Genomic DNA, 72,089 nt, shown 5'->3' with positions numbered 1-72,089 from the left:
TTGTTAAGAAATACCCAGCTTCATAAATGGAAAAAACAGTGTACAAAACTGACTTTTGACAAAGGCATCAGCTAAACAAGAAATAATTTATTAATATGAAACAGACTTGTGTGATAGCGGTAACGCTAGCTAAGGTGCTGCTTCACTTATACACGTATTTTTTCATAATATATTTTTCTGTGTTCCTCCTACAATCTGAATATGAATAAATTGTAATTGCAGGAAACATTACTTCAGACATTAAAAAGTCTAAATTAAATTAATATACATGTTGTGATTCCTCTTAATTTAATGCTATCTCTGCAGAAATGTTCTTAGTCTACCTTGACAAAGGAATCCAATAAATAAACACTTCCACCACAGAAGTAACAATATTTCAGCCATCTGTTCTCAAAAAATAATTGTTAAATATATGTCTGAAAAGAAAACCCAGGAATTCTGAGACACTGACATTGTGCGGCCAATAATAATAATAATAATAATAATAATAATAATAATAACTTAAATGTTATTATTGCATCCCTCTGAAGTCAAGTGGTGTGTCTGCAGGGTCAATATGTCTTATGGTGGGACATGGTCACAAACAAGGGGCTACACTTCTGCCGATCAGTGTACAGGGCCTCGTATAGTGGGGAGCCTCTACTTACAAAAAGCTTTCAACTGAAACCATACAGCAATAAGTCTGGCTAAAAAACACTTAACATGTACTTCAAAAAACACTAATATTATGCGATAGGGTGTACCCTGAGTAGCCCTGCACCCTTTGCATCCTGGATAGGCTCCAGACCACAGTGACCCTGACATGGATAAGGGGTTAAGGATAATGAGTGAGTGAGTGAGTGAGTGAGAGTAGATTAGATACAAAGAAGAAAGTTTTTAAAAACTGTTAATTGAGCAGTCACAATGCAGTCAGTACTTTTATATCCACAAGGGGTCAGTAGTATTATTTAATTTAATAGTGTATTGCAACAAACAGAAAGTGACTCTGCACCGTCTTCCTCTTGGCTGTTTCCCCTTGGCAGTGACTGTTTTTTCAAGACTATGCTTTCTTTTTTTTTTTTTTCAAACCACAGTGATTGCATTTTGTTTCATAGTGTGTGACAGGATACACGTTTCTTCAGTTTTATTGTCATCCTTTCTTCTTGAATTAAAACTACCGCTTTTCAAATGGGGAAATAAAGTATTCGGCTACAACAGACAACTTTATGTATTTTGCGACTTCAGTTCCGCTCGGGTGCCTTTCTAAACAGTACAAGAGCAGGTGCCAACTTGGAGCCGGCAACCTTTACATTACCAACCCGTATCTTTCGCCACTATAACACCTACAGCTGCTCCGGACTTGTGCAAGTAGATTTTTGACAGGTTCGTTTGTGTGCATTTCATTGCACGGTCTCCATTTATCTTTACGTAGTGCAGCAGACAGAGAATTGCTGTCTTTAAGTGAATAGTTGCTTTAGAAGGCCACGGAATTTTATCTGAGCATGGCAGATTTGAACGCCTGCCATCTGTCCTATTGTTCTCGGAAAGGTCCTCGACTGCCACTGTTCCAAAGGCATGTCTTGTCTCTGGAAAAACACAGGGAGTTCACAAAATTCTCACGCTACGTGATGTGGAAATTATGGGCCGGTCATGGCGACATTTTAGGATACCACACATGGGACTGAAATAATTTACCAGAATAAACAGGGCTCATCGGAGCTCCGTGTCAACTGCTGGTCTTCACATTGAACGTGTAAATCCCTCCCTGCTCTCTGGATACGTCTTTGTTCTCTGAAGTGATGCTAATCACCAGGTTCATAAGGAAAAAAACACACATATCATGTCCATATATAAAATGTTAAACACGTTGAACCCTTAGTGGCACCCTGCTGAATGACTCTGAAAAACGATATTAACTGTCTAGTAGCAAAATGATCATCTAGTGGCAAAATGTTTGGCAGCAAAGTGTAGGCTTTACTCTCTCCAGGAAAGTGCTTGAACAGAACTGCCCTGATCTGATGACCGGAAGGCCATTATCCTTGCTGTCTTCCTTTGACCAAAACAACAAATAAATGAATACAATAGAACCTTTTCTGACCAGAGCAAGAGTCAAAAGACCAAGCCGAACAAAGAAGGAAAATTGCTAGGGTCTTGTATTCTGCATACTATAAAGACCCAGAAGAACAGCCTGATACTAGTATTATTATTATTATTATCACATCATCTGAACCGCTTGTCCCATATGGGGTCGCGTGGAACCAGAGCCTAACCCGGCAACACAGGGCGTAAGGCTGGAGGGGGAGGGGACACACCCAGGATGGGACACCAGGTCGTCGCAAGGCACCCCAAGCGGGACTTGAACCCCAGACCCACCAGAGAGTAGGACCCGACTCAACCCACTGTGCCACCACACCCTCCTTATTATTATTATTATTATTATTATTATTATTATTATTATTATTATGATGATGATGATGATGATGATGATGATGATGATGATGTAACCAATGTCTTGGTCGAAAACAGTCCTCAGTGTTAGTTTAGCACGCAGCATGTCTTGATGCCATGTTATGCGATTCTATTTTATGGGCCTATAATATTATTTAGCTATTACTCTGTTACTGTAAGCATTATCTAAGTAACTCTGAAAGCCTTGTTAAAAAAAAAAAAAAAACTAGAACATTGTGCAACAACTTGGGCAGATTCCAGATACTCTCCTTGACAATGCTGGCAGATTATGAAACACAGCCTCCATTTTTAATGTTCCTGCAGAAAGGTCATGTGACTGATAGGAAACGGGCAGAGCCTGAAGAATAGCTAACATACTCACACTCATGCAGGTCAGTATACTTTAAAATGTGTACTGGCCCACACTTAAGAGGAAAGATAGAGACTGAGTCACCACCAAACATTGTCAATCTCTTAAAATACATCAGGTAATGCACATCATGTTTTTATGCTGTGCTCTGATCTGACGTTTGTCTTTAGAGTTTTGAGAATATAATGGATAATGATTTCTCAAAGTGGACTCGCTTTTGCGCGTATCTGCAAGTGCAAACAGGCGATGGCAACCCATTGTCTCCGGAGAACAAAACAAGGCTGAGAGTGGCGTGACCTGTGAAAGCAGGCAGTAACACTTCCATATGAACTTCCAGTGCAAACTCATCCGGATCAGAACGCATTGCGTTCGTAACAGAACACATTTTGACGACGTTTACAAATTGAGGCTGTTTGCTTACACAGCTGTAGTGAAAATAATTGTGCAACATAAAATGAGAGTTTAAAATGTGACTGAAATCCAAACTTGGTTGATATCCGGTGCAAATAATTGACTTCCTGCAGTTCAGAGTAATTGTCCTTATCTTTGTTTGTGCGTTCACATGGCATAAAAATACCATGTTGGAAACCAAAAAAAAAAGAACAATTTGATATTAAAGATGTGCTTTTACAAATATGTATAAATCAATTACATTACACTAGGTACCACTATAATTTCGTTGTTTTGCACAGCACTACAATGACAATAAAGTCTTAGATTGAATTACATTTATCTGATGCTTTTATTGAAAGCAGCTTACAATTGTTTACCCATTTATACAGCTGGGAAATTTACTGGAGCAATTTAGGGTAAGTAACTTGCTCAACAGTACTACAGCCAGAGGTGTGAATCAAACCTAGTACCTCTGACTACTATGCTACCAGTTGTCCCTATTACCTTGGGGTATTATCTTTACCCCAGCAGCATTCCAATTTAGCTTATGTGCAGTTTCAATTTTTGATTAATTAAACTCTGAGAATTTCTTGATTTTGGTCACAGGGTCAAGAGAATAAGAAATGCATGCAACTGCAGCCCGATGCCTCCTCTTGTCAGTCACACACTCTGGCTGAAACCGCTTGTGCCAAGCAGGGGTCACGGCAAACCGGAGCCTAACGCAGAAGCAGAGGGTGTATAGCTAGAGGGGACACACCCAGGACAGGACACCAGTCCATTGCAAAGCACCCTAAGAGGGACTCGAACCCCAGACCCGCCAGAGAGGGGGGACCTAGCCAAACCTGCTGCACCACATGCTCGCCTCATACATGCTCCTCTTTCCTTCCTTAAGGTAATTTGAAAGGCACAAACTGTCTGCATCAAATACTGTAGTGGTCAGGGGCATGCCCTTAAAACCTGAATGTTGCTGTCTCGGATTGCAGGAAAGGGCCTGCTGTTGTAAACTTGAATAAGTTACTCAACTTGAACTGCTATTACACAATAGGCAGGTATTAAATCAGTTTATCTGTAAATGTGTAAGGCACAAAATAACATCAGTTCAAAACGTGCATCTTTCCACAATCATGTGATTTCCTTTCACTACTATAATGAGCTGGCCAGCTTTAATTCTGCGTGGAAGAACACTGTAATGCAGTCAGTAGAAGATCTGCTTTTCAAAAAAATTTAAATTTAATCGGATGAAAATATTTTTTTCTGCCACCCAACTGTTGCTAAAGCAGTGGCACAAAAGAATGTCACTTGTGCGCTATTGCATGTTCTTCTATTATACTGGATAATCAGACAACCCCTAGAGGAAATCACCAGGTGTTCACAGGCTGTGGCCTCTTCCAGGTTCTCTTCATGCTCTTCCTCATTTTTTTAAAGATAATTTTATGACAAACACCTTCAAGAATGTACTTTGTTTTCTTGGAACTCTGCGGTTTGTTGACATGAAATACAAGCTCCTGATTGTGATCTGCAAAAAATATTTAATGCAATAATGTTGGATGTTCTTTACATTTGCAAGTGAAATAAGTTTAGAATGTGTTTTTTGAGGTATTAATCTGCTACAACAGGTTTTCTGCTGTAGTAAAATGGCTGGTAGAATTTCCAAAGGCAACCAAACACTGACCTGTAGTATTTGCCCAAGTAACTTTTCACTTAGGTATTCATTATAGAATAATATTTCTATTTGCCACTATTCCTATCTGGTGCCCCTCTTGTCTGTAATGCATCAGGATCATATATTGTTTTAAACATGTTCTTTCTATCAATAAGCACAATCAAATGAGGGCTTCTTGCACTACATGAAATCTCTTAGAAATCTGGATGAGTCAAAGACGTGCTAGGGTTAGGGTTGATGTGTTAATGCCAAATGTGAGATTTATATTTCTTGCTCAAACACAGACAACGAACCCTGATTGGTGTGAACCCTACTATTTAATCACGCATTCCAGAGAAAGGTCATAATTTATATCCTCACTCTGTGGTAGTTGGAGGTTTTTTTTCTTCAAGATTTTAGTTTCTCATACTTCCCCTGCACATTTTGTTTGCTTAGCTGAGCTGTGACAGCCAACTTCACTTTACAATGTCTTGTGTTTTCCTGTGTAATACAAGGATTGCGTGTAGTCATTGAGCCACACCCTGTAACTTTCTTGTGACTCTTATTCTGAATGTGGTTTGCAGACCACAGCAACAGGGATATTGAAGATAACCAAAAACCTGGGCGCCCAAGACTTACATTTACATTTACATTTATTCGTTTAAATGACGCTTATCTCCAAAGCAACTTACAGTGTTAAGGTCACAATTATTACATGTCTACAATCATTTACCCATTCATACAGCTGGGTAATTAAATCTTGAACAATTTAATTACTTTACTTTTAGTTAAATTACTTTAATTAATTACTTTTAGTAATTAATTTCTTTTTAACTACTTGAACAAAGGGGGTGCGGTGGCACAGTGGGTTGGCCCACGGTCCTGCTGTCCGGTGGGTCTGGGGTTCGAGTCCCGCTTGGGGTGCCTTGCGACGGACTGGCGTCCCATCCTGGGTGTGTCCCCTCCCCCTCCGGCCTTACACCCTGTGTTACCGGGTAGGCTCCGGTTCCCCGTGACCCCGTATGGGACAAGCAGTTCTGAAAGTGTGTGTGTGTGTACTTGAACGATTGCTCTGTAAGTCATTCATTTTCTTTGCATATAGACATTCAGATGTTCAGAAAGAAAAGAGAGCTCACAAATGCTTATCGCATCTCTATGAAGCTGCAAAAGGTGCTTCAGCTCTGCAGTATCATGTGACTGAAATGCTTTGGGGAGTTGAACTATGGAGCCAGGCAGGCTGTTGGCAGTTTAAAGTCTAAAAGTGGCAGCTAGTTTAACTTGGTTCGTATGGCGGAAAGTAAGAAACTAACTGTACTTAAGAATCACGCGTCTGCATATACGTCTCTCTTTCTCCTAATGTAATGCACACACTGTGTTTTCCACAAGATGTATGGCGCTTTGGAGAAAAGCATCTGCTAAATGAATAAACGTTAAATGGAATATGTAAATTATATTTTAATACCAGGACTTGTGGACTGAATTTGACATCCTGCATGATTATTGCTGATGCCTTTCATCTATATGCCCTTATTACACCTCTGTCATTCAGCATATTTGAAGGTCTTTCAAAATTTAAGTTTAAAATGATAGAAATTAAAGGTGCTTTTTTCCAGAAGTACTATGTAAGGATCAAATGAAATGAGGAAACCCAGCAAGAAAAATTAGTTCACATAAAGTATTGTGTGATCGAGCTTTACTTTTTCTTACTTGTATGTACTTTCACTTGAGGGGTCAAGTTTTAGCACATTGCTTTTTAAATATCAAGGTGAAAACATTCTGCAGGTTATGATGAAGTGCTCTGCTTCAGTCTTTGATTAGAAACAGCTATTAAAAAAAGAAAAATTAGTAGGAATGTGATCAGGAATCATCAATATTCTGAGTTTTATGCAGCTGCTCATGTGATGAACATGGGTTCATATGGTGGAAAGAAACAAACTAGGTTTACTTAAGAATCACGTCTCCAGCTATGTCTCTTCCTCCTGATGTAATGCGTACACTGTATTTTCTATGAGATGTATGTCGTTTTGGATAAAAGCCTCTGCTAAATGAATAAATGTAAATGTGCATGTAAATGTACACAGTCTGTCTGCATGGCAATTACCATGCGTATACATGTTTTGACTACAGAAAACAGCACCAACTGGTTCTAGATCAGGTTGTCAGATACTTCAGCCTGTAATTTCTCATAACATGATCTGCTCTCTTTATTTCAGTGTTACAGTAGCATCAAGACTGAAGATTTGGAAAATTAGTTTGTCCTTACCCAGTCTTTGGTTAATAAGTAAGAGCACTCTGCTCTATAAATGGGTAAATGATTGTAGGTAGAATATGGCACATCCAGCCCTAAAGAAGCCTTGATGCTGATGAAAAACATTGCTGCAAGGACTCCTTGCAGTGGTGTACAGCTGTGCATTAGCAGTGAAAAAAGGAAGATGTGTTGGGGGCAGGGGGCGGTGGAGGGCGGGTTGTGGGTGGCTGTTTATGCTGTTTTCTCATGCTCGATGAAGAGAGGAAACAGGGCAGCTGCCAACCGACACAGCTTGTCTAAAATACTGTCTGTGGGGTGACTGTAAATTGTGACACAGATGGACTCCATGTTGCGCCCGACAGCACTGAACCAACTTCCAGGAGCTTCCAGGAGCTCTGATCTCACCAAGAAAGGAGGTCAATGAACAGGCAGTCACTGACTGCACAATCCCTTGTTTACTTTGGAGCAATAAGTTGAATGTGACATATTTACATAATTTTCATTTCAGTAATGTAATCCATCAACTGACATCCCCACTTGCAGTCTAGACGGTCCTTGTGGAAATTCAGTGGATTGCAGTGAGGACTGTCTTCTGGTGGTAACTCTTAGAGTCACTCATTAAGCGCAAATTATAGACCCCACTTCGCCTGAAACACGTCTTTGGGAGGACACTGGAGCACATGGAGGAGAAACACATGTGAACATAGGAAGAACAAGACAACTCCATGCTGCCTGAGCTGCATTCAAACACACAGCCCAGGATCTGTGCTGCAGCTCCACACTGCCCTACAGACTAGTCTTCTCTCAGACACTGGCATGAATGGATAAGGCTTGTTGTACTCATGTAAACTGGGTAAATGTAACTTGTGTCCGTTTCGGAAGTCCTAAGCCTTGAAATAAAATTTTCATCACAAAATTTCATCTGAGAGTGGCGCTCCATTCTGTCAGCAATACATTTGTGCATAGTTTGTAATGCTTGTCTGGAATTATAATTTCATTGTGTCATTTTGTGTTTAGAGTTGTTTATGTGTGATTAGAAGGTTTGCTTGTGTTTGTTTTGCCTTTGGCCTGTTCATCTTCTGCTTATGATTGATTTCAAGATTTTTGGAGAACTTTTAACAAATACTGTTTCCTTCTTTGTTACGTAATGGTGTTCTGACCCTGGTACCACAAAGAAAAAAACAGTATGTCATAAAACTGGACAAACAAGAATTTGCTCAATAATTGTTTAACAAATATGATAAACTTGGTTTATAAATCCAATCCACACTACAAATTATAACACAGGTGCACTAGCCAGTAGTCGATTATTCTCAGTTGAGATCCAAATGAAGAAATGCGTTTGACTAAACATTTGATTCATCTGAAAAAACTGTGATTCATCTGAGGATGAAGAAAACACTAAACATAGGTTTTAAGTGTTATCCTCAGTTTTGTCATATACAGGATAAAGAGCACTTCTCTAATATTTCAAATATATATATATACATATAGGGGAGTGTGGGGGCATGGTGGCACAGTGGATTGGACTGGGTCCTGCTCTCTGGTGAGTGTGGGGTTCGAGTCCCGCTTGGGGTGCCTTGCAACAGACTGGTGTCCTGTCCTGGGTGTGTCCCCTCCAGCCTTACGCCCTGAGTTGCTGGGTTTGGCTCCTGTTCCCCATGACCCTGTATGGGACAAGCAATTCAGAAAGTGTGTGTGTGTGTGTGTGTATATATATAACTTCTGTTTGCATATATTTATTTATAGTTAGTGACAGATATAGTGGCATATACTTAAGATAGTGCTGTGCTGGTAAAAGTAAATAAATTACATTTAAAATGTTATAATAATAATTTCTCAAATTCAATGCTCCAGACAAATGCAAGACTACTTATTAGAGCAGGGATGATTTGCTAAGTGTTCAGAAGAAAAAAAAAAGTCGAGTTTTCACTGATAGTAATTGAATCGTAATTGAGTTTTACTGTACTGTACATGTACTGTACATATTACTTGTGAATGAGAAAGTCATCTAACTCAAAGAAAAAAAACCTGGTTTAACCTTCAAGCACCCAAAATTGGTAAGGACACATAAAAACCTTCCACACCCTTTTTTCTATAGTGTCTAACAGGAAGCTGTAACTAAGGAAGGTGGCACATAAAGCTATTTGAGACTCAGAACTGTGCCACCTTTGATCGGATCGCTCTTCTTGCCCCTTACGTTATGGCATTTATAGCCATTTACAACTGGAACCTTTAAACTGCTTAAGTTGATTAATGGCTATTGTGAGCAGGCAGGAAAATAAAAGGGCAAAAATGCTCACAAATATAAGTATATTGCAATAAAAACTGGCTTCACTTTCCATTCAGGTTCCAACGGTAACAAACAAAAATACGGAATAACTAAACAATGCTTTAAAATGCCGTGGTGTGGGTCCTGCCCAGAACAGCGTCAGACCAGTAATGCAGACCTACGTGATGGGTTGTAAGACCTGTCTGACTACCAACACTGCTTCTCCATAGGCGAGAAATATGCAAATAAAGAACAAAAATGTTTTTTTTGGCTTTTGTGTTGTTGACCCTTGCAAGAGATAATGATGTGCTGCAAACACAGCCCCACCCAAAAGAGCATTACAGAAATATTGAATAATCTCAAAACACACTCTCACGTGGATCAGCGTAAGAGAGCCCGATAGCATTATTGGCCTACTGCAAAACAACGTTCAGTTCTTCATCCGACTCAGCTGCTCTTTTGGAATTTGTGTGTTGTGTGGTTTTCTCGTGGAACATCAAATCACAGTGCCTAACCAACCAAGTTGAAACTTTGGTATGGCTTTGCGTGGCAATTTACCGATGTTTCCATTTACTTGAATGGGCTGAATGTCCTACCTTGTCATATAGCTTTAATTTGGGAAGAGTTCACATCTAAGCAGAAGTGATTCCTCTGATGATTGCTTTAAGTGGAAAATGAACAGGGAAAGCAGCCTGCCAGGTAAAGTGAAGACAAACAGCTCAGCTGAATGTGGGGAAAAATTTTGAAAGCTATTGATTATGTGGCACCAAGTTCCCAGAGGGCGGTAAGAGAAAAAAAAACACTGTGGTCAGTGGGACTTAACACAAGAATCTTGTGCTTGTGGTAAATACCTGAACGAAACTAGGCATCGGGAAGAGAAAAAAAAGAATCAGCGGACTTTGTAGTTTCCTTCACATGACACATTATACCACTGCGAAATTTGAGGGACTGTCACTACATACACAACATGTGTAATAACTGCACAAAAAAGTCAATAAAATGAACAGTTTTGTGCATTGTATATTCCTTCTTATTTGAGGTTTTCTCATTGAAGCCAAGGTTGCAGCAGAACCTTTAGGTAAAATCAAATTTGAAAGGTGAGTCGCTTCTTGATCAGTGAAAGACATCAAATGTGATAAGACATTTGTCCGTTTACATCTGAGAGATCGTATTTCGGTACCTTGGTATTGGTATTGTGGTCGTTTTGAATCTGGCTCAGTCTGGATGCACTTTGTGTTGGTTCCTTCGCACAGTCCAAACACATATTTCACATGTTTTGGAGACTCTAAACTGCCCTTAGAACGAATGTGCGTATGAGTCTACGAACCTGTGTGTGACTGAGTGACGGTCTGGTGTTTTATTCAAGGTCATCTCTGCCTCACGCCCTTTGCCTCTGAGAGAGGCTCCAGGCCACTTGGATGCTGTATTGACAATAAATGAATGGACAGTTAGACCATGAGAAAGTCCTATTATTACAGTGCTGTGAAAACATTATATTTTCATATTAGATATATTACGCAAGTCTGCCTTCTACAGTCTTTGAAAGAACAAGCTGGTCACTCCAATAAATGGGTTGGCTTACTGAAACGCTTGAAAACGTTATCCCAGGGCGTGTCAACCAATTCACGTTGGACTTCTTTTCCTGCTAAAGGCCGTCGTCTGAAGTTTCTGAATGACTGCATTTCAGGATCCTGTTCCTAAAGCACCCTGTACAGTTTTTTTTCTGACGTGTTATCCAGCTACGTTACTTGACTGTGATCAGTTCAGTTTTGTGGATTGAGTCATAGGGGGTGAGACACGCTGAGTGCAGCTCCAGTGCGTTCCACTGCCATGGCATGGTGACAGTCACACTGTGCACACACTGGCGTTCATTCCCCGTTAAAGCATCAGCAAAAACCAGAAAAAATAAAGGACAGAGTTGAGAAATGCCAAGGCCCCCTTTGAGACACAAGAACATGCCTTTGTTGGGGGGAATAAGAGTTCTCTGATGCACAAGTTGGCTCTCTCCCCAGACTGCACACTTTTGCTCCAGCACTACAATATTGTGCTTCAGGGATATTCATATTTAGCTGATGCTTTTCTCTAAAACAACTTATAATTACTTACCCATTTACTTGGTAATTTTACCAGAGTAATTCAGGGTAAAGACCTTGCTTGAGAGCACTACAACCAGAGGTGAGGCTCAAACCTGTAACCTTTGGATCTAAAGGCAGTCACTCTAACTACCACACTAGCAGCTGAATAGAACAGGACAGCTCCTGAGCTACTTGTTGGGTGTGGGGTTCAAGCCTAGCCCAAGGAGTGCTCAATTTGCATGCCTCTCTTTGATGATACAGCCATCAATGTTGCGCTTAGTTTGCATTTTAAAATTCACCCATCCACACATTGCCAGTAACGGGTGACCCAGATGGGGGGGTGTGGTGGTGCAGTGGGCTTGGCCAGGTCCTGCTCGCTGGTGGGTCTGGGGTTTGAGCCCTGCATAGGGTGCCTTGCGATGGACTGGCGTCCCGTCTTGGGTGCGTCCCCTCCCCCTCCAGCCCTGCGCCCTGTGTTGCCGGGCAAGGCTCTGGCTCGCCGGCACTCTGCTTGGAACAAGCGGCTTTACTGTGTGTGTATGTGTGTGTGTGTGTGTATAACCTCTGAATGAGACACCAACCCATAATAGGACAATTACACAGACACACTCATTCACACACTAAAGGCAATTAACCTGAAACAAATCTTAGGACTGTAGGGTGAAATCTGAGCACCTGGAGGAAACCAGCATGAACACGAGAAGAGTATGCAAACATCATGGATGCTGAGCCAGATTTAAACCGTGCCCACAGTGCAGTAGTTGTGCAGCATCAGTGCTACCAACTGTGCTACGGCACTGCCAGTATTGAAAAATTGAAAAGAGTCAAATGGACAATTGTGATAAAGAATGACATAACTAACCCTGAATGTGACCATCAACGAGGCTAGAATTATCACCACCGATCGCCAGAAGTGGAAGCGTATCGTGAATAACATACGGAATCCAGCGGCACCTACAGCAGCCTATTGGTTGAGAGGGTGACCTGGCCCCCAAATTGCCAGCTAAGGACTAAAGAAGAAGAAGAACCCTGAATGAAACTGAACTGTTTATAGCATAAATAAAGAGGTACAGGGTCATACACCAGCCCATTCAGCCCATATTCCATCCTAACTCATAACACACTGCCACACACTGATGATTTAGTTTTGTACCTTAGACCCATGTGTGCATTTAACTGAGGGCAACACAGCTGAACCACGGTGCAGTTTTACTTCATGCTTGGTCCCGACTCTTTCGGTCTGAGAACACAGGTGGACGACGATGTTGTGATCCGTCACCGTATGCGTTGGCAGCGCTTGCGTGACACATCTCTGACAGGCAGCTGCTTGCAGTAAATTTGTCTCCCTGCCAGCTTTTCATTTAGGTTCAGTCCTTATTTTAAGTTTCAGTATCCTAGAAGGGAATTATGACATTCACTACCCCGTAATTTTTTTTGAAATCACAAGTTTAAAAATAATATAATTAAGAAAAAATGCACTGCAATCTTAAATAACACATTTTTATTACTTCCACGTAAAATAAAAACACTTCTTTACATATTTACAATTGTACATTTTGGCTGGACACATGAAACAGTAAAATAACTTTCATAAACTCGGAATTTTCAATATATCCTGACAATCTTCTTTCCAAAAAGCAGATGAAAACGAATGGCTTAATGTGCTTTCTCTTACACAACAGCAGAAGGTAAGCTGTACAAAATTCACAATCATTCCATGAGATGTCCAATAAAAGCCTGAATAAGAATAAAGTGCATTTAGAACACGAATAAAAAAGAGAAAAGCTGTGCATGTCCACAACACATACACCAGGGAATTCACACAGTACAGCTGGTAATGGTAAACAAGCCTGGATGTCACACTGGCAGGTAATATGGAGACAGGCATGTGTGCAGTGCTTTCCTTAAGGTGGGACTTTGAATGGAAAAGGCCAGAAAGCATGCATTTCTGAATTGTCTAACAAGTTAGAACAGCCTACTTTCTTTTCTTTCTCCTACCCCATCTCTCAGTCACACCTCCACATGCTTGCATGAGTGACGCCATGTCACCTGCAATGCTACTGTCCTTCCAGAGTGTTTCTGAACAGGTAGTATCTCGGTACCACAATTACAAGTTACCAGGCCACAACGGCAAAAAGCTGCATGTCCTCTGGCATGGCAGAAATCGGGGAACAAGACGAATAAAACGTCCTGGGTTTTTTTTTTTTTTTCTGCGTTTTTTAAGTGAGGTCATGAAGTTGCACTAGGATCCATAGTCTAGACTGGTCAAGAGATTTGCTGGAGAACAGTGGAGCTTGACCAGGATTCATACAAGCCAGACATGTCAGGAAACTCAAGTTCTGTCATTCCATCCCTTCGCTGCAAAGTCTCATCTGTGTGAAGTTCGGTGTAAAACCTAAGCTCAATTTCTTGTCCTGGAAGAAAAAAAAAAAAAAAAAAAACATACAAGACATTATTAAAAGCTGCCAAATGCAAACACAACAGCCTGCTTAACATTTTCAAATTTCTTTATTTACCCTTTACCTATTAGATTTTAAGAATGACAGAGGTAAATTTCTATGCTATTAAATGCCTGAATAATTAAAGCTCAACTTTTGCCATCACTGAGTTTTGCTTTTTAAAATCCAATACAGTAAATCTGTCCTTATACATGACAACATACAAATCAAGACTGCACAATGGTTGTTTTGACAAAGAACTATACACTTAAAAAAACACACAGACACACAAGCAAGCTGTTGTTTATACTTGTACAGTCAGTACAGTCTGATTTTCCTGTATGTGACATCTCTCACCACATCACATTAAAAGGGTATATGTTTACCAGATGTATCACTCCAGTGGCTGTCAGGGCTGTGTGCAGAGTCTGTGCTGTCAACCACATTGCTCTGTACATTGAAGCTGCTCATGGATGTGCTCTGCAACTGCTCCCACTCAAACTGCTGTGTAATCTGAAAGAGCTATAGAACACGAAGCACGGATAAGTACACTGCAAATTCAACATCTTTTAAACCAGTATCTTGGACAATGTGATAGAGTGTAATGCAGTGAGGTGACAAAGTGCAGCGGAAGTGCATGGTTATGTGTTAAACACTTCAGAAGGAAAAAAACTTACCTCTTCAGACATGGCATCAAAATCTGAAAGGTAGAGAGGTTGAAAACACTATTATTACAGGATCTTATCAATTGGCTTTATCACTACATCGCAACTGGTTCCACTACACAATGCACAGTTCATTTGTTATGCAGAACTGGTGCTATATAAAGTGTGTTTTCATACATGTAGGTCAGACAAAGCTTTTATCTAAAGATATGTTATCGAAAGTGGCTGGTACCTGTTGTGTGGTTAGGTGACACCTGAAAATTGTGTCCCTGATTGTGCTCAGGGCTGGACCAGTCAGAAGAGTCGTCACACGTAGAGCCATGTTGAGTTAAAAAGTCTGCAAAGGAAAAATGATTTTCATCAGCACTACTGACCCAAAATTCTTTTTAAAACTTGGCAAACGAATGTGCCGCAGTTCTGTTACAGTCATAATGCCACCTTGCTGTTATATATGAGTGATTTATTCACTGAATGTCTGAGTGGATTCCTAATCATGATCTGTCTTTTGCGATACTTGCTTAAGCATTCTCACCTTGGAAAAAGGCGTGTTGGGTGCTGTCGGCTTGAGGTGTGGTTTCCTCATTCTGTTTCGTGTAATTGTTGTGGTCTTCTAGAGGACTGGCATCAGACTCTTCTAGGACTTCCTCCTTTAATGCAGCATCCTGAGATTAAAAAAAAAAATAACTTTGGGTCATTCTCAAGGGCATTCTGACCCGACAGGTCATTGTTGCTTTTGGAAATGCTCAAAAAGACCTTTAACATACATATTTATAGAGGACCTTGGGACACAACTTACCTTGTTCTTATTCTTGGATTTAGCATCTTTTGTCCTTGACCTCTTTTCTGCGAATGCAAAAGCAAGAAATTATTGTGTGCATTTTTGTTTTTCGTATTACGTTGCTACTGACTTGAATAAAGAAGGAAAGCACTTGCACCCTGCTTACCTCTGTTTTTGGAAACATTTTGCAGCATCTTGTAGACACGTACTGCCCCGCATCCCTTGTTGACACTTCTGTCTTTTACTTCTACGATGTCTGGAAGTGAGTTCATTGCACAGCGGAAATTTGCTTTCCATGTTTTTGGGTCTGGATTAGACATTCCCACCTTGTACTTCCCTAAAGACAAATTAAGCATGAAAGTATGTATTTGTAAGAGCAAAGCAAAAGACAACAACTGTTTTCACTTGAGTTTAGCTTCATTCCTCAAATATGCAGCTGCTGATTAGACTCACTGTTTGCATCTTGCTCACCTGTATGAATTGCCCACTGTTTAAAAAGACAAGCATCTTTTTCCATCTCCCAACCGTGCCGGGCAGCATGCTTCCAAGGAATTGCAAAGATCTTCTTTTCCTAGATATAATCAAAGGCACAGATAAAATCAGCTGCTTCACATAACTCCGTGCATAAATGGTGAGGTTTTTCCTGTTGACCTAGACAAACCTTTGCAATGTAAGCAATTTAATAAGACATCTGGCACAGAGTGGAAGGGAGTGGTTTCAATGGCACCATACCTTGTCCAGCCACACTAATCCAGCAATCGAGTTGGAATCCAGTCTGTCCTCCAGCCACGGCCTCATGCGCATACGTGACACAGGCATGATTACTGTAGGAAGGAAAGAATAAGAATAAGAATAACCCAGGGAATGAGCACACCAAGTGCAGTCAGGATTCATGTACAAGGAGTTTGGGTGCAACACAAAAAATTCTTGTATTCTAACCATCGCCATTCTGACTGTTTTTGAGAAGTACTTTGAAAAAGCAGAAATTACACTGAGCAACTCATCTGCTGCAGCCCGAGAGGTGTATGTTATGTGTAATCTGGCACTCAGTACAAATAACTACACTGTAGTAAGTAACCCGTGCGTTTCCTCAGCACAAAACCGGAAGTGCTCAGTGTAAACATTTATTATCATGTTACTGGGGGGCAAAAGGATTTCGGCATTCCTCCCAACCATCATGTCATATTCATCACCAGATCGTGACCGGTGCCAGACCAAATGCTGCACATCAAGCATATATCCACGCATAAGACTCGTTAGAAACACAAATAGAGCTGCAGCAAACACTCGGCAACAGGAAATACAGGAGAAAAAAAGCCCGTGCGCTCGTATGCAAATTAGGAGGCGGGGCGTCTACATGATCTACAATGCCTGGCTTGGCTTGGAAAACATCTCAACATGATTTTTTAGAAACACTCATTAACTGCTTGTTGGAAGCTGCATTAATCATATTAATGGCCGATATTATTCCCCCAGATAACTCTTCTGCGCTGCAAACTAAGTTACTACCTACACTTCATAATGTTTACGCTTCCCAGCATGAAAATCTGTACCATTTTACTGCAAGGCAAATAACACCTAAGAACAGCATTCCATGACAGTCACATAGACTCCACGTAACATGATCTTAAAAGCAATTTATTATAGCTTAATTTATGAGATGCACAAAACTCTGCAACCCAGCTCTGCACAACTCCATAACTAAACGTTATTATTCATACAAATAGAAAGAAAGTTTAACTAAAAAAGGTTGCATAATCATAATGTAATGCGAGGAAAGGCTACAGAAGAACTTACTGTAGCAGAGATCAGATCACTGTGAGCCAAAGACTTGTATTATAATCCCCAAAACGGACTGTTTCTTCTCCGTACCAGGACTCGCCGCGCGGAAGTCTGAGCGGCAAAAGCTCGCAGACTCCAATTTAAGCGGCAGCGTGGGATTCCCCTGCACGCTCAAGGGGGCGGAGTCTTCATCGAGCGGGGCCGCGGCGAGCAACACGAGGCCGCCTGATTTCCGAGAAATCACTTCATTGTCTGTTACCGTGACCCAGTGCTAGAGGTTCAAGAGGCGACACACCTTTTATAGCGCGCACACAAACTTCACCGAAACTTTTTCCCTGCATGCGAAAACAAGCTGTGTGCAAGTCACGTGCGCTTTGCAGCCATGCATTGATACATATTTTTTGTGAGCACTGTGTCTGTGCAGCTTTGTCGCCTGTAGTTGTTTTAGCAAAGCACGAATTAGATTAACTGATATAACGGCAACATTTCTATTTTTTTTTTTTCTGTTATTATGCATGTAAATTTATTTATTTATTTAACCCGTCGCTTTGGACGAAAGCGTCTGCTAAATGAATATTAAATGTAAATCCCACAAAATCAGCCGGCACAGAGACTTGAGTTGAGTTGCAAATCTATAGCATAATTTCAGAATACTACAGTGTGAAATACCTGAATATATTCACAGTTCATCAAACTAGGGATGATGAACGAAGTAAATTTTCGCCAAATCAAGGACACGGCAATGGCGTAAATAGCAGAACCTCATTGTCCCACTTTCGTCCTTCGCGCTGCCAAGGCTCGGTTTTCTGTAAACGGCTCCGGACGGAGTAAAGAGCAGCTTTCCGGGAAACGCTGCAGTATTTCACACGGCCCACAGAGGTCGATGTAGAGCGCATTGCTTTCATAGCAGAAAGAAGCGTACGTGCCAGGACCTCTGCCGATTGTGCACATTTTAAAAAAATTCAAATAAAATCATTACACATTTAGAACATGAAATGTGCATCAACAAATGTAATTCACCAAAAACACGATGCACACACAGAGTTGCATTAAGTGCATATAATTTCAGATAAGGGGGCGAATTTACTGTAAATATGTTGCTTAATATTTACAGATGAAAATATTGATCCGGTAATCTGTTATTTCTCCTCGGTCGGCGCAGTCGTAAGGGATTACGTCACACGAGCGCACGCGGGCACCTCCCGCGACTCGAGTCAGCGCAGTGGGAGGCGCGCTGCACGAGGGAAGCGTGGTGTTTTCCAGCGGAGTTTACACTTCGGGGAAAACACTGGGTTTTCCCGCCATACGGGTGGCATTCCGTTTTGGAATAACATATGGAGACCGTGGGCACATAACGCATTTAGGGAACCCGTTGTAATGCTTAGGGATTCCAAAAGACAATTTTGACTAGCAAGATGTATTATACTTATATGCCGCTTCGTTGCATTCAGTCATTTTTTGTTACTTATCTCGGGGTGGGGGGTAGGTGGTAGCGGTTGACAAACAGTAAAGTACCTTTATTTCCGACTCAACAGCAGCGTTGTTTACCCAGAGAGCTATGCTCTAGATACAGTAAAAAAGTAGTCCAGTTGTAGCATATGTTGTTATAGCCTAAAATTGTAGCCTACTAGTTCTTAGTCTCATAGTTTCTCGAGGCTATTCCAGGAACTGACTAGTAGTTGAGCGAGGGGGCGGTGGGTGGACTCCGCTCTTGTTAGATCTCTTACTCATGATTATAAGCAAATTACATCACACATTTTCAGATTGCTATAGGAGAAGAACTGAACACTGAGTCAACAGTTTATAACACTCAAGTAATTAAATGGAGTGTTACTTTTGCCCTGAAGGAGCTATTATCCATGTAGGGCTGTCAGTCTCCAGGAGAGTGTGGTCTTGCCTGCAGCAATGTGCTTGGGCATAATGTTGAGCTGCATAATATGTCTTTAGTGAAGTAATAACTTTAGGGATATTCTATATTAGTAGTGAGTAACAGGGTGGTGGTGCTATGGGCAGCTTAGGGTGACAAATTCATGTGAAACACATAAACAAGGGGAGAACATCATGCAAACCCTGCACACAGTCACAGATGTTTGAACCTAAAGCCCAGGTGCTGTGAGAACAGTGGTGCATGCTGTGCCATCATATATATACACACACACACACATCATCTGAAACCACTTGTCCCATATGGGTTGCAAGGAGCCAGAGCCTAACCCAGCAACACAGGGCATAAGACTGGAGGGGGAGGGGACACACCCAGGACAGGATGCCAGTCCATCGCAAGGCACCCCAAGCGGGACTCAAACCCCAAACCTACCGGAGAGCAAAACCCAGTTAAACCCACTGTGCCACCGCGCCACCATGCTACTGTGCTCCCCCATCATATATATATATATATATATATATATGCTTCTTGCAGGGGGTGCGGTGGCGCAGTGGTTTGGACTGGGTCCTGCTCTCTGGTGGGTCTGGGGTTCGAGTCCCGCTTGGGGTGCCTTGCGACGGACTGGCGTCCCGTCCTGGGTGTGTCCCCTCCCCCTCCGGCCTTATGCCCTGTGTTACCGGGTAGGCTCCGGTTCCCCGTGACCCCGTATGGGACAAGCGGTTCTGAAAATGTGTGTGTGTGTATATGCTTCTTATTTTGAAAAGTAATATTCTTTGCCCGTCCAAACCACTCGCCCCATACGGGACATGGGGAACCGGAGCCTAACCCCGCACACAGGGCGTAAGGCCAGAGGGGGAGGGGACACACCCAGGATGGGACGCCAGTCCATCACAAGGCACCCCAAGCAGGACTCAAACCCCAAACCCACCGGAGAGCAAAACCCAGTCAAACCCACTATGCTACCGTGCCACCATGCCCCTGTGCCCCCCCATCATCTATATATATAATATATATATACACACACACATATATATTTGCTTCTTATTTTGAAAAGTAATATTCTTTGCATTACTTAAATCACTGATTCGACTGAATATGAAACCTTCAATTTCTAATGAAATGAGAAGATTCTGAAAACTTTTTTTTATCTGTGTTTCGAAAATAGCAGCAACACATAGTGCTCGGTCCACCTGCACCAGTAAGTTCCAATAAGTGAAATCAGCTGAAGTATTTTACCTGTAGATGCAAAGAACATAACTGTTTGCGACAAGCCTTTCAAAATTTGATCTACAAGAACATTGTAAATTGGTTGTATGCTATGTGTTAATGAGGCTGTATGGAATGCTGCCATTCTCTGGAAGACTTCTTATAAGGGGCAGGGCACAGATGATTACTTTGACTGTCTATGCTACAATAGAATTCTTGCCATGTTATTTTCATGCCTTACTATTTTTGCCGAGAAGCATATTTAAGGAAGCGCGAAAGACCGCAGTGGATCTCCTCATCACATTCCTCCCAGTTCCTGTACAATAAGGGAACAACTACATCTGTGAGGACTTTCAAACTGTATTTACAATGCTGTACATGAAGCACAAGCTCTCCTTGCAAGGTGAAATGGAGAAATAGAGTAAAATGACTCTCCAACTGATCAAAGGTATTTTTCAAGGAATTCCTGAGCTGTCAGTTGAGTGCAGACATACACTCAGTACAAGGAATGTGAAGAGAATTAGGAATATTACTTTTTTTTCTTGAAATATCTGGAAATAGGTGAAGAAAACAACTCTCAGTTGCAAGACTGTGACATTGCTATAATTTGATCATGCCTGCACTGAAAAATAAAGTTCCACTCTTTAGGCTGTTACACTGAGTCACTTCATGTGTCAGTATCTTTGTCTGAATGTTGCTCTGAATATTATGAGATATTATTTATCTACTGTTTCATTCTGTTGCCTTCTGTTCAGAGATTGTAGACTTAATTGCATACCCATGACTAAAGAGAAACCTCTTAATTTGTACAAGAGACCCTTAAGTGTTGCATGAAGTGCACACTTTTATGCATTTTAGATTGCTGATGTAGTTTTTCTTCTTAGTGTTTCTTTTCTTTGTCTGAATGTTGCTCTCATTACTATTGTACTTACTCTGTGACAAGTGTGGAAGGTAAATGTTAATATTTTTATGTGTGCGTATAACAGTACCTTTAATATTACAGTTTCGCTGTGTGCACTGTGTACATTTCAGCAATATCGAATAACATTTTCATTTGTGAAAACAGGAAAAACTCTTTAAACTTTTAAAAATTTCTTCAACAGCGGCCTACTCGTAACTCCAGATTCACGTTCATTGTATTAAGGGAGTAGGAACTCCTATCCTGCTTCATGGAATGCTGTCATAGCTGTACATCAGTTTGAACTTTCAAAACTCCTCCACTTCATTCACCCTTAAGTCCCACCCTCTGCACGCTGCATCCAGCTCAACTGAAAAAAACATCACTGTATTGTTCCGTAAGTATCTTATTACAGCCTTGCCTTTTGTTAAATCTATAATATTTTAGTTGAGTGTAATTTCATTTGATTCTGTTCCTGTTTTTTTTTTCAGAATTATTTGTCTGTTGGGGGGTGCGGTGGCATAATGGGTTTAGCTGGGTCCTGCTCTCTGGTGGGTCTGGGCTTTGAGTCCTGCTTGGGATGCCTTGCGGCGGACTGGCGTCCCGTCCTGGGTGTGTCCCCTCCCCCTCTGGCCTTACACCCTGTGTTGTTGGGTAGGCTCCGGTTCTCCATGACCCCGTATGGGACAAGCGGTTCAGAAAATGTCTGTGTGTGTGTGTATTTGTCTGTTACTTTACAGTGCATTCAGAAAGTTTTCAAATCCCTTGACTTTTTTTCACGTTTTTTATATCTTGCAGTTTTGTGCTAAAATCGTTTAAACTCATTTTTTCCCCTCATCAATCTACTCTCAATACCCATAACGACAAAGGGAAAACAGGGTCTTAGAAACTTTTGCTAATTTATCCCAAATAAAAAAAAACTGAAATATGATATTGACATAAGTATTCAGATTCTTTGGTATAACACTTGAAATGTATCAAGTTTATCAACTGAGATGATTCCACACCTTGTTTGGAGTTCACCTGTGGTAAATTCATTTGATTGGACATGAGGTGGAAAAGCCAAGCCATGAGGTCTAAGGAATTGCAGGGTTGTGAGACAAGACTGAGTCGAGGCTCAGATCTGGGGAAGGCTACAAAAAATTTCCACTTCATTTAAGGTTCCCAAGAACACAGTGACCTCAATAATTCATAAAATGAAATAAATTTAGAACAACCATGACTCTTTCTAGAGCTGACCGCCCGGCCAACCTGAGAAATTGGGGAAAATGGCATTGTAATAGAGGTGAACAAGAACCCGATAGTCACTCTGGATGAGCTCCAGAGATTCTATGTGGAGGTGAGGGAAACTTCCAGAAAGACAACCATCACTGCAACGCTCCACAGATCTGTGCTTTATGGCAGAGTGGCCAGGTGAAAGCCTGTCCTCAGCGAAAAAACACGAAAAAGGTCCTAAAGGATACTAAAAAATTCTCAGACAGTGATAAACAAGATTCTGAAATCTGATAAAACTAAGATTGACCTGTTTGACCTCAATTCTAAGCCTCATATTTGTAGGAAACCAGGCACTATTCATCACCTGTACAATACCACCCTGACGATGAAGCATGGTGGTGGGAGCAACATGCTGTGGCACTGTTTTTCAGTGACAGGGCCTGGGAGGCTATTCGGGGTGGAGGGAAAGCTGAATGGAGCAAAGTACAGAGATATTTTTAATTAAACCTGCTCCATAATGCTTGGGACCACAGACTGGCCAAAAGGTTCACCTTCCAATAGGACAAGGACCCTAATTTTGAAGCAAAGACAACACAGGAATGGCTTAGGGGCAACTCTATGAATGTCCTTGATTGGCCTAGCCAGAGCCTGGATTTGAACTCAATCGAACAACTCTGCAGAGACCTGAAAATAGCTGTCTACTGACAGTTGACATCCACCCTGGTAGAACTGAGGAGGATCTGCAGAGAAGAATGGCCAAAAATCCCGAAATCCAGGTGTGCAAAGCTTGTTGCGTCATTCCCAAGAAGACTCCAGGCTGTAATCACTGCCAAAGGTGCTAGAAGTAGGTAAAGGGCCTGAATACTTATGTCAATGTAATATTTCAATTTTATTTAACAAATTTAAACAATTTTAAAAAATCTTGTTTTTGCTTTGTAATTATGGGGTATTGAATGTAGACTGAGGGGAAAACATGAATTTAACGATTTCTGCATAATGCAGCAACATAAAATAGGAAGGGGTCTGGATACTTTCTGAATGCACTGTATCATTCCTCATTCACGTGCTTCTGGCCTTGCCAGTGCCTCACTCTGTTTCCTTGTTATGACGCTATCTTTCTCTAACAGCTCGTTTATGTGTCTGAGAGCCAAAAACGTCTTTGAGGACCCCAAAGAGCACTCTGGAATGTCCCTACCTCAAAAAAAATTATCTACAGTTTTATTCTGTTGCTGTTTTCAGAGATAGCAGAGAGTTAACTACACAGCCATGGCTAAAGAGAAAGTTTTTAATTTGTACAAGAGACTCTATAATCTTGCATAAAATGCACACTTTTATGCTGGTGTAGTTTTTCTTGTTAGTGTTCCTTTCATGCGCTATACATTTTTCTTTCATCCATAGGTGAGATGGCACTCTTTGGCCTAAATTTTCAGTTTTTCTATGTTTTTATTTTTCATACCTTATTGCAAAGTCTGATTGAATGATTTGTAAAAAAAAAAAAATTCACATACCAGGAAGATTACTTTAAGGGTCCTGTGGACATCTGCCAGAGCTGCTAGGGTGGGATAATCTGATATACATAGAAATCCTGGGGAGAAATAAACCATAAACCTGAAGAGAAGGAGCTATGGCAATTTTAGTCAAGAAAAGCTGAAAAAAACATCTAAACTTTCCAAATAAACAAAAATGTACAGTGCCTTACAAAGAGACCCTAAGAGACAGCAAGTGGTGTAGTGCTTAGTTTTGTGACCTTGCAATAACAAGACTTGGTAAAAATCCTGCCTCCTACTCTAATACCTTTGATTAAGGTACATCATTCATTGCTCCAGTAAATATTATTCGGATGTATACATAGGTAAATCATAGCAAGCAGCTTAACATTCAAACCTTTCACATTTTAAGTTGCTTTGGACTGAAGTTTCAGCTAAATGAATAGAAAATAGATTTAAACTGATGTCATTCTGTCACTTTATCATACCATAGCTGTTATAAAGTAGGGGTGTTTCCCTCTTAAGTTGGTATTGTTCATGTTTTTATGTGGAGGGGCATAAGCACTTAAATTGCAAAATGTGTATGGTGGGTAGTTTAATGGCAAATAAAACTGGAGTATCTGTTCATGGGGGCACGGTGGCGCAGCAGGTTTGGCCGGGTCCTGCTCTCTGGTGGCTCTGGGTTTTGAGTCCTGCTTGGGGTGCCTTGTGATGGACTGGCGTCCCATCCTGGGTGTGTCCTCTCCAGTCTCGCACCCTGTGTTGCCGGGTTAGGCTCCAGTTCACCTTGACTCTGCTTGGGACTCGTGGCTTCAGACAATGTGTATGTGTGTTCATGAGGGTGCTGTGGAGCAGCAGGATTGGCTGGGCACTGCTCTTCGGTGGGTCTGGGGTTTGAGTCTTGCTGGGGCTGTCTTGCGTCCCGTCTGGAGTGTGTCCTCTCCCTCTCTAGCCTTGCTCCCAGAGTTGCTGGGTTAGGTGCTGGCTGGCTTTGGGACAAGCAGCTGTAGCCATTGTGTGTGTGTATCTATTCACATAATACATCATGGCATATTGTAAGAAGGTGATCCCTGAAAGGGTGCATACAGTGACATTGTTTTGCTCATAAGTTTTCCAAGATTAACCAACAAACGGAACTACAGTAATTCGATGTCAGCATACTGCTTCCCCTTTACTTCCACATTTCTCAGTGCCCCTGAAGGGCTAGCGAAAAATAGCAAACGGCATATTTTTCACTTCTTCTGTGTCGCCGGCATATCAAGTTAGGGAAGGGGCTTCAAAGTCGGCCCATCCTATGAATTGGTGCATGTCATATCATCTGTTTCAGGCGTATGAAGCACGAAGAGTCAATGAACTGCTTGGCGGGTCACGCCTTTGCCAACATTTTATTCATTTCTGATTTTATAACACACTTCAAAGCTAATGTGCTGCCTGCCTGTTCAAAGTTTTGTTCGCACAGGTTAACTACTAGAGATATTCCTGCGGAATCTCAGTCAGTCTTAATACTGTTATCCTACAAATGTTTTAAGTCACCTCATCGAAACAAGAAGTGTTGTGTTTCAAATTACACAAGGTTATCACGGTTCATCTATCTGTACCTATCAAGTCCACCATTAACGTCAGAGTGAAAGTTCCTGTTCAACGGCTCCTTTTTTATTTATTTATTTTTTTCACGTCTTGCCCACCAGCAGAGCGATCTCTCGCCATGTCTTGAGGAGCAGCTGCCAGCACAGCGAGCCTGTGGCTTCTGCCTCTGTAGGGCTTCTGTCACCACATCCTGTTCTGCTCTTCAGGGCCAACGTGTGAGAATGGTGCGCGGCAGACGAAAACAAGCCGGCAGGCTGGCTCTCATGGGAGCACGGGCGTCATGAACGAACCAATTTCACGAGTGCACAAGTTTTATGACCGCACACAGATAATTATGCATGCACTGTCTTTGGTATTTTACATGTGGACAGTATGCATCTTGCTGTGCGAAGCTTGTTGTTGTTATGATGAGGCTTTGGGTCAAAGACAAGGATGCGGCGACACCAACGAGGGGGGTGGGAGGGATCAAGCAAGCAGTAGCTTGCCTCTTTCTAAGAGCTGTAATTAATACACCAGAACACAGTCGCTTTAAACTCATGGACATGAATGTCTCCAGTACTGTGTTCATTTTTCACTGAATTTTTTTTCTAACCAAAGTGTTGCAGAGGATAAACTAGAGCTCAGAAGCTATTTTGATTGAGACAATCTATATAAATAGCTATACTTCTTAACAGGCTTGCAGCCGGAAGGTTATGACCTTCATTCTCATTTAGCGGTTTTTGTAGCACGTTTGGGTAATGTACTTATCAGGAATGGCTCCGGTAAAATACCCTGCTGCATAAAAAGGTAAAACTTATAAGCTGCTTTGGATAAAATAACAGTAAAATGACTAAAAAAAAAAAAAAACAGTAACTGAATAATTAAAGTTCGCAAGAGCAACACAGATGCAGGTGTGGATTGTCGAGCAGTTCTGCTTTTCTTTGCTGGACACATTGCTCCCCCCATTGGTGAGATTCACCGTGATTCCGTGAACGATAAATGTTGACCTTTGTTCATGACTTCCTTTTAGCAAGAATATTTGCACAATGGTTACAATGACACTTAGAGTTCACAATAAAGTAGTTAATCACAGGGCAACTTTTACCAATTATCACTTCTGTGGAGCACCTAGTTAAAGACATTTGTTAGTTGCAGGGATGCAGAAGGGGTGCAGGACCACGCAGATCTGGAAACAGGTTTGTCTGCAAATGGCAAAATATCTACACTTTTTTCCTTTCGTTTTGGGACAGGTCTCATGTTTAACATGAAATATTTCATGCGGCATAAAGTGGGAGGAGCTACAGCCAGACAATGAAAACACCTACATAAAGTTTCATTCATCATTTTAACATTTATATTCTTGTGTGGGGACAGCTGGTAGTGTAGCGTTTGGAGCTACTGCCTTCAGACCCAAAGGTCACAGGTTTGATACCCACCTCTGGCTGTACTACCCTTGAGCAAGGTACTTACCCTAAAATTGATGGGTAAATGATTGTAAGCATGTAATAACTGTGACCTTAACATTGTAAGTCACTTTTGAGAAAAGCATCAGCCAGATGAATAAATGTAAATGTACATTAACACAGGTGCCAGCACAAGCAAGCAGTCCCATGAGTAAATGACCATGTTCTCCAATTTGACCCGACCCAGCACATTTTATGACTACTGCAGGGTCGAGAAGGGGCTGATGACTGAAACTCTCACTGCACTATTTGTTCTTCACAGCTATTTTTTGTATATTAGATTTACTCTGCACAACTGAAAAAAAAAAAAGTTTTTTTGCATTCATATTGAAAAGAATCTTTCTGCAGCAGAGTTCTACTGTTTGTGGGGTGCGGTGGTGCACTGGACTTCGCTGGGTCCTGCTCTCCAGTGGATCTGGAGTTTGAGTCCTGCTTGGGGTGCCTTGCAATGGACTGGTGTCCTGTCCTGGGGTGTGTCCCCTCCCCCTTCAGCCTTGTACCTTGTGTTACTGGGTTAGGCTCCAGATTGCTGTGACCCTACTCGGGTTTCAGTGGTTTCAGGCAGTGTGTATGAGCTCTCCTGTTACACCATGCATCAGTATTACTGAATAATTTCACTTAATTGTATGGCTTAATGATTTATTTTTCTTTCCACCGTATTAATATTTTGCTTCTGTCCTGCTCAGCACGATCTTAGGCAGGTCTTCTCTGACTCTTGTTCTTTTTCCAGTGCAAACATTTTTAATGGTGCTTTACTATATCATTTCGGAACTCCAGTCTTCAAGAACCTGCTGGTTTTAGAAAATATATTTTGATCAGCACCTCGTTGACACCTGAAACACCAGGTGAGGTGACATGCTCTCCAGATAACTTCTTCGGCACTTAAGAACTGAGACTGAGCAGCACACCCTGTGGCCTTTAAGATACAGATTCGTCCACCTAGTTCAATTAGATTTTTATTTTATAACTAAAATGTCACATTCCAGATATCATATAAATTGTGCTAATGCAACAGAACCTTCATTCTTCATTCCTAACTGATTAGTCACACAGAAATGTGCTCAAGCAATTGATTGTATTGTTTATTGTACAGTGCAGTAACAATAACATGTTCATTATCTAGTAAAGGCAGATTTTGTCTCAAACTCTCAATGCTCACCCACACATGGCAACAATATCTTCTCGTTGGTTTTGTTGACCACTTAAACACCCACATGTTTCCTAATGCTTTGCATGGCTGTTGCCAAAGAGGGTCCCCCTCTTTCTAATATGTCACATGGCTGATAGAAAACACGTTGCTTTAACAAAGTATTGGAGGCCGTTGATTATTAAGAAGGGGGTGCAGTGACACAGTAGTGCAGTAGGTTGGCTCAGGTCCTACTTTCCAGTAGGTCTGGGGTTTGAGTCGCACTTGGGGTGCCTTGCGACAGACTGGTGTCCCATCCTGGGTGTGTCCCCTCCCCCTCCAGCCTAACACCCCGTGTTACTGGGTTAGGCTCCAGCTCCCCATGACCCTGTATGGGACAAGCTGTCTCAGATTGTGTGTGTGTGTGTGTGTGTGTGTGTGTGAGAGAGTGATTATTAAGCAGAAGCACTTTACATTAATACACACACACACATACATCCCCCAAGTAGTAGAAGAGCTGGGCTCCAGAAAATGTTGTCTAAAGGGGTACTGAATATATCATTTTTATTTGCAGATGATTCAGTAGTGAGTTTCAACTTCCAAAGAAATAATTTTCACCTACCCAACACACACACACACACACAGACTGAAACCGCTTGTCCTGAGCGGGGTCACAGCAAACCAGAACCTAACCCAGTGATACAGGGCGTAAGGCTGGAGGGGGAGGGGACACACCCAGGACGGGACATCAGTCCATTGCAAGGCACCCCAAGCAGGACTTCAACCCCAGACCCCCACAGAGCAGGCCCCAGCCAAGCCCACAGTGCCCCCACGCCCCCATGCCTCCCCAGCCCCGCCTACCCAATATAGACTTCCGTAAATACATTTTATTGTAGCCCCAGAATAGGAGAATTGACTACGGACAAGATTGACTAAAGCCGAAAAACAGCTCATCACACCATACAAGTGCAGGGCCATGAAAATTGCATTAAACACTGTTTTGCTGGCTGTTACGATGCACCAAGGGGGATATGGGGACAGGACCTCGACTTTTCTTTTTCCAATTATGAGTCGCCATCTATATGGTAAAGTCTTTCCTGGCTGTATATCCCTCAGCATCCTGGAACAAAATTTCATGCTCATTCACAGAATCGACCTCACTCCAGTGTGCCTTCACAGGATGTTCTCAGTAACTTCTCAGCTGGGTTTTAAATGCAAAGACTGTCCGGCCACTTTGGTACGTTTATTCTGGGAATGTGTTTAGATACAAGTTTATCGAAATGGAGTTCAATCAAGCGCTCTAAAAAACACTTTGACAAAAAGCTCAATTTTTCTCCATCTTTTTTTCTGCATAAATCACAACCCAAATTCCTTTTTAATTAAGTTGTGGAATGTAGGCTGGCTACGCTTACATACTTGGAGTGGAAATGTTTTTTAAGGTTGTGGTCCACCCCGGAAGTTCCCCCTGTAAATCTGAGGCTGACTGAAGTCTTTAATTTATTCTACTTGAAAAATTAACATTTGATGAAGATGACAGTTAATAGAAATACTGGAATGCCTCGACACCCTTCTGGAACTTTGTAGAAACTGCTATGGGATCATACCTTCAGTATATCAAGTATGGACACATATTTGCAATTTCTCATTGTATAGTCTCTACCTGTATGTTGCTGTGATAGTGTGCTGTTCATTAACCTAATAGAAGAAAGAAGAACTATAAGAAAAAAAGAACTGTGACTATGTATTTTGTGACACCCAGTACTGTGTAAAAGTTGTACAGTGTTGTTGCAACTCCTTGTCCATGACCACACATTGGACCACAGCAGTGCTTTGTAGTCAGTCAGTGAATATGACCAGCTTGGTAGGTCTGATGTTTACCTTTTGTGATCCTGACATTGCTGTAGGTAATGTCTTTATGAAGTGGGATGGACTGTAGCTGAGGGTCTGGTCAGACGGTAAGGAACAGAAAGGAAGGACATGTCCTGTGGGATGTTTCCTGTCCCACATAAAGGTCCACATGCTGCCGTACTTCACAGGTTCGCAATCTGATTTCACCAGCTCTACTGAAAGTATGAAACTGTCAGTGGACGGTGAGTTTTTGTGCATTTTTACCTTAAGTGATGTGCAAGGCTTGCTCTCTAACACGCTGTACTCCCTTTTTTGCACTGCTTCATCCTTTTATGACAGTTATGTCTGTGGTTTGTGTGGCTATCTGCGACCGTTCGTTTTCAAAGCCCTGACCAGTGTAGCGCCCCTATTTTCAGCATTACTGGTACACCAACCCCCAGAAAACTGCCCTGTGTACTACAGACCTACTTAAATATAGCTAAGCGCCAGGAAAGATGCTGTAGAGAGTGCCAGATAAATGTCAGTGAAGACTTTCTGACCACACTGCCTTACTACTGAGATGTTTTTAATCCCCACTTTGGTTTATGATTTAAATTTCAGATGACTTTTCATGATAAATGGTGGAATGCATGGGCTTTCTAAGCTTTCAGTTAACCAGATCTGCCATGACCTCTGAACCGCCATGATCCTGCCCACGTCTACAATCTTTAGCTGGCCTTCTGCCTTATGGATCTCAGGCAGATCCAACTGTCTATCAGCAACAAAAGCCATCATGAAGAAGAGCTCCTTTTCTTTCTGGTGCCAAGAATGAAAGTGTGTATGGATGTAGAGGAGGTTGATGGTTCCATGACAAACTATCAAGCCCTGTTCATGCTCTAGGCAAGACTCCATGCTGCTAATCTGGGTATCACAGGTTCAGTCGCATCTCCAACTTATTGGAGCTCACCTGGCTTATGAAAATCAGTTGCAAAAAGAAAAAAGAAAAAAAAACATCAGACAGATGATCATTCCCTAAGATTCATAATATGTTTTTTTTTTTATTTCTCACAGGTGGGATAGGAGTTTCCGTTTTTCTTCTCAATCATGTCTCAGTGTCTTAAAATAGAAATTTTCGAAAAGAGTATTTATATTTGGTGTCCAATTGCTTACTTCAGCAGCTCCCAACATGCAGTGTGACATTACAGTTGTGCAGTGATTTCACAAGACCCTCTAGAGTACGTGAGAGGTTGATGTTGACAAATGGTCACTCTCCAGAAGCCAACTTCCTTGAGCAAGATATGTTGCTAACATGTGATTTAACCTTCGAACTTCACAGAGCTGATATAACCCCAAGCCGATACGGACTCTGTGCATTTGAAATGGAAACTCTCATGCTTTATGAGTGCTTTGACTCTGCCAACCCTTGACTGCCACCTTTCACTTTTGATACCGTCTTCCAGCTTTCACACAACTGTACATGAGCAGTCATGTTTCAAGACTTTGTTTTTCATGCCACATGTGCAGAGATCACATGTATTGAAGGTTACAGGTCACAGAAAAACTCATTCATCATGTTCTTTCACAAATTTTCTCTATAAAGATGTGCTGCTTGCATCTGGATGTTATACCCACTCAGATGCATATTTGTGTTTTGTTCTTACATGAAGCTGTGAAGGTTCAAAATGAGGTGGCGGTCAACAAAGGAGGGCAGCAGTTTTTGAACCTCAGTCAAAGACACACTCAGTCTGCTTTTCCGCTCACCACATTTTTTTCATTTATTTATTTTTAATTTCTTTCATAACAGGTGGTAGGTGCCACGGTCGTTAACGCTGCTGTCTTGAACTTTCCTAGTTTGGATCCACCTTCAGCTGTAGTGCAAAAAGCAAAAAAGAAAAAAAACATTAGACAGATCAAGGTATTTACCTTAAACTGACACAGTATGAATACAGTGCTGTATAAATAAGGAGCTTAAATAAGGAGTCAACAGCTAAATAAAAATATTATAGTATAGTGGCATACTGGCTGCCTGGATAGATGTTATTGCTCATTTCTAGACAATCAGGTTTTACACCTGGAATCATGAAATCACTGTTGGAATAAATAAAGTTTAATGTGATGCCAGTATTGACAGCACCCAGTTTCTGTATGAAGTGGGCAAACAGCTCATAACAGGAAAGCATTGTTGTGTCATTTGAACATATGTGGACGGAATTGTTTAATGATCAAACAGGTGTATGGAGTGGAAGTCTTGTGCAAACTGGGCCCTCTCACAGGTAAGGTAGGGACAGAGGCAGTGCATGCTGGGAACTTGGCAGTGGTGCGAGGCTGTCACCTTGTTCCATTTGTCAAGGTCTTGCAAAGAAGGCATCCCAGTGATGTGGTCAGGCGGCGGATGACTGCTGCTGCTGCACCCAAGTTTCTTCACAAGAAAACCTGGCATTCCTCTGAGTACTACATTTCAGTATAATATCTGAAACCTCTGAGAGTTTAATATAACATTGAATATTTATTTACACACAGTTTTAATGATAATTGAAGAAATCCCTCAGAAAAAGGATTTTCTTAGCAGGCTGATCATTTATTATTAACATTATTTGTTCTGTACAGTACAGAAGGGTAAAGTCCACTGAACACTGCATGAATGTGCTGCAAATGAGCATATGCTGCAAATGTACTATTAATGCTGGGCCACTGTCAAGTTTTTCTGAAGTCCTGCCAATGTGCTATTTCTCCTGGGGACAATGATTTAAAACCATGCATTTGCCCATTGCCCACAAGCTTGGTAAATACTTGAGCTGGTATGTACAGGCCTTGTGAAAAGTTGGTGGAGGAAGTGGGGGTGGAAGGATGGGGGTGCGAGGGCAGAAAAGCGTCATACCCAGGTTTCAGCCTGGGTATCGTTTCTCTGCTCACCACCCCCTGTAAGCCTTCTTCTGTCGAAAGTCTTATTTCTCCAGGGACACACTGGTAACAAAGCTAAAAATTCTCATGTAAATATGAGATTGTTTAAATTGATTTAAAGGATTTTTTCATGTTAGAAGTCAATAGCTGTAAAAACAAGCAAAATCTATCATTTCCTGCATTCTGTGCGGACAAATTCAACAGCTCTGCAGCTTCCTTTTTGAGCATTTCAGCAGCTGTGTGCAAATTATGATAAAATTTTCATAAACACTTTCTCTCCGGAGAGAAAATTCCAGATAGAAAACCAATGGCTTTATGGGTAGGCCCCGAAAAGGTGCAGACTGTTGCCCAACCCCAGGGGTAAGGAATCGTCAGTACTCACTGGCACAGGTATGGCTTTCACCCCTGTGGGCCCTCGGAACCACATGTTGTGGGGCAGAACCTGTGCCAAGTATGTCCTCTGACCCTGCAGATAGGAGAGGAGCCAAGTCTATGGGGAATTTTTGGGGATTTTTTCTGCTGATGGGGCACAACTCAGATAGCCAGTGGAGCAACCAGAGAAGGAGTGTGTTTGAAATGATATCTGAGGACGGGAGTGTGTGTACATGAATGATAAAGGAGCTTGGAGTATATTTCATCTCTTAACTCTGGGCCTCTACGGTGATGACACGTAAAAGTTCCAGACCTAGATGTTAGTCTGTAGATCCCAGTTTCCAGGTTCCTGCCGTTTCTCCTGACTGTGGGTTCCTGCCACCCGACCTGGCTACTCACCACAGTGCTGAATGGAGTGACACCTGTTAACGTCCTTCTCTGTGAACATTGTCCTTCTGTGGACAGACTGGCTCAGAACCACCAACTCCTCCTGCATGAGGACCTACTGCAATGTGGCGGTTCGGATTTCTGAAACAAATTTCGTCATCTGGCAATGTTTGAACAGATTATTGTTAGAGCTGCTATGTAAAGTTTCATGCAAAGAGAGCAGTGACTGGAATGCTTTGGAGAAGGGAGTGTAGAGTGCAGAGTAATATTGTGCACGTGTCTCCATCTAGTGGCTGAGTGTACATAGTCTACAATCTACTCCAATCACAACATAAAAAAATTAAAATACGAAAAACACAATGAAAACATGATTCCTTATTTATTCAATCGTAAAAAACATAAATAAATGTAGAAATAATCATAATTAATGAATAAATATAAATGTAAATAATAATTAACCAGAATTTTAGAGTAAAGTTTAAAAATCAGTACTACTAAAATTAGTGATTTAAATTGTTGTTGTTTTTGTTGTTGTTGTTGGTGGTGGTGGTCGTTGGTTGGTTACCCAATACCTGATCTGTTCTTACGTCACCGGTTTCTCCTGTAGGTATTCTGCTTCCATCAGCACTCGGATCTGCTGCCCCTAGTGGCCGAACAGAGGACGTGCAGCTCACCATTGAGGCGCCACGTCGCCGCGCTGTTCAGGTGTCATAGGTCAGCTGGCCCAAGCCGTCCTGGTGCTCTGACCTGCTGTCCAAGCCATTACGTGCTCTTAGCTTGAAAGCGAAGTCTGGTCTGTCGGAAAACAGAGCACCTGCTGTTCACATTCTAAGCTGCGAAAGGGGTGCAGCTGTCATGCTGGACGTGAAGGTGTACCCAAAAGAAGATGTGCAACCTGTTTGGTGGCCGTTCTGAACCAGAGCAAGGGCCTTCATATTTGTCACAAAACCACTTGAACTGCTTGACGATAACATGAATGTTCATTGCGTTCTGGTGATCCAGGATAGAGCCCAGCGCCCTCTGCTAGCGAGCATACACTCACCACATCTAGCCTGGCCAAGGAACTTGTGTAGAAATGCATGCAGGGAAAATGTTAGTCTTTAACTGCGGGAGTGGTGGAGGGATGAGGAGAGCATGCTGAGCCAGGCGTGTCCTGTTGCACTGGTACTGTTTAGCAAATGTTTGTAACCAAAGCAACCATGAGCCTAGTTTCCCACACTGCCCATTTGTACGGCAGTGCTAAGTAAAGGTTTTACTGCAGACATGTGTGCTAAATGTCTGGCTCAAGAGGTCTACAGCAGGCTCCCTGGCCAAATTAGACACTTAACTATCTGCTTTATTCCAACAAAAACTTAAACAAACACAAACTGCTCCCAACGTATGTACAGTTTCCCCAGAGTTCCTGCAGATAACTGAATTTTGTGAAATCTTATTATGTATATTTGTCAGTTCCAGGTTTAAACAATATGTACGACTGACTTCAGTGTGTACGGCAGCCCAGGGTTTTACTCTCAAGATGCTCCACACACCATACTTGAACACACTCTGAGAAGCTGCGAGATCTTTCCGACGACACTGTGATTTCCTAACACATCTGGTGGAACTTATGGACCTCAGCTGAAGGGAGATGTTTGTGAGATGGAGAAAACCTCTCTGTCCATGTGAGACAGTTTTGAGTCTGCTGCCAAAATTACCTTCGGCTGTTGAAGGAACGCCGCAGAAAGGCAGGGCTTTTGTGTTTTGCCTTGAAAGCAGCTACAGTACAAAATGCAGCAGTAGTGACACTAAAATGTAGACACTAATCGAACTAGAAATCTCTGGTTATCCAAAATGTGGTGAATATAATTTAATTTTTTACATTAATGTGAACGAAGGATCTGTTAAATCTGTATAGTAAGTAATTGAATCTCTTTCGTCTGTCTTCAACAGTACAGTCTGATGTCACTCTCTTTATCTACTTTCCTTAATAAAGTAATAAAAAAAACCAATAATTAAGTTGCCTTTGTAGTTGGTTTAAATGCAATACAATTTACTGCTCTTTACTTGATATGAGACTATTTAATTGTGTGTGTTTATCAGCTTTGGATCTGCAGTGATGTTATGTTATTTGCATAATGAACCTCCCTAAAGTCATCGCTGGAGGTCTGCAGGACTGCATGTCCTTCTCATTCTCTAGGTGACTGTTGCCGAGCTCCTCGCTCCCCTCCTTCTCCGTGGGGAGACCTTTAGAGCGGCGCTCACTCGCTGCAGACACATCTGCCTGCGAGTTCTTCTCTGAGTCACTGGAGTTTCAAAGGTCACAGCTAAACAGGCACCCGAATTTTTCCGGAAGTATCCCCGGAGCAAGAAGTGTTTCTCACTGCCTGTGCTCCCAGTCGTCAGTCAGTATATGGGTTAAGTGGGTGATATTTAAAAAGGTATCGGGTGCTAACCCACCAGGCGTTTTGGTGTGGTTACTAACAACTTCAGCAGGTGTGAACCAGTTGCTGTGAGAAAGGATTTTAGTTTTGGACTGGAAGCATCACAGATGTGGACCACGCGTGTTCGTTGTGGAAAATGTGAGAAAGTTCTTCATACTTGCAGTTTTAATCAAATACTGCATGTGGTTTTTATGTGTTCCATTAAGCGCCGATAACATCAAACATTTAACTTGTTCAGTGCCAACCAGCCACAGTCCCAGCAAATGGGATTCATATCTGGTGCATAATGAGGGACGATGTCGAAGCAAGTCGAAAATGGTCTCACTGCTATAACATTATCTGTCGCCATGTTTCCAATTCCTGTCGTTCAGTTCCTTCCATTTAGGCAGTGGATCAAGTTTGAGGTTTTGCATCTTCGTTTTCTGGTCTTAAACATTATGTCACATCAAAGTCACGGTACTCCAGCTGTTTTCTTGGTTTCAAGGGAAGGACCCATTTCCCCTCCTTGTTTTTGTCAAATGTTATTCGTAAACATCATCTTCCCATCTGCATCTGCAGCCGATTACACAAACAGGATCTGTGAAAGGCCATTGGTTAGGGAGCAGAAGGGTTTCTTGTGCTGCCATACCCGCACGTACCACGTCTTTCTTCTGCAGTCTTCTTTAAATCAGTTGTGTAACATACGAACATTTGAGCATTGCAGTGAAGTTGCATAAATAAAAAGCCACATGCTTTGCCTTTTTTGCCACATTTGCTGTGTGACTAAATAGAGATGATTGAGCAATAACACACACACACACACACACACACTTTCTGAACCGCTTGTCCCATACAGGGTCGTGGGGAACCGGAGCCTACCCGGCAACACAGGGCGTAAGGCCGGAGGGGGAGGGGACACACCCAGGACGGGACGCCAGTCCGTCGCAAAGCACCCTAAGCGGGACTCGAACCCCAGACCCACCGGAGAGCAGGACCCGGTCCAACCCACTACACTACCGCGCCCCCTACCTGAGCAATCACAACATTACCAAATGTACTGTGTAGATAAATTCAGTGTTGTGGGATGGACATTTCATATTTCACCCCAGCAGGACATAACACAAACACCTAAACCTCATCTTCACTCCTTTTGCTGAGACTAATGCTAATTCTGGCTACCTGTGTACCGTTGTCCTGCAACATGATAAAAAAAAAAAAAACATCATGGCAGCTCTGACAAAGATAAGGAGAAATTAGTTATTTATTTAGGACCTTTGTCCAAGTGGCTTAATGATGTCAAATACGAAATGCTTCATGATTTTCTGGGTCATCTTTGTGAAGGGGCCATCCTAATATATACAGTATAGTCTATGTATGTACTGTACAAAATGCACTTAATATCAAATAATTATATTTTATTTATCTGACAGTTTTTTTAAACGCAGCTTCCAATGTTAAGCAGTTATTTACCCATGTATACACCTGTGTTATTGTTAAAGGAGCAATTTATGGTAAGTACCTTGCTCTAGAGCAGTACTGTAAATACTGTACTAATGAAGTACTTGGCTTTATCCTGTAACCTGCCTACTATCCCTTCTTTCTTTAATTTGTTTCCTCCCAGGACAATACTGGAAATATTGTTGTGATGTGATCCTCATCAGCATCTCTGCATTGTGATATGTTGCATTTTGAGTGTTGTTCTACATCTCCAGAACACATGCATGGGAGAGACACCAGAGGCCTTTATGCTATGGAGTTGTACTCGTGCGTATTTTTTCTTAGTGCTGTGTGCTGCCTTGGAAACCTGGGGTTACATCATGGTGAACAGAGCACATAGATCGGGCTTTGCGTGAAACTCATCATCTGCATCTGTGTACGCGCTGCGATGTTGTACCACATGGTGCTGCACACGCCCCTGTGCTTTGCCTTCCTGTCAAAGTTCAAAATATGCCGTGTGACAAAGTGGGCCTTTCGCAGTGCTCACGATGGGGGCCACCATCTGCGGTTCCTCCCACCTCTTCTGCCGGGGCGATGGATCCAGCTTCTCGGCCTTCAGCGCAGCACGCACAGCAGCGGTGCAGAAATTGCCCCCTTTGTGTAAATGACAATGGGGAAACACCCCAGCAATACAATGATCCACTCTCTGCTTTGCAGATCTGCTTTCAGATGCTCCGATTTACCATGCAGCCTGCTGGTGTGTTTCCCTGACAGAGTCGGGCAGAGGGGACATGTCTGCGACATGGAAAGCTTCATGGCTGGTAACCAAAGAGAAATATTTTTATTCTGTTGCATTTCTGCTGCTGCCAGTGTTGCCACTGCCACCATCACCGCTGCCGCCGCTGCTGCTAATTTTAGGAGGTTACGTCACCACGGAGATGACCACCCTGCAACCCCACTAACCCACTCCGGGGAGCGGCTCATATTTTTTTACTCCACTTTGTTATTTTCCGCTGCAGTGAAAAGCCCTCGCACTTGCTGTCATCCCACTGTGTTTCACGTCGACTCTGTGAGCAACCAGTCCTGGTCAAGGTGGTGACAGGTCCTAGTCTTACACTCGTGCATCTACAAAACCTGCACATAGACAATTTTTTTTTTTTTAAATTTAATTTTTTAACTCAGGTCTATTCTGTTTTTGTCCATATATTCTTATATACATTTTTAAATAATGTTCTGACTGCATGTCCTGTTTATCTGCATACATTCAGTTAAGATGATAAATTTAACCAGGTGGACCTGAAAGAGGAGCCTCATGAGGCCCTTTCTGTGTGCATGAACATCGCATTCCCTCAACAGGTGAGTCTGCAGTTTAGACATCCGTACCTAGAAGCAACATACTGTAAGCAGGGTAATTCTTTTCATGCATTCAACCCGAATATTGTAATGAAGATGCTTAATGTTCACCTGTGAGAGACATGGAGCAGTTTTTGAAGTAAAAATAGAGCATAAAGCATTGCAGTGTGATTTGGGGGAGATGCAGGAGGATTTCTGCATGATCCTGGGCGGAGGCTTTGACATGAATTTCGGATGATAAGTTGAAGGACTGCAGCAGGCGGTTTGTGAACACACACACACACGCACATACGCACACTGGGTGCTGCTGCATCTTCAGCTCGATGATGCCTTACATAAAAGATGAGAACGAATGCAGCACACGACGTGCCCTGGCCTCGAGAGGCAAACGCATTGCCGTGTGAAGCTGCTCTTCAATGTAAAAAAAAAAAAAAAAAAAAAAAAAATCTATTTTTGGGTGGGGGGATGCCCTCCGCATTGCCTCCTGCAGCCAGCAGCATCACCGAAGGAGAGCACATTCCCAACCTTCAGCGTATCTATCTGAGCGCCGCACACACTTCTGAGCAAATAGCAGTCGGTGCTCACCTCCCATTGGCTGCTGCTGAAAGGGATGATGTCATCCTTACATGAGGGGAAACTGAGAGCAAAATAAAATGTAGTTTTCTTTATTGAACTGCTGCAGTGGTTGGTAAAGATTTATAGCGTGTATTTTGGCTGTTGACACCGATTCCTTCGCCTTAGACTATCTGTGCTATAATAATAGCAGCATGGCTAATTGTCTCATTCTCCCTGTACCAGGCAAGATCTGGGTCACAAGTCGTGATTGTTCCAGCCTTTTAAAGTGCTGTAAAAAAAAAATAAATAAAAAAAAAAGCAACGCACCGCATTACATATCAAAGCTGTTTCACTGAGCGCGTGCCGTTCGGCTTTCAGGCGCTCGGGCGTTTTGTCGCGCCACGCGACGCACAATAAATAAATATGCACATCCGCGCATCTCGTTTTGATTTCAGCTGCTTGTTACGCACATCTCATCTGCGGCTGATTCACGGACTCACTTTGTTATTTATTATACTCTTTTTTTTTTTTTTTTAGGTGCACAAATGCAGGGGGCCTTGCATGCATGATCCCCGATCAATAAGACACACTCTTTTCCCCGCCAGACAGCCAATGGGTCTAATGCAGTTTGGCTCAGCGCGCTCCCTCTCCCCATACAGGTGATGTCATTCTCTCAGCTCTCTCCTCCTCCCACTCCGCTCTGCTGCTCGGTTGTTCCGTCTTGCAGCCGGAGCGTCCGATCGATGGGCGGTTCTCCGGGGGGAGCTGCCGCGCCGCCTGCGAGCTGGGGATGCGCACTCGGAAGAAGGGACAGACGCTGGCAGTCTGGCCCAGGAGATGGACTGGCGCGCTAGCGGCGGCGGCGTAGGAGAGAAGCTCAAGCTGCAGCGAACCGGGGCTGCCGCCGAAGAGACAAGACTGCCGACTTGGGCTCATTAGTTCCCCACGTCTCTCTCTCTCTCTCTCTCTCTCTCTCTCTCCGAGGGAGTTGAGGCAGCTGAAACTACACCCAGTCACAAACATTGTTTTTTGGCTTCTGGGAACCAAAAGCTGGAAGCTGCAAGGATGCTGCTGGCGATTTGCACACAGTGTGCGCATTGCTGTGGCAGAATGCCGAGGCTCACTTTCCTCACTGTGGGATGAGTGGCTCCTCGGCGCGGTACAGGTGATCGCCGGTGCGCCACAGCACATCATTTTTTATTATGGACCTGCAGATCGGCTCGCATCTTTAAAATTCCAGGATTGTAGCTTTCTTCTGGTCTCCGCAGCTGTGATGGTGGGTTGCAGGCAGAACTCTCAGGGTCTAGGAGAAGAAAAACAGGGAGACTTTCTCATCTGCTGCTCGGGGCTCAGTGCAACTGGCATTTGCAACTTTTTCATCATTCTGCCTTTGCGTAGCTTGTCATAGATTTCACGTTTGCCATTAAGCGGAGGTTCCTAAACTGAATGTAAATCTGTATTTGGACTTAACTCTTTTGGACCTGGACACCCATTGCCATGATGATTCCCTAGGAAGATTCCCGTTGGACCCAATCGAAGGAGCACCACCTGTGTCCGCTTGGTTCCTCTTCTGCAAGGAAAACTTTCAGCCTCTTCAGGAAATGGCTTTCCTTGTTCGTTGCTATGCCAACTGCTTGCAGCCATGGTCCCCCAAAGTAAGCAATGTTGCAGTGTTTTCTTAATCCAATCTAGTAGTTTATGCTGCGGGCATTCGGATGACTTTAATGCATGCATATTTTCGTGGACGTCATGTGATCATATAGTCGGAGTTTGGGGTTGGAGTGTAGTGTTTCCTTAATCTCCCTCTGGTTCTGCTCAGGGTTTTCCTGTGGTATTAAATCTATGTAATCTGAGTGTTTTTCAAGGCTCTTGGATGACCAAATCCTCTACAAATATGACTGTTCCTTGTAGTAGTTGTGGATTTTGGACTATTAGGGACTTTTTTTTTTCCCCAGCAATACGTCACATTGCGAGCAGGCCGTGCTGTGATTGATTGGGTATTGGAGATTTCCGTGGGATTTAGAGGTCGGCTGAGTCAGCTTTCTGGAGCCATGGGTCTACTGGTGCAGAGAACTTGCCCAGTGGCCCTGACCTTGTCAAGTGCTCTCAATCTGTTAGCCTCTAACAGCTCCTGTCAGCATCCTGTGGCGAGCAAGGAAGAAGGGTATTAATGGCTGTAATTAACAAATTAAGGAGCCTAGTTGCCCCTAAACACTGGTCAATACCCCTACTGGTGCCACCTGACGGCTGCATAGGCCAGCAGGTAGGATGGCGACGAAGAATCCGAAGCTGCTGCTTCTTGTCCCAGGGGACGACTTGCTTTTGCACCCTTGAACGAGGTTCTTAATCTAAGATGGCTTGGATGAATGCATCTGAAAAGTAAATGAAAAGACCATATGATGATGCAGAGCAATGGGCCTCTGTTCATTGCCTTCACCGTACCTGCTCTCTGCGTTGCGTGGGCAGAAGAGGAGGAGGAAGCCCTTTCAGTGAGTTCGGTGATGTCACTCGACTCGGCGAACCCAGCCGAGCATTGTACATTCCCTCATTCCCACTGCTACCTTGAACGCTTGTCTTGCCGTGAAAACTGGCCCTGGGTGTAACTGACCGGCCCGCGTCTGGGGAGCTGCTGCAGGGTCGCATTTGCTAAACTGTGCATTTGCCTCCCTGCTTCTTGCCTGTTTCTCCAGCACCATGGAGTTGCTCGTTTGAACACAGAGAGGAAGCACAACACACAGAGTGGCAAAGTGGCTTGAAGAAAAATTTAATACTAGAATTTAGCTGGAACTTTCTGGAAATCAGATCGAAGCTGTTTTAAAGAACTGCAATGAAATTGAAGTTGGGGGATACAAGTGGAGCGATGGTTAATTGGTTTATTAGCCTGAGACCAGTAATATGAAATAGGGAAGATTTTCTTTTATAACCTTTTCTGTTAATTTTATCAAATTTGTAAATGTAGCTTAGAGAACTTTCAGTCTGATGTCAGTAAAAAGGAGTCAAGAAGAGAAGGTTTTGAGGCAAGATGCGCATGTGTTAAATGTTAACCCTGTCCATTTTCAGACAAACAGATCGTTTCTCTGCATTTGTGTGTGTGTGTGTGTGTGTGTGTGTGTGTGTGTCTTTTAATAAAGAGGCCATTGTCCATACTCCCTGTAAAAATCTGCAGCACTGCTGACTGTGGCCTGTATTTTGCTGCATGGTCTCACAGACCCTGCCCTTACACCCATATAGGCAGCAGGTCAGTAGCATAGTGCTCAAGAACAAATGTGTACAGTCTGTAGGTTATCAGCTCACATCCCAAAAAAGGGCCTGGTTGTAGTACTTTTGAAGTCTTGAGTAAGATACTTAAGCTAGATTTCTTCTGTAAATAATAAAAGGCAATGCAAATAAGTAAAATATGAGTTGCTTTGAAAAAAAAAAATAGAAAAATACAATTTTTTCTTGCATCTCCCTGTATTTTATTTATTTATTTATTTATTTATTTATTTATGTTTTGCTTTCAGACTTAAGGAAGTTCCTAACATGGCCGGTATTTGAACAACTGATACTGGTTGATTGTTTTTACACCAAATACAGTCTTTCAGCTTCTACACACAAGTATTCATAGCACTGCAGAAGTATTCATAAGTATTCATTCATAGATTTCATTGTACTAAAGTCTATTTTCTTTCACAAGGGAAAATATGCAGATTTTTTTTTTTAAAAACTCCATTTGATGGGGGCAGGGAGATGCAAAAACATAATGGATTGTATATTGATGGCTATCGCCTCCGTTTCCTGCAGCGCCGGCTCACGTCTCGTCTCTGGATGGAACCTCTGAAAGCTCTTAGCAGCTACTTGGATAATATTTAGAAGATGGACGCTACAGCTCAGTATTTTTATGTATTTTTGTTAAATGTAATATTTTCGGTCTCAGAATGACCTTGCACTCCCTAATATGTATTTATGTGTATTTGTACCTAAGATGTATGCATACATGCAAGAAAGTGAATACATATGCAAAAGACAACATAAAGCGAAAACATTACCATTTTCACAAAAGGAGAATTTCGTTTTTGGTGGAGAGTAAAGTTCACATAAACTCTGAGTTCCAATTAATCATGGACAAAAGGAAATGGGGAAAACGAGCACACCGTGGATGGGAAGGATAGCGGGATTCGGAAAACTGTTTGGAAATCTATAAATTGCCATAATGTGAAGAGTAGCGTAGCATCATCTGTACTGAAAGTGAGCGCGGAAAAAACAAAAAAGCGCCAAAATAGAACATTTTCATAACCGCGTTGTCCCCCGGAGCTCTCGCTTAAGTGATTTACAAAACTGTTTTCCGGTGAAAGAAGCAGGAATATTTATGGTCTGCAGTCACAAAGTAATTCGGATATAAAGAGGGCGTAATCTGGGGTATTTTGTGCTTTCAGCTCTTCTGGCTGGTGGCAGCGTAGCGCTGTGTACGACAATTAGAGCGATTGTTAGAAAGCGCACAGTGGCACCGCTGCTTGGCCCAAGAACAACTGCCACTGGCTTTGAGGAAAAGACCATCACTCCCCTTGACAGATATGTGAAGCGTGTCACAGCAGACTGTAGCGCATTCTAGGCATTAGTGTGTAAGTCATAATGTTCCACATTTCAGATCTGATGCAAAGTCTCATTTCACAGTTCCAGCTGTGCCTGTAATCTTCACCACTGGCGACGCTGCGTTCCGCGGATGAATGACAAACTTATTTACTCATGCATTATGCTGCACTTCTCTGCCTCTTCTCTTGCTCTGCTGCTAGATTAGCCTGATAGCTTTGGTCCATTTTCTTTCTCACAATGGCTTACTGATGTGCTCATTTTCGTTCTTCAAGCCCGATTCCGACACGCACCACTAAGTGATTTTGAGTAAACCTAGTTATCAGGAGGCCGGAAAGGGGCCGGATGCTGAGAGTGCCCTATTTCACGCGCTGCGCCGTGGGGGTACGGGCTGCAGCGGGGCCTGTTTCCACTGGGTGAGAAGTAAATCTTGAAAGGGGAGCCAGTGAGTGTTTTGCTTCCCTCGATACAGAAGCACACGAGAAGTCAGCCACAGACTGGAGATACCAGAGTGCTACCTCCAGGGTGCAAGAGGGCTGCGGCAAGCCATCCTACCAGACTCTGTATAACGTCAAAAAAGCCACTACAGATAACACTCTAAAGACTGTGTTTGTTTTTACAAATTGTTTGTAACATTGACTTGCTTCCAAACTGTTTGTGAGTAGTTTCAAAGCCTCCTGCACTTCAAAGATGTTTCTTTAGGGAAGCAGAGATTATGACCCAAGTACTCCGCCCTCAGTACATTTAGTTATTTCTATATGAGTAGGAATCGGTGGCACGGTGGTGCAGCACGTCGCAGTGGTTCCTCACAACTGCCGAGCTGCGGGTTCAAATGGGTTTGAATCTGACTCAGTCCGTGTCCTCCCCCCGTGTTTGCGTGGGTTTCCTCTGGGTGCTCTTGTTTCCTCCCACAGTCTGAACACATGTTTCAGCTGAACTGCGACAGCTGGTAGTGTCCGGTAGCTGGTAGCTGCCTTCGGACCCAAAGCTTGCAGGTTTGAATCCCATCTCTAGCTGTAGTGCCTTTCAGCACTCACCCTAAAGATTGGCGCAGTAAAAATTACCCAGCTGTATAAATGGGTAAATATTTGTAAATGATATAACATTGCAAGTCTCTCTGGAGAAAGTGTCATCTAAATAAATACATATAAGTTAACTGTTGACCTTAGTGTGAGCTGAATGTGTGTGTTTGATTGTTCTGCCATGGGCAAGCGCCCCATCCGGTGTGTACCCTCTGTCACACCCTGTGCTTCTGTAATAGGGTCTGGACCCCTGCACTGGGCAAGCAGTTTTTGATAATGGTTTGAGGAATGAATAAATCAGCTGAAAGGCCTGTTAATTATATGCTCATGCATGTGTTTTTGTTGTCTACAGTTTTAACAAATCTTCCAACGATAGATAAATCTATTCTTCTTACATATGGCAGATCACCTCTGTGCTCGAGACTCAGGGTCCCCAGTGTTTTCCTGTAATAAAGCCCACAGACTGTTAAACATGCATGGACCCATGAACAATTAATCACAGTTAAAATTGGAGGCCGCAAGAATGCTTACAGCCGCTGCCATCCTGCCTCTCTGCATCCTGCCGAGACAGGGATGCCCATGTCACTGTCACTTACATCCTGGCTGTCACGGTAATGGGGCTTCAGGGTGTCCGGAGGTGGGCCTGTCTTTTCGGGTTCAATGTATGGCAGCCATCATTTATATTCACCATCGCAATTAGGCTCCCAGGCTTGAGCGACTCCAAGGGCCTGGAATTGTTGGTTGTTCTCCGTTTAATTCCTTTCTTTCACTCCTGCTTAATAATATGGCTGTAAGAAGAAGACGTTTAACAAGCTTGTCAGGTCTGATTGGGAACAATGGCCATACCCAATATACTTGTACAAGTATTTTGTACACTTGGCACTATTTACCGTAACCAGAGCCACATACTGGAGGATCTCGAAAACAACTGTCATCTGAGTAGCAGACACCCTGCATCGCAAAGGGATATTCGTCCAAGCGAGTGGAGGCTAGAGTACCAACAATGTGCCCAGGGATGGCAAATGTAAATTAAGAAATTAAAATATGAATGATACTTTGTTGTCCAGCCCGTCAGCTCCAAAGCTGCAGCGGCCTTGTAGATAAGAAGCCATTCAGAAAGCTGGACACAGAAATGAATGTGCCACAGGACTGGATCTGAGGCTTCAGTAAAATCTCACGCACTAAGTGGCAAAAGTAGTAACTTAGCAAGACAGCCGCACCATAGAAATCTGTGCCCACAGCATATTTTCACACTGCGTATGCCACATCTTCAATTAGGCTTAAAAGGATGCATTGCTGGACGGCAGTAAATTCACAGCATCGCTGACGTCTGCAAGCCCCGAAAGTCCGCAATTCTTTGACCTCTGTATCCTCATAAATTCCAAAGACAGGTGTCATTCGGTCCAATTTCGTGTTTCTGCCGTATAATATTTAGAAATACAGCCGTACGCACTGCAGAAACCATAAAATCGAAATAATTTTTTTGTATAAGCTTGACAAACATGACACACAAGCATTTGATATCTCGAGTTTAATGTTGATTAAAAACATGCAAAGCATTTATTGTTGGGTTCATGTGCGCGTGGCAGTTTTTAAGCTGTACAGCGTCTTTTGTGCGGTCTGAAACTCCAGCCCTGATCTTTTTGCCGAACAGGTGACAACAGCTTTACCGTGCAACAGCCCGAATAAAGCTACAAAGCACAGTCACACTAATGAAATCCATTAAGACTGTAACAATGCCAGGTAAACCTGAATACTAATTTTGTTAGGCTGCCGCATTCATTTTTTAGATTAAATTATCATAGGTCCATGAAATGTGTGAACCAATAATAACAGAAAACCTTTTTTATTTTTAATTGGATGTTCAGTGTAATTACTGAGTATGACTTATAGCATTTATCTGTTAACATGCAGTAATGTATTTAACTGTCTGGACCGTTGACATGGAAGCTAAATCCAACATAATGCATTATTCAATATGTTCTATTATGCCTATGGGGTACTGATATATACTGTATGCTCCCAGTGCAGCTAACCTTGTTTCGGCTGAAAGAATGGTCTTGACAGGAGTCGTTTCTAAGGATCGCTGGGATGTCAGATATTCCTTGTTTATTTATCAGTAAGGTATGAATGAACTTCTTCATAAAATGTTTCGAACCCTCTTTCAAGTGCAGTGATTATTTGCTCTGAAAGTAATATATAATAATCTGTAAGATGAACATTTCACTTTCAAAATTATAACAGTTAAAAAAAAATAACACTTTTATTCTGTGTATTATATACTACATGCCCAGTTAATAAAGTACGTGTAGTTATTCCAGTCTCAAGCTCTCCGAAACTGTTTGAAGCCTTGTGGATTCATAGAACGTCTTACTGAAGGCCAGCGTGACAAAGATTTGACGAATGTCTTTTTTGGAAAAGGGTAATATTGTTGAGGTGGAGGAACATCTGGCAAAGTGAATAATTTAAATGGATGGTTCCTTGTCAGTGGTCAGAGTCCATTAGGGCGCGGTAACAGATAAACACAGAGGTAGTGATAGCTGCCTCATTTTATGAGCTGTGAAGACACTTAACAGAATCATTTCTAAATTTCCCGGTGTACTTGTTAAATATAGTCTCATGGAAGCAATGGCTGCAGTAAACTACATCAATTCTCTTCCACCATGTTGGAAGAGTGCAAAGAAAATCATCCATGAACGTTCTCCAGACCTTTTTTATTATGAAACACCGAACGATTTATTCTATATCTTCATTTGATGCTTAGGAGTATCAGTCGAGGATAAGTCAAAAAGTATCCGCAATATTAAATTCTGGTCCAAAGCAAATTGTTGCGGATATTTTTTGAGTTGCCCTTGTATATGATTTGCAGCACCCAGTTGGTCCCAGTGAGGGCCCATTCTCTCTCAGGTTGTTGTTGGTGGCAGCCCATGCAGAAAGTCATAATTTAATGATGGATCCCTGCTGTGATACTATGATGGCGATAAAAACAAGTCAGTTCTGTGCATTTACGCCCTGTTAGAGTGACGCATAGATACTATCTCACAGATGAAGAATAATTGTTCTAAATTGCATAGAAACAGGGGGCGTGGTGGCGCAGTGGGTTGGACCACGGTCCTGCTCTCTGGTGGGTCTGGGGTTCGAGTCCCGCTGGGGGTGCCTTGCGACGGACTGGCGTCCCGTCCTGGGTGTGTCCCCTCCCCCTCCGGCCTTACGCCCTGTGTTACCGGGTCAGGCTCCGGTTCCCCGCGACCCCGTATGGGACAAGTGGTTCTGAAAATGTGTGTGCATAGAAACAACGGTTCTCAGAAATATGCTTTAGTTTCACAATCATCTCATTAACAGTTCTCGATGTATTACGGTATAAACTGGGGAACACAATTTTTTTCTTAAGTTAGTGAGCATTTTACAGATGTAACATTGATGCAATCAATAACAGACTAATTTCGGAAACCAGTAGACTCCCTCAGCCTTTGTGGCTGACAGGCATTGGTGAATGATTTTGTTTCTCTTGACACTTTAAGCTTCCTCTTACTCAGTTGTAATAAAACCCCAGCAACCAAGAGGAACTCTTGAAGATAAAGAGAACATGCTTATGTACGCATGTTTGCTTAATAAATGCATTTTTCAAAAGCAAATTTATTGCTTAAATTTCTTCACTAGGGGGTGCGGTGGTGCAGCGGGTCTGGGGTTCGAGTCCCGCTTGAGGTGCCTTGTGACAGACTGGCATCCTGTCCTGGGTGTGTCCCCTCCCCCCTTCCACCCCTGCGCCCTGTGTTGCTGGGTTAGGCTCCGGTTCACCACAAGCAGCTTCAGACAGTGTGTGTGTGTGGTTTCTTCACTAAGGACATTTATACAGATAATAATTTACTGAAATAGTTGACTTCAAATACCTTTTCAAAGGGTACGACAGAAGGACACCTCCTGAGACACAACCATTAGAGTTTCTAATCACAGGTCAACCTCCTTACATGCTCAACCTTAATACACTCTATATGGTATTTTTTATATATTTTTCTATAAAAATGTATATTTATTTGTCTTTTATTTTATTTCTGTGTTTAATTTTTATATAAGAGGTCAATATTTGTAAATGCAAACAATCAGTGTGTTTACATCCAGTTCACTTACTATAATAGATGCTGTTGCATTGAAAAAATTTATTTTTTGGGTGTTTTATGATCTCCACGATCCTGACCGGGATAATCACACACACACACACCATCTCAACCGCTTGTCCCATACGGGGTCACGGGGAGCTGGAGCCTAACCCAGCAACACAGGGTGTAAGGCTAGAGGGGGAGGGGACACACCCAGGACGGGACGCCAGCCCATCGCAAGGCACCACAAGTAGGACTCAAACCCCAGACCCACTGGAGAGCAGGAGCAGGTCCAACTCACTGCGCCACTGCGCCACCACGCCCCCCCGGGATAAGCAGTTAATTGAAATCATGGATGGGTAGCATTTGGATAGGCAGGTGGATGGATGGGTGGTCCAGTGGCACAATGAGCAGCACTGCTCTCTCACAGTGCCTGGGTGGTGTGAGAGGATGTGGATTCAGTCCCCACTCAGTCTGTGTGGAGATTGGATGTTCTCCCTGTGTCTGCGTGGGCATGCCCTGGTCTCCTCCCACAGTCCAAAGACATGCTATTTAGGTGGATTAGTGACTCAGTCACCCATAGTATGTGAGTGACAGAGAGAGTGTGTTCAACTGATGTATGGATGAGTGACCCCTTGTAAGTAGTGTATCTAGCAGTGTAAGTCACCATGGTGAATAAGGTGTGTGGGCTGATAACACTACATAAGGGTCATTGGAAGTCATTTCAGAGAAACGTGTCTGCTAAATTAAGTAATGTATTTTATGCCATTGTGTGAGAATTAGTAATAATTTCTTTTGTTAATGTGAAAGTCAGAGTAAAACCCTTAGACTGTTAAAAAACCAGAAATGCTAATCTGTATGTATGAAGAACTAACTTGATAGGACAATGGTCAATAATGTGCGCAGAATAATTTATTCTCTACCCTCCTGCTGTCGTAGCTCCCTGGAGACCTCAACAAAATGTACCTCACGGACCATCCCCACCAGCATATGATGCACGTTCCTGCCAGTCAATCAGGATGCAGCATTGGCAGTGATTCTGGGAGCAGTAGCCTATCAGACATCTACCAGGTGCACACCATCTCCACTACTTCAGATCAAGGCCAATATTATTTCAATGCTGTAAGCACAAATATTTTGTAAATGCAACTGTTACAACTGATGAACTGGAGGACATTTTAACATTTTAAATCAGTGCAGTTTTTTTTTAATAGCAATTTTCGGTTATTCAAGCATTCTTCTGTTGTACTTGTGCTCATTCTGGAAATAATGCAGAGTAAAATAAGAAATAAAGCAGAGTAAACTGACAAGACTGAAAAGAATGGAAAAATGTAATATGAAACAAATATTCGTAGAAATGTTCCTGTTTCTGCTCACTAACTGACTACCATTTCCTTTGTAACGCAAATCTGGTGTGTGCATCTTTCAGGCCACTGAGAGCGAGATGAGCAACGTGGACCTGTGTGGTCTGCCAGAAGCCCCTGTTGACTCAGAGGAAGAAGAGGAGGATGATGAAGATATTGAGAGGGTCTCAGACTCTCTGCTGAGCAGAGACATGGTTCGAGAGTGCCTTGAGAAAGATCCAAGTGATAGGAGTGATGATGACATTGGTGAGGACTCTCTTTTATCTAAGAGAAAGCTAAAACTAAACCAGTCACATTTTGATCTGAGTCGTGATGGCAAACTTCACATCGTGAACAATGCCTAGACTTCAGTTGATTATTGATTGGTTTAATTGTAGATTAGATAGATTTAAAGAAAGATCTTATGAACAGTGAGTTGCAGAATGGTATCTAACAGTCTTGTATTTGCTGTACAATGGGTTGTGTGAGGTACTAAACACGGGGAAACGGGTAGCACATTTGTTTGGAATTTGAATCCATGCTCCTGCTGTGATACCCTTGAGAAAGGAACAAGGGTAAGCCAAAAGGTTTTCGCATTAATTGTCCCATTCGAATACAGATTATTGTGGAAACTTTTTGACTGCTCCTTCTTATGAAGAGCTCCAAATCCAGTTTTTTAAATTGCATTATAGCTGTATAAATGGGTAGATAAGTAGAAGTAGCTTAGGTTACAAACCTCATATTCTAAGCTCCCTTAGACAAAGTCTCCAAGATTTACTAGATTTTCTCTTCATATTTTCTGGTAAGATCTGTACAGCTCACTTGCCACTTGTTTGCTCACCAGAGCAACTTCTGGAGTTCATGCACCAGCTCCCTGCTTTTGCCAACATGACCATGTCTGTCAGAAGGGAGCTCTGCTCTGTGATGATGTTTGAGGTGGTGGAACAAGCTGGCACGGTCATCTTACGGGACGGACAACAGGTACAACACATTTTGGATTTGTCTTTTGGGACCAAGATATATTTTATAGCTGCTGGGATAAATCTGTTTGTTTTAGTTATATGATACTAGTGTGTCATTCTAATTAATGTTGGGTTGGATATAGTGACATGTGCTTATGGTAACACTCCCCTGTACCCCCCAGTTAGACCTATGGTACGTGATCCTAAATGGATCTGTGGAGATAGAGCACACCGACAGCAGGACAGAGACCTTGTGTATGGGCAACAGTTTTGGCACTTCACCCTCGCTGGACAAGCAATACATGAGTGGGGTGGTGCGGACCAAAGGGGACGATTGCCAGGTGAGACGTACGTTAACCCAAATGCACAGGATGATAAGAAAAACACTAGGGAGGTTTTGCTGCCTCTCTGATGTGATACATTCTACTACAGTTCCATTCATTTTCAAGTTCTCCCTACCTCATATTATTTGTAATTTGTCATCGCAAATGGGAGGTGCTCCTCAGTTTGTCTTTCAACAGATTGTTAATGAAATAATAAAAAATAATATAACTGACAGGATTAGGCTTAGTCTAAAGCTGAGAGTAATTTTCTCATATTGCTGTACCGCTAACAAGCCAGTAAAGTGGTGGACTGACTCATTAGTGTCATTCTTCTACCAAGAGTTCAGAAAGGTCTCAGTTGTGGTTGCCATTTCTCTGATTGCAATGAAGAGCCTTCTTTCTAGTTCAATGCTCTCTCTGAAAAGAATGTCACTTAAGTGAATTGGTAGTGAACAAACTCTCACCGCTGAGGTGTGGGACCCTGAACTCCCAATTCATGTCACTACGTTTTGAGCTGCAACTGTGCTGCTACCTCAGTGAGGGGCGGAGCATCTTGTCTACAGTGCAGCTTCATTAAGTGCTCCCCTGCTCTCCTTGCGGGACAGTTTGTAGTCATAACGCAGGAGGACTACTGGCACATCCTCAATCATGTGGAGAAGAACACGCACAAGGTGGAGGAGGAGGGCGAGATTGTCATGGTGAAGGAGCATCGTGAGCTGGACCGCAGCGGAACCATGAAGGGCCACATCGTCATCAAGGTAAAGGTGCTCCAGGTTTGACTGAACCCGGATCATCTGTCATCTCCTGTCCGAGAGCCCGTGTGAAGATTTAATATGCTGTTTAATTTGGCCAAAGTGACAATGGAAACATGTTCAGCTACACCAACTCAACTACAGCACTGTGGATACTGAGAGCAGGTATCTGAAATAATTTAAAGCAGATTCTTCCTGTTCAAGAAACAAACTGGCAGCATCAGCTATATACAGATGAAGGACTTTATATTTGTGTGGTTCAGCTGAGATTTCAAGGCGCAACTAGATATTTTTCTTTTTCTCACAATTGCTTGTGAACATTCAAAAGGTGTCTGTTTCCCTCCCCTTAAGAAGGATTCTGGAGTTTTTTTCTGCCTGGTCCTGTAGAATCAAGGACCTCTTTTAGGTTATTTTTACTCCATAACCAGACTATGGAGAAACAAATTTGCATTTATTTGTGGTGCATACATAAAACCAAGTGCTTTCTAATTTTGCACATCCCACCTTAATATATCTGCAGTTTTCCATAGCACAACAATGTTGCTGCTTACCGTGTTTAGTGTGTGATCATTATGTCCAGTGGAGCAAGTATGTTCATAATTTCATGCATTTCTGAGGTTTCGGTATAGTTTCTGCAAGAATGACACCAGTTGTAGAAATATTAGGTGTATTTAAGAAACAATTCAGGACAACTCATGCTGAAGAAATGCTGGCAAAAAATATGTCTCCACCCTTGTTCTGTCCCTGCATTACAAATAGATTTTACTACAGGACACCTCCGTTGAATGTGCAGGAGTCACTGTGTGCTTTCTGGCCTTGGTGTGCCCACAGGGAACTCCAGAGCGGCTGATTATGCACCTGGTAGAGGAACACTCAGTGGTGGACCCAACCTATGTGGAGGACTTCCTTCTGACCTACCGCACTTTCCTCTCTGACCCCATGGAGGTGGGAAAGAAGTTGCTGGAGTGGTTCAAGGTGGACAGCCTCAGAGACAAGGTACTGTATGAGTGATGCTGCATAGGGGCAGCATTAGGTAGCATGTCTCACACTACAGAAACACACAGAAATGCTCCACAACACTTCTGCCCCAAATGCAGGGATTTAAGTTACACACAAATATCTGTGAAAAACAGATGCCCAAGTGAAGCTGGAATAATAATTTTGAGTTGATGCATTTCCATTGGCTGACAGTGACCAGAAGTCTGTTGTGGCAGAATATTATTGGCGTTGCTCCAGGATAAGGTTGCATAAATGCCGCCTACGAACATGTTGGACCCCCGTGAGCTGCCAGCACTAACCGCCATTTCTTCAATAGACACATTTGTAATATAATTTGCAGTGTAACAAGTGGCCACTGAAAAGGGCAAAAAATTAAATTAAAATGGATTTGATTAATATTTAATTTGGCTCCGATGTAAAAGCAATAATCTTCATCCTTTGAATCCAACATTCGTCCTTTGAATTTCTCCCTGAGTTTACATGGGTTTCTTTTGGGTTCTCTGGTTTCCTCCCACAGTCCAAAGACATGTGTTTCAGGTATATCGGTGACTCTTAATTCCCTTAGTGTATGAATGTTAGATGACTCAAAGCAGCTCAGTGTAATGTACCTAGCAATATCTCTCACCTTGTATTAAGGCAGCAGCAAAGTACTTGGTAATGATAGGAGACTTTGTTGCATTGTTTGAGTCTTAGAGCTCATTTTTTTCTATCCATACTCAATAATATGCAAGGAGTTGTAGAGAAGCAGTACACAACATTCACAAAATCTGTTTCTAATGTACACAGCTCTAGCTCAGACTTTGATGACTGCATCTGACTTACTCTCTTAGCATTTGATTTGTTATTTTCTGAACAAGTTGAATTTGTTTTATATAACATTCTTCCCCCCTTACTGATGTTGATTTTGTTATCACTTGCCATCTACTTCCTCTCAAATTGTAGGTCACACGAGTTGTATTATTGTGGGTGAACAATCATTTCAATGACTTCGAAGGAAACTCAGAAATGACTCAGTTCCTTGAGGACTTTGAAAAACAACTGGAAGCGGCAGTAAGCCTTTAATTTAATTTTTTTGCATCTATGCAATTATAGAAGTACATCTGAAGGATACAAGCTGTGACAGACCTTGTGAACATACATACCTGCAGACTAAGACATTTGTCGCTGTGAATGTGTCAGAAAATGAAGGGTCACCTGAGGCTTCTGAATATCGCCTGTGCTGCCAAAGCCAAATGGAGGCAGGTCACGCTGCTGAAACCCACCAGAGACTCTCCCCTCCACTTTACCCTGCAAGGCGGCAGCGAGACGGGCTTCGGCATTTTTGTTGAATCCGTGGAGGAGGGCAGCAAAGCTGCCGAGGCTGGCCTCAAGCGAGGAGACCAGGTATAAGATTCCATCCATTACTCTGTTTTGCTTGAGTCAGCTACTGCCTACTGCTTTCTGGTGTAGAGGATAGAGGGTGGATTGGTTGTGAAGGTGGAAAACTGTATCCTCCTCCATAAGGTCCAGCCATTCCTTAGTGTCATGTCATGCCATGACATCAGTTTGCCCAGATGTTCAGTCTCTGCAACGTAGCTCATATAAACAACAGCAAAAGGAATTAGAGGTAAGGTTGGAGAGAAACTGGTAGAGAGGGGAAGAGTCACATCGATAATCATGTATTGGCATGGCTGGCAGGATTAGAGTATTTATATTCATTTGTGAGAAATGTACCATTTTTAATATACTTTGGCTTTCAGATCATGGAGATAAATGGACAGAATTTTGAGAACATCGCCTACTCAAAAGCTGTGGATATACTGAGGAACAATACACACCTCTCACTCACAGTGAAAACAAACATATTTGGTGAGAAAACTTTCATTACTATCAGAAGTGAAAGAATGGCCTGACAGAAACTGGGCCAAGAGCAAGAGGCCGAGGAACATGTAATGCCTATAAAGTGTCATCCATTGTCAGAAAATAGATGAAAAATGCAGCACTTTGCCTTGGCAAAACTTCAGTTGGTTCTGGAGATGGATGTTCGCGTTCATACCTGTACCAGACTTATGGGATCTCATTTTGACTTCCAGTGTTCAAAGAGCTGCTGTGTAGGATTAAGCATGAGAAGAAGAATGGCTGTCCTCACATCCCCAAGATACAGGAGAAAAAGGGCAACCGCTACTCCATCCCAGGGCTGTCTGGTGACATGGAGCAAATGTTTCCCTTGGAGAATGATGGTAAAAAAGCCAAGGCCAACAGTTCATCTGGTGGGAGGAACAAGATCAGGAAGATCCTGGACAAGACGCGCTTCAGTCTCCTACCCCCCAAACCTCTCAGGTATCGGGATTATCTATTTACCAAGACGTCCTGTGTTGTTTAACAAACAGAAGGTATGAACTTACCCAAAGGTATGGTGCCAATTCCATCCTTCCTGCAGCAATGTGACGCTCTGCCAGTGGACCCTTATTTGACCGTCTGTTACAAAGGAGGGTGAAGTTATCCATGAATCATACTCTGATCAGGCAGCTTGAGTGCTGCTTAAAATAGATGTTATACTTAAATCAATACTGGCATGCAGACATCATGGGAATTCTACTGACAGTAGAGATCTAGTGTTGCTCCTGTGGTTCAGTGGAAGCCAAATTCCATTGCAGCTGCATCCCAAAGCAGTGTCAAAGCAAATTTCATTCAATACAGCTACCAGGTTCGTTCATCTGAGGGTTGCATGCCTCATGCAGTTGTTATTAGAAAGAAAAGAGACAGTCCTGTCTTCTGAATATGTTGGTTTTTGCAGCTTTCTTCGTATGACTAAGGGTTGTGTTCAATATACCAAGGCATTTTGAACACGCTAACCCTTTCTTTTATAACGGCTGTTTTAGAGCTTTGATAAAGGGTCGAAATGTTTATTGCTTCAGTGAACAAAGATGAAAAATGAGCTAACCACACAATCTTGCCCAGCAATTCGATAACACCCACTGATCAAGAGTAATTTCTTTCTTTCCAATAGCACTAATCCCGGTGTTCATGCAAGGCAAAAGCTGAGCAGCCCTGAATAACGCAGCATCTCTAGTGGCTGTTTAAAAAAAGGCCGACATCAAACATTGATAAAGCCTCACTAAAGCAGAGTGCCTTTTGCCATTATGTACCTGAACTGCAAGCTAACACATGGGCACTGTGCAAACCACTTCTCTGGCATGAATAGCCATGTAGCATTTCTTGAGTTTTACTACAATTAAACTGCATGTGTATAATATTATGTAGCTTGGTATCCTGCTGTATAGCTGCAGGTTATACAATAGAAGGTACTGCTTCATATAGTTTCAAGTTTATTGTCATAGGTACAAGTACCGTGTACAAGTATCATGAAATTCTTCTTGAATGCTTCTCCACAGACTATGAACAGAAATGATAGAAATACTGCACAAGACAAAACAATAACAATGACAATGAGTAATGCTAATAACAATAAATAATGGTAATAATAATAACAATAATAACAGCAGACAGCCAGAGAACTCAGAACATGAGAATGCTTAAAGTGACAGTGTAATCTACCAATGTGCTTGGAGGGAACAGTCCAAACTCTAGTTACTAAAGGTGGCACATTGGTGAGTGTTGTATACTCTTGCAGAAGTGGGGTAAAAGCTGTTCCTGTACCTAGCAGTGCGGGATCGAATAGACCTGAGCCGCTTTCCAGACAGCAGGAAAGAAAAAAGTGTCCGTGAAGGGTAACTATGATCTTTCATGATGCACATCATCTTTCTGAGGCAGCATGTGGTATAGGTGTCCTGGACTGCTGGTAGCTGTATGCCGATGATTTCCTGAGCTCCTTTGACCACCCGCTGCAGGGCTTTCTTGTCCTGTATGGAGCAGCTGCCACCCCAGGATGTAATACACCCTCTGAGGACGGACTCCACAGCACATCTGTAGAAAGTTCTGAGGACTGTAGTGGACATCCTGGCTTTCTTCAGATGCCTGAGGAAGTGGAGACGTTAATGGGCCTTTTTGATGGCTGATGCTGTGTGTTTAGTCCGTGTGAGTTTAGCAGTCAGGGTGACTCCTAGGAATCTGAAGCTGCTGGTCCTCTCTACAGCATCCCCTCCTACGTAGATGGGTGCATGAGCCGTATCCTGTTTTCTGAAGTCAATCATCAGCTCCTTAGTTTTACTGACTTTGAGAGACAGGTTGTTGTCCTGGCACCACTCTCCCAGGAGCTTCACCTCCTCTCTGTAGGCCGTCTCATCGTTGCTGGTGATCAGACCCACAATGGTGGTATCGTCGGCAAACTTGATGATAGTGTTGGAGCTGTGCCTGGCCACACAGTCATGTGTGAACAGAGAGTATAGCACCAGGCTCAGGACGCTTCCCTGTGGAGTGCTAGTGTTGAGGGTCAGTGGGGAGGAGGTATTACTGCCAATCCGCACATGCTGGGGTCTGTTGGTGAGGAAATCCAGGATCCAGTTGTACAGTGTGGCACTCAGTCCCACACCTAGTAGTTTGTGGATCAGCTTGGTTGGGATGACAATGTTAAATGCCGAGCTATAGTCCACAAAATATATATTAACAAAGTTAATATAGATAAATTTAATAGTCCTGTATTTTACTTGAAAGATTGTTTGTTTATATGTATCTCCAAAAAATAAAACAAAAAACTAGTAGGAAGGTGATTAGGAATCGTTGATATCGATATAATAGTCGGTAAAGTTTTATGCAGCTACTTGTGTGGTGAACGCCGGTGCATATGGTGAGGGAAACTAACTAACTGTACTTAAGAATCACACATCTCCAGCTATGTCTCTTTCTCCTAATGTAATGCACACATTGTATTTTCTATGAGATGTACATCGCTTTGGAGAAAAGCATCTGCTAAATGAATAAATGTAAATGTACATGTAAGATTGGCCTCTTGCCACTCAGGGCTCTGGGATGATGAGTTAGCAGAACAACAATGTTTTGCTGCTAACTTGTTAGGGATGCTGTGCACCTTAATTGCTACTGTAAAGGCACTAAAGGAACTCTTATTCCAGATTTTCTGTCCTTTTTTTTACTTCTAGAAGATGTTTATAGTAATAAAATACACAATTAAAACCAATTCATGAGTGAGTTATACTGAACAATAACCCCAACAATATCTTGATATGAACAGTTAGTGATTTCGTAATTTGTCTTACAACACACATTTCGAATGAAAGAAATGCAGAGCAGTGACTTGAAAATGCCATGCTTTTAATACATAAATGAAGAAATATTTGTTTAGCGGGGTGAAAAAGTAAGCTGTATTGTGGCTCAAAAAGGAGACAAAGAGAGGCGCCCAGTTACGTGAAGACAGCAGTCTTAACGTGGCTCCCGCAGAAATCGTTAGATCATCCTTGCTTTGGCTGTGTGAAGTGCTTCTCTTATTGATAGCACCAGCCAATTATATTGACAGCTTGGGTGTGCTGGCTCAGATTCCCAGCGCACCATACTGCAGGACGCCGTTTGTCACTCCATCTGTTACATTTTGAACTAAAAGTTAAATCCAAATGTGTTTATTTGGCAAAAACCCTTCATGTTTACCATATCACATGTCACTTAAACATCTCACTCGGTTGGTTTACAATAGAAAGAATCTGCTGTTTTAAGGCAAGATTAGAAACACTTTAAATCCCTTGACTTATCATAAAGGTTGACCTCTTCCCTGATTATGACAGTCCTCCATTTTTTAATGTTTTATGTACCCATCTGTGTGTCTTTCACTTGACAAACATTTTCATGAATCTGCCTGTGGGCTGTAAAGTACTTCATACGCTACATTTACACACTTTTTCTGTTTCTGTGATCTTCGAGTCGCCCTGCATGTCGCTTCTTGGTGGCCACATACGACAAAGAAAATAATGGATGATCCAGAGAGTCAGGTGCAAGTTTTTCAGAACTTCTCACTAAACTCAGAACATAGCCACTGACACACTTCCTTACACAAACACACACGTCCGGATGAGAGAAATCTCTCGGGCGCATCAAACCCAAGCAGACACAGCTAGCCAGAGCCACCAGAGATATGCACTCACTCATTCATTACACTGCCCACATTGCACTGCTGGACAGATTAGCCAAACAGGTGATAAGGAGGACTTCTTGACAACAGCTATAAGGTTCTGCCTTTTGTTGAAGGTGTAAAGGCATGGTAAAAATATTAGTCATACATGGTCCACTGATTTCTTCTCTTCCCTCCAGTGACAGCAGCCTGGGTGTGTCCCAGGATGACAGCATTGTGGGCACCAAGCAGTGCAGACACAGCGTGGCTGTCATGCCCGTCCCCGGAGCCCTCTCCTCCAGCAGCCCGGACCTCCTGCAGCCAGCTGCTGCCATGCTGGAACTCTCCAACCCCCCAGGTGGGCATGGGCGGAGCTCTATAGCCACAGGGGTGCAAGGGGGCGGAGGCACTTTGAGACCCCTACAGCTTGAAGCCTCAAGTTTGCAGACTTAAATCAGTTGGCAGTTAACTAGAGTGGCGTGCCAGCCAGCTGCCTTTTCATTATGGAAACACAGGGGAAATTATGTATAATTACGCTGACGAAAAGTGTTCCTGAAAGAAGCTCTGATTGGCAGTCTGTTGAATACGTTCTTCATACAAAAGACATCTCTTCCCCTGCTGATGGACCATTAAACTGTCATTTAACTGACAGTCCATCCTCACCAGCCAAGTTGGATTTTTTGGAAACAGGTAGTCTCAGCTTTCCAGATTTTAGGTGTACTTTCAAACAGATGCCAGCATCAGTTATTTTTTGTTCTTAATTTCGCATTATTTACACAAGATTGTGAAGCAGGTAGCTTTTAATTTCCAGCCTTTAGAGGTTAGATTGCAGTGATTTTGGTAAACTATATCCACTCTCTGGAAATGGAAAAAAGATAATCTTTTAATCTTTGAGTGTTTCCTATCCTCTGTGAAATTCCTGAGTTTGTAAGTCAGTCTGTGGCATAGCGAATGTATGAGTGACACTGGAAGTCTATGCTTATTTGAGTGATGACAAGTTTATAGGTGTACTGTAATTTAATCTGAGATATACGCTGCTTTGGAGAAAAGCATCTTCTAAATGAATAAATGTAAGTGTAAATGTAAATGTACTGCACCAACTCCTTGTAGAAGGATTCACAGAGAAAGGTTTTTGAATAATTTTTACAATTGTAGTTTGTAATCAGGTGTGTTTTTATTTCCCTCTTGCCAACCCAGCTTCAGGATTCTTCTGTAAGTATGAGTCAGTTTGATTGGTGAAGGGCTACATCAAATAAATTCATCAGTAAAGATGTATTGGCATTTATCCTTCATTTGTTTCCAATATGTTTTTGTTTTTTACTTTCGCTGGTCTGTTCGACTATTTGTTGAGTAGAGATATAAATGCACTCACAGTGGCAGGCATCCAGACAGGTTTCTAATCCAGCCTGACTACATGTGGGTGTAAAATTCATACTTCACAAAATTTTTTGAGTTCATGTTCAAGGTTAGTTAGTTCTCAAGTTACCCAATTAGTCAGTATATTGATATTATAAGTAGCTGTTTAGAAAAAAAAAATCTTAATGGCAATGAATTTGCTCTGTAATTAAAATGAAAGTACAATTAAAGTTGTATTCCACAAGGGATTTTAATGGCAGAGCAAAGAGTCCCTGTTTAGCAATGTGTCCAAGTAATGGAGTTCTAAACAAACAGCATGAAGTAAATGCAGCTTGCTGTCTTTTTTCCAGCTTTTATTGAGAACAAGTATCTTACAGTATTCTGTGCACTCTGCAGTACATTAACATGGATATTTACTTGATGTCTAAAACCATTTTTTTTTTTTAAACAGACAATCCAGATCAGGTAATCCGCGTATTCAAAGCGGACCAGCAAAGCTGCTACATCCTCATCAGCAAAGACACCACAGCCAAAGAAGTCGTGTCCCACGTGGTGACTGAATTCGGCTTAGCGGAGGCATCTGAGGCCTACTCTCTGTGCGAGGTGTCGGTCAGCCATGAGGGGGTCATCAAACAGAGAAGGCTGCCTGACCAGCTCTCCAAACTGGCTGACCGCATTCAGCTCAACGGCAGGTACTCATCACGACTACGTGTCTTTTCAAAGGACCTCTTTTTCACATCCAGAAGGGCTGCTGGTGACACTGAAACACCACACGTCACACAGCAAACTAGCCTGCATCAATTTCTTCCCAGCTAGTCCATGATGAATATTTCATCCCCCTTTGCCTCCGCTTCCGCGGACAAGCCTGCCTGAAATAATTAATGCAGCTCTTAAAAGGCACGGAAAGGAAGGAATCCATGGTTTACATGTTCACTTTCACATTAGAAAAAAATACCCTCAAGTGTAAGTAAATTCATTTACAATGCTAACAGAATAGTACCAAGCAGGGGTAGCGGAATGAATTCTCGGATTCTTAGAGTAATATAAGTGAACCTTTGATAGGAATATCTTCTCCTCTACTCAGCCAACACTGCACCTTTTCTGCCTTTCCCACTGAGGTGCCATGGTATTGTCTTGGTAGGTACTACCTGAAGAACAATGCAGAGACAGAGACACTTTGTTCGGATGATGATGCCCAGGAGCTGCTCAGGGAGAGCCAGATCAACCTACTGCAGTTGAGCACCATAGAGGTCGCTGCCCAGCTCTCAATCCGTGACTTTGAGCTCTTCCGCAACATTGAGTCCACTGAATACGTAGACGACCTCTTCAAGTTGGAGCCTGCTGCTGGTGACACACACCTCAGACAGTTTGAGGACCTTATCAACCAGGAGACCTTCTGGGTGGCCACTGAAATCCTCAAAGAAGCCAACACACTCAAGAGAATGAAGACCATTAAGCACTTCATCAAGGTCGCCCTCCACTGCCGCGAATGCAAGAACTTCAACTCCATGTTCGCCATCATTAGGTACATTTCTGTTCGTTTTCATGAAGAGGAAAACCAAACTCTCTCAGATACTACAAATGACATTTTTTTCCAGGTCTAAAAAATGCATGCCTGTTAAAGGTCAGCAGTATGTGGAGCAACACACACACTGTAAGCCACACATTAGGAGCCTTCAGATATGTTTGTTTTCATAATAATTTATATTTGAGGGAAAATACAAACAAGGTACTGTAAAGAAAAAGAATCTGTAGAACGGTACACTTTAACTATTTAACTGAATATTTTCTGGTTGAGAAAAAAAGGCACTAAATGTGAAAGGGGTTGTGTGAGTTGTGAGTTAAGGAAGTTGGAACAGTCTAATTGCATGTGCTTTACTTATTGAGGACAAGCGCATCTAGGTGCCATAGTGCCGAATCAAGGCCACATTCAATCCACATGTCTTTCTTGGATGATAAAACTGTAAATGTTAACAGTTAACAATTAGTTTTTCTGGGTATAATATGGGAATTCAGATTGCATATTTCAACTGTCTTATCTTTATGTGTTGTCCTCCTGATACACAGTGGGCTGAACTTGGCTCCTGTGGCTCGTCTGAGGGGAACATGGGAAAAACTGCCAAACAAATATGAGAAACTGTTTCGGGACCTGCAGGACCTGTTTGACCCCTCCAGGAACATGGCCAAGTATAGAAATGTGCTCAATGCCCAAAACATTCAAGCCCCTATCATCCCTCTGTTCCCAGTGCTGAAGAAGGACCTCACTTTCCTGCATGAGGGTATACATTGTTTCACAGTTTCTCAAAACGGGTCTTTAGGCTGCAAATTCCTCAGCAAGTTCTTCTGTAACAAGATTGTTCAAATTAATTAAATCCTTTAATCTGCATTTTTGTTCAGTCTTGACTTCTGAAAAAAATTAATATTAGCGTACAAAATTGCAACAGCAGATTATGACCAAAGAAAAGGACTTGACACATGTTTAATGCCCACTCACTGACTTGAGCTATTTGCAGATATGTTAATAATGAATTAACACCATGGGAAATAATAAATTATATGCTTGTTGGGGCAAAACCCATTAAATGCATCATCAGCTATCTGCCCATTGCAACATCATTCACTGCTGCATCAGAGCGCGTAAGTAATTAACAGTAAAAGAGGGAACCAATTTTGGGGGTAGGAGATTAATAAATATGTGATTCTGCAGTCAGGAATCACATGTGCCATTTTTCCTTCATTTAATTTACACCCTGAAGCAATTTACTCATGTTCTGTGCAGGAAATGACAACAGCGTGGAAGGGCTAGTAAATTTCGAGAAGCTGCGGATGATTGCTCAAGAGATACGCAATGTTGTGCGCATGACCTCGGCCAACGTGGACCCAAACCTCATGTTCAGGCAGAGGTTAGTCATTGTGGATTTGCACTGACTGCTACAGCTGCTAGAGTGTGTTCTGTGTCTGTACATCCTCAATAGGTCGTATGCAACTAGTATGTAAGCTATAGATGTTCTGTTGTGCTCCATGTCGCTTTGTTAGGAAGAGTGCACTGTCAAAATAAATGAAATAACTAACTTAGTCACCTTGGTGAGTAAGGTGTGTGGGCTGATAACACTACATAGTATCTATTGGAAGTCGCTTTGGAGAAAAGTGTCTGCTAAGTAAATAAACGTGAATAAATGTAAATGTAAATGTGTTTAAGTTAAATGTACATATAATGGATATGTAACAATGTATATATGGAACAGCAGGTTGCGCAGTGGTTAGAGCTTATGCTTTGCAACCAAAGGGTCTGAGTTTCAGTCCAAGATCTTAGTACCTTTAGCAGTAGTACCTTTGAGCAAGCTAAATCATAAAAGTTACACAGCTAGGTAAATATAACTTACGTAGTATATAAACCAAACATTGCAAGTCCCTCAGGCAGCTAAATAAATAATGCTTTTTTTTTTTTTTTTTTTTTTGAAAAAAAAGGTTGTTCTAAGAAAGCGGATGTTCTTTCTTACTTGAGTAACAGTATGTTGAAGTGAAGGATGAAATCAAAGGCTGGAAATCTAGATGAAGTTATCATCACATTAAAATACCAGCTTTAATGTGCAGGTGCTCCAGTGAAATTAGCTTGAGGTACTCCATACATTGAATTAGCTCTCTAATGCCCACTTTTCTATGTCTCTTTTCTTTCCTAATCATGTGCATCCTGAATCTCCGTCTCGCAACCTGCGTCTCCGATAAAATTCACGGGGTTTGCTTTCAGGAAGAAAAGATGGAAAAGCCTAGGGTAAGACCACAGTACATATCCAAGGCTATCATTAACTACAATCCACATGATATCTGCTGGTAATGATTAATGCCCTGCATCTGAAATGAGTTCACTAAAGACAGTACAAATTTAGTTCATGTAACAGCATGTATCCTTATTATTAGTTCCTTATTAAATCACAGTCTTTTTATTTCACAAACTTTAATATTATTTGAGCACAACTGTTTTTGCTTTGGTTTGGGTAAAAACTGCAGTGCAGATGGTGAAAAAAACAAAGAAAGCAAAGAATGATTACATGAATTTCAATTTTGAAAATATGTACTAATCTTCAATTTTTATAATGTATATATATAACTCTGGATTTACTCAAGTGAAATGGAATAGTTTATAAGCTGATCAGAACTCCATGTCAGAAGTATTAGATGAAAAACAGACACCTGGACCAGTAATCCATGTCAATGGTGTGATCCGTCCCCTCTTCTCTGTTCCGCTCTGTCCACAGATCCCTAAGCCAAGGCACACCCAATTCTAACATCCTGGAAGCCCAAAGCGGGGGCAACAAGAAGCGTGTGCGCCGCAGCTCATTGCTCAATGCCAAGAAGCTGTACGAGGACGCCCAGATGGCCCGCAAGGTCAAACAGTACCTGTCCAACCTGCAGGTGGAGACAGACGAGGAGAAGTTCCAGATCATGTCACTGCAGTGCGAGACAGGTTACAGCTCCTGTGAGTGTTCCTTGTCTCAACAAACTGTAGAGGCAAAATTAAAAAGTTTTTGTAAAGTAGTCATTCTTTGTTTCCAGAACCCTATCGTCATAGCAGACTGCTTAAATATTTCATATACAATGCGTCCCTTTCAACAAAAAGATGATTGCGTGCGATTCACGTTTCCCACACATTAACAAAGCAAAAAGTAGAGGCTCTGGGTCATATTTAAAATCAGGATACCCTTCCTTCTGTCAGTATATGTGTAGCCATTAATAGGCCGTCCAGTTTTCCACCATCCCGATCAATGTCCCGTCTACCTCCGCAGCCACGTGGGTCACTGCAGCAGGAATCGTTGTGAAATTCATGAAGATGGTGATGCGTGTGCTTTGGCAGAGGACAGTTCTGAAGCGTTCACTCAGATGACATATTTGAACTGTCTTATATAGGCATAGATTGCAAAGTATAAATCACATGCCATAGGTGATCTAGCACTCAGCTTCCATAAGCAATTCTTCTTAGGCCAGTAAACACAGAATGACAGTTTAATTAGTAGTTCTGGCTTTTTTGTTAAACTGGCATACCACTTTGATATCCTGCTAGTAAACGTACTGGTTTCCCAGACTCCCCTGTCAGTCTCTAAATGAAACCTATGACCAGTCCATTTGACCAGAAGGGAAATCCAGAAGGCTGTCTGTGGACTTTCACTTCCACACATAGATCTAATCATGAGCCTCCTGCTCTCTAATCATTGTATCTGCTGTGGGTATTACAGTCTTGGGCTGCTAACGGTGATGCATTATTCTGTTGTTGTGGCAGCGTCCAAAGGCCTGGGGGAGAGGAGGTCGGTGAAGTCAGATGTGTCCCCAGTGTCCCATCGGCCATCAATAGCGTCGGGGAAGTCCCCACAGCATCGCATGAGCCAAGTGTTACTGGCGCCGCCAGTGAGCCTCTACGCACTGCGCAAGAAAGGCACTGCCAAGGACTCTGGCCCCCACAGTGCGTCCGGCTCCGCTCGCACTACTCCTCTATCCTCCCCTTCCAGAGATCCCTTCCACATACTGTCCCATCTACTGGGGATTATTCAAGCAAAGTTACCGGGACTGTCCTGCTACACATTGGCTTAAAGATTTTGGAAGGTGCTCAGTGGTCTTTATCTTGACACACCTGGTGAAGGCAGTTCTGTTTTTACATCTTGCAGGCCCCAGCCCTCCTCAAATGATCAAGAGGCCGACGACAGAGTCATTTGAAGACTGGGGTGAAAAGGTGGCCTCTGAAGATTCCAGCCCCACAGTGTCTCCACATGGGTCCCCACACAAGGGTAAGAAAAAGTCAGTCAATCAAGTGACATCTTCTCTCAGTATTTTCTATACTTGTATAGAGGTACCAAGCACTTCCTGCTGCAGCGGTGTGTTCCGCTGGTCACATGTCCATCAGCTCATCTCTCTCCTGCTTTGATTTCCCCTTGCTGTCTGTTACAGGAAGTGGTGGGTCCAGGTCTCGGAATCCCAGTCCAGTGCACCTCTTGAGCTCCTCTCCAGCCAGTGAAACCAGCACCAAGCTCATCTGTGCTCACATAGGTGGGACTCTCTCAGAGTTAGAGGACACTAGAGTTACCACAAATCACATAAGTTTTCCCAGTCTTTACAGTGGAGAGACCATCTGAGAAAAATGTATTTCACAACAATTATATTCAGTTAAATTGCTGCAGTTCACAGCTTTAAATCTGCTCATATAGATAATACGGAATAGGGAAGGGATTTCGAGTTTTCTACACAATGAAGCTGAAAATGACAAATAACCTCATTATACTTTTACAAAAGGAAAGTGCTTTTGTTTTTTACTAACAAATAACCAAAATGCTACTGAAATATAAAACTTTATAATTATATAAGTTTATGCAACTGAAATTGTAATTTTTGAAATAGGCTAATATGCCAAATCATTTTAGAGGTCTGAAAAGAACTGAATTTTATTTAGATTGTTATTATCTAAAGACATGTAATAAACTTACGTGTAGAAACATATATACTTAATATAAACTTATATATACTTTATGTAGATTTGTATTATATAATCAGAATCTCTTAATAATGAATTTCTATATGCTAGTCATTCTGTGTGTTTACTGCAGCGGAAATTGTAATTTTGAATTAGACTAATATGCTCATTTTAGATAAGGTTGTAAAAAGAACTAGACGCCGCTGTGTGTTTTGGAGAACACACACTTATTTGCACATTGCAGATGATTGCTCTAAATAAGCATTTGTTTGCATGGAAATCATAAAAAGCTGTAATCCTATAAAAGTTGCTATAATACTTCAGTGTTATATTTACATGGGGATGGCATGGTAACACGGTTTGCTTCCTGTGTCCATCAGGAAAGCTGGACAGTGTTGGGAATAACAACTCCCCAGTGGAATCTCCTTTGACTCCGGGTTCGGAAAACTGCTGCCACGTTAAAGCCTGCGCAGATGCTCCTAGCCCTACCTACGCTCCGATGGGGAGGAGGGACCGCACCTACGCAGACATCAAACACAGCCAGTCTTCCTCCAGGTAATCCACACTTATCTCCATTTCATACACCTTGTAGGATAAAGGACTCCATGCCAAACTCAGCCTAAGGAGCAGCAGGATGGAGTGCTTTCAGATCCCACAGAGTCATGGAGGTTTCCATGACAATTTTACAGCTTTGTGCTATAATCTGATGTAGTGGCCGGTGTTGTTCATGTAGATGTTTACTAAGGAAATTTCTTATAGTGAAACACTAAAACTGAAACACTAAAATTCAGGAATGGTTCAGTGGTGTTGTTTTTTATTACATAAATATTATCTCACCAGTTCCCATGTGGTCTTTACAGCTGGAGCAGGATGCGTTTACAGGGTGCGTTCACTGTGCTGTAGTTACGGTGTATAGTTTATTACTGTTAAATCAAATATGGCTGAGAATACAGCACTTGCTATGAAGTGTCAGTCTCTGTGAACAATGAGTTCCTATGTAACCTGAAAAATGTAGACTTTTTAAACGGAAGACCTTCTATCTGGTATCATTTCCTTGCTATTATCCCTTTTGCTTCACTGCTTGACTCTATTCATGTACACCGTACTTCCACTTGTCCAATCCGTCTTAAAAGTTTCCCTGTCTATACAGCTGGGTATTTTTACAGGTCAAAGTAATTCCTCGAGGGTACGAAAGTAGAAATCCTCCAGGGAGTTGCATCAGTGCCCTTCGCAGTTTCATTTCCTTCACTGTTGTGTCTTCCCTCAGCTCCTCTCTGGTGAGGACGGCTGTGACGAGGGCATCCACCCTCCCGTGCTCCGTGATCCAGAGGCAGCTGGCCCAGGACCATGCTGCCGTCTCCGTGGAGACAGGCGGACGCGGGAGCCCGCCGTTCTGCTCGAGCAACTCCCAGCAGGACCTCCAGAGCCCTCCGACTCATCGAGCCAGGGCGAGCCCAGACGCCCTCCGTCAGACCCAGCGCTCACCTCAGCGGGCCCTCTCCAGCCCCCTCTGCGACCCCCCAGATGGGGACAGCAGCATCGGCAGCTGCAGAGCCACAGAGACTGCCGCCTTGGTGCATGCAGAGCCTCCTCGCAGGGCTCAGAGCACAGACTCCGCCTATAAAGCTGTCACTGCAAGCACAGACCAAGGACTCGTGGGTAAGGAGTCTTATCCACCCAGTACTGTTGAAAACACAGTATGCTGCACACCTACACCTGGGCAGAAATGCTTCTAAAGCAGCTGCAGGCTTTATTGTATTAAAATAAAATGCTGCATGAAGTCATCCTAGGGGGGTGCAGTGATGCAGTGGGTTGGACCGGGTCCTGCTCTCCGGTGGGTATGGGGTTCGAGTCCCCCTTGGGCCGCCTTTCGGCAGACTGGCATCCTGTCCTGGGTGTGTCCCCTCCCCCTCCAGCCTCACACCCTGTGTTGCCGGTTTAGGCTCCGGCTCCCCGCGACCCCGAATGGGACAAGCAGTTCAGACAGTGTGTGTGTGTGTGTGTGTGTGATCGTAGAATTTTAAAGGATATTCGCATAACCTTTGCTAAATCACACGCACTCACTACTGATAGTGATTGTTGATATACAAGTGTCCCTGCAGGTCACCAGTCCATCGCAGCCTTTGCTAAATCACATATGGACATTTTTGTAACGTTTTTTCTTTGCGTCCTGTAGCACTTTAATGTGAAAATGTACAATAACTACCTTGGTAGTGTTTTATAACAAAAATATGATAAAAATAACATACCATGTTCAATTTTCCTGTTGGTCAATGTTTTGTAAAAGCTTCCCTGTCTCTCTTGCTTTTTAGTGTACTGTGTAACTTCTGGCACGAAGTACAACAGGCACAGGGGACCACCTCCAACCCCACCAGGTTATCAGGGCCTGTCCCTGGGAGACATGCAGGAGGAGGGGCCCAGACACCCCCACGCCAAACCTCCAGACTACAGCGTGGCCCTGCAAAGGTCCCGGCTGCTGCAGAGCCCCTGTGGCCCCGGGGGCCCTGAGGTGATGCCCGACATCCTGATGCAGGCCAAAAAGCCAGCAGACAACCCCCTCGACTCTGAAAGCGCACGGAGATCGGCTGCCAGGAAGGACGGTACGTGAGGAAAAGACAGGAGAAATTCTGCTCTATATATGTATCCATTGCACGTTTGCTGTCCCCCCAGAGCTGAGACGTTTACTCATTTTGCTGACACCTTTCTCCAAAGCAACTTATAAGGATAAATTACATATGATGATTTACCCTTTCGCTGAATAATTTCTACTGGGGAAATATAGGGTAAGTACCTTGCTCAGGGACACTACAGCAGGAATTGGTACTTGAACCTGCAACCTCTGAGTCCATAGGAAGCAGCTCTAAACAGTACACTACCTGCTGCTCATGTTCAGGCAGAACTTACTGTACAGTGACTATGATTTATCAACTGTGATCTATTTCTTCATACCTGCACTATCACTGGTTAAAATTATGTGTGTCTTATGTTTCACACAGTCCATCTGGGATAGACAGCAAAATTTTATTATGCCATATAACAACAATCACAGCAGCTACTGAGTCAAAACAGACAACAGAAATAGTTAAGGCCCCCTCTCCCCACTCCTTTCACTAGCGCGCATCTCATCTGCTGGACCTTTTGAGCACTTTGAAATGAACCTGATGCTGAAAACCTTTAGCTGTGCTGTGTGAGGTCACTGCAGTTTGTGAGCACCTTTAATGAAATGGGGAAATAGCATGCATCAGGGATATTCATCTCCCTTCACAGCTTTGTGTTCTTATTTCTGCTGAAATTCCATTTTTGATATAGGATTTCTGCTGCTGTCTGTTGAAATTTTTTATTTTTTTTGGATAATACAGATTATTTGGAGGGAAACAATTTATGAAAGTAAATGATAATAAAGTTAAAATGAAATCAGTATGAATAAGTTGCATATACTATAACAATCTGCATAACATTTTCAGTAGTTAGTTATTACAGTATATGCCTCTCTGCAGGGGCAAAAATACAAAAGAAGACTCCAGGACACCCATTTTGTAACACTTTAGTTAAGACCTCCATACTGCCCCCTTAAACTATGCATCACACTTTAAATACGAACAGTGGCTGATTGTTACAGTATATAACACTCTACACAACAGGCCCGTAATACATTATACAACACGTTGTGTTTTGTGACCATCCTTAATTGATGCCTAGTTTATGAAAGTGTTGCAAAGACCCTATGTATGGCCCTTCATTGGCAGTGTTTTGGATTTTATATTTAACTTGCTTGAGTGCTTCTTTTTTAAGTACAAACATTTTAAATTGTCTTTCCAGATGAGCAGGTTTCGGCTGTTTAGCTACTGCATTTCCATTGGAGTCCTCTGGGGGTGCACTTGAGCTCAATGGGTAAGACTCAGGATGGGAGGCCAGTGCTGACTCTGCGCCGAGCACAGCTTTCCACCCCCCGTCCCACAGCACCTCCAGCCCAAATTCACGTCAGCAACAAACAAAGAAAGGATCTGCCTCCAAAAATGTTTCATCGTGATACTTACTTTTCCCTGACATGTTGGGGAAATACATTTTATCCAGGGCATCTTCACAACTGTAGTTTTTAAGGAGACGGTTCATAATCTAGTAATCATTTTGCTGAGTCTGCTCTTCTTTGACTGTGCTGCCATGTTCTGTAGCTTTGGATGGCAAAGACAATATTTGAGGCTCAGATTTGTTCTGCTCTGTTCATACTGCTTCAGCTGAGTGTATGACTCACATTGACCTTGATCCTTTGTGTGCTGTTGTTTATTATTACATTTTAATTAGGCAGATCCTTTTTATCCAGAATGATCTACAAGGATTTGATACCATGCGGTAGGTATAAATGTAGGTATACAGTTATTTAGGTATTATTACAGTGTATGCGTTGTAAATTTGTCATCAGAAAAAAAGACTCCAAGAAATCATTTTTACAAGAGGTAAAACCTTTAAGATGAAAACTGTGAGTAAAACAGCTGTATCAAAAAGCTTAATCATTTTGTTTTAGTATGTATTTGTATCTTATTCGTTGGATAGCTCGTTCATTGCTTACATATGGAATACATGCCTTTTGTACAGTAGCTGAATTTTTTTCTCAAGATGAAGTTACATGTTTTGTGCAAAGTAGATCTATGTTTAATTTATGAATAACTATTTTAGTGCTAGCTGTAGGGACTAGTCAACCAATAGTCAATTGTTTTATAAGTTATTGCTGCTATGTTCAGAGAAGCTGGTTTTGCATATTTTCAGTAAGAAACAGTGCACCAAAAATTATGATTTAAGAGACCAGTTAACAATTTAGGTTTAATATAAGAAAAGCGATATAGTTCTTTCAACATAGCCACCAGTAAAGAAATTAATATCAGACTTATTTTTGATGGTGATGTTAATAATACAAAATGTTCATACAAAATATCTCTTCAGGGCCCTGACAGTTTAGTTTTATGCATTCATATATTATTCCAGTTTTTCTGAGGCTACAAACAGAAACTCAGAAACCCACTCAGTGGCCAGTGTTTGGCAAAGTGGTATA

The 72,089-nt window shown here is 42.4% G+C and overlaps 2 protein-coding genes across 4 annotated transcripts; one reads left to right on the top strand and one right to left on the bottom strand.

The window, feature by feature from the left end:
• Positions 1-12,951: 12,951 nt before the first annotated feature.
• LOC108929749 (interferon regulatory factor 1-like) lies at positions 12,952-17,783 on the bottom strand. Of its 2 annotated transcripts, none has more exons than XM_018744497.2 (10): positions 17,760-17,783; positions 16,041-16,132; positions 15,780-15,879; positions 15,475-15,645; positions 15,327-15,373; positions 15,063-15,192; positions 14,763-14,867; positions 14,543-14,565; positions 14,252-14,387; positions 12,952-13,841 (listed from the first exon to the last, which is right to left on the bottom strand). In XM_018744497.2, exons 2-10 carry the CDS (start codon positions 16,125-16,127, stop codon positions 13,693-13,695), a joined length of 948 nt encoding a protein of 315 aa, XP_018600013.1. In that variant the 5' UTR covers positions 16,128-16,132; positions 17,760-17,783; the 3' UTR covers positions 12,952-13,692. The 2 variants fall into 2 exon arrangements, with proteins under 2 accessions (XP_018600013.1, XP_018600012.1); XM_018744496.2 differs by lacking the exon at positions 17,760-17,783 and adding an exon at positions 17,106-17,214 and having other exon boundaries at positions 12,953-13,841.
• A 22,094-nt stretch (positions 17,784-39,877) lies between these two features.
• LOC108929682 (rap guanine nucleotide exchange factor 6-like) lies at positions 39,878-71,464 on the top strand. Of its 2 annotated transcripts, XM_029257648.1 has the most exons (26): positions 39,878-40,822; positions 49,795-49,926; positions 50,285-50,465; positions 51,043-51,179; positions 51,343-51,501; positions 52,089-52,241; positions 53,067-53,231; positions 54,177-54,284; positions 54,414-54,617; positions 54,974-55,082; positions 55,307-55,553; positions 59,430-59,587; positions 60,427-60,441; positions 61,037-61,277; positions 61,727-62,110; positions 62,653-62,864; positions 63,365-63,488; positions 64,334-64,357; positions 64,842-65,062; positions 65,861-66,040; positions 66,243-66,362; positions 66,523-66,621; positions 67,423-67,597; positions 68,310-68,701; positions 69,355-69,642; positions 70,862-71,464. In XM_029257648.1, the coding sequence occupies exons 1-26, from the start codon at positions 40,769-40,771 to the stop codon at positions 70,882-70,884; spliced, it is 4,305 nt and encodes a 1,434-aa protein (XP_029113481.1). In that variant the 5' UTR covers positions 39,878-40,768; the 3' UTR covers positions 70,885-71,464. The 2 variants fall into 2 exon arrangements, with proteins under 2 accessions (XP_029113481.1, XP_029113482.1); XM_029257649.1 differs by lacking the exons at positions 39,878-40,822; positions 49,795-49,926 and adding an exon at positions 49,939-49,977.
• The last annotated feature ends 625 nt before the right edge of the window (positions 71,465-72,089 follow it).

This window comes from Scleropages formosus, chromosome 13 (genome assembly GCF_900964775.1).
Source record: "Scleropages formosus chromosome 13, fSclFor1.1, whole genome shotgun sequence".
NCBI classification, from domain to species: domain Eukaryota; kingdom Metazoa; phylum Chordata; class Actinopteri; order Osteoglossiformes; family Osteoglossidae; genus Scleropages; species Scleropages formosus.
This window is presented reverse-complemented; position numbering and strand designations above follow the sequence as displayed.

Bases quoted from the DNA above. Each gene is read 5' to 3' on its own strand.
- LOC108929749 (XM_018744497.2), bottom strand. From the start codon at position 16,127: ATGCCTGTGTCACGTATGCGCATGAGGCCGTGGCTGGAGGACAGACTG. The intron at 15,880-16,040 runs GTATGGTGCCAT...GATTATATCTAG, and splicing joins GATTAGTGTGGCTGGACAAG to GAAAAGAAGATCTTTGCAAT. The intron at 14,388-14,542 runs GTAAGTTTTTTT...CGTGTTCTATAG, and splicing joins TTGATGCCATGTCTGAAGAG to CTCTTTCAGATTACACAGCA.
- LOC108929682 (XM_029257648.1), top strand. From the start codon at position 40,769: ATGGCTTTCCTTGTTCGTTGCTATGCCAACTGCTTGCAGCCATGGTCC. The intron at 61,278-61,726 runs GTACTCATCACG...TTGTCTTGGTAG, and splicing joins CGCATTCAGCTCAACGGCAG to GTACTACCTGAAGAACAATG. The intron at 67,598-68,309 runs GTAATCCACACT...GTCTTCCCTCAG, and splicing joins CACAGCCAGTCTTCCTCCAG to CTCCTCTCTGGTGAGGACGG.